Below are 58054 nucleotides of genomic sequence, written 5' to 3'. Positions count from 1 at the left end.
TGCCGAATCCCTGCGTGCTTCTCGCCCCATCTTATTCAGCGGTGATGCAACCCGGTCAGTGACATCACAGAAACACACCTACAAGTGGTGTTACAGAGTCTAGATTGTGACCGGCAGATTAGTCAGTGGTGTCACAATCCGGTGTTTATATCATTGTCTCCTCGATGTGGAAGCGATCGCTATGATGATAACTCAGTTTTTGTCGTTGGATCGCCCTGTTAAGAAAAGCCGTCCCTTCTGCAGAGACGACAGCTTGGATTTATTTGGAATAAAATCCTGGTAAATTCTAAGTTAAGTAGAGATACCACGTGTGGCACATTACTAAGTGATTTCAGCAGTTCAGGTGCAACGTAAACATGTGACTGAACCTCAGCACATCCTTCATCTGGGTCACTTACAACTACAGGGTAGTATTAAATTGTGGTGTTAATGAAAAGTATGGACATCTGCCAAAAAGCAGTGGTTGTGTCTGCACATCCCAGAATTCTACGAACAGAAGTGGGGAGCCTGAGGAGTGAATAACACCTGAGAAAGTTGGCAGTTCTTCCCAATACTTGCAATTTTGAGCTAGTTTTGTAATTTCTATCAGAAACAAAACGAGTTATACTTGTTTAGAAAAACGTCACTTTCTGACATCTTAATTGGATGACAGTGTTTTTTTCATATGAGAGAGCTGATAAGAAATTTTCTTCTATGTAATCTCAAATTAGATTTTTTTAAATAAGTTGAATAAATATAACACCGTTTATTGCATGTCATAAAGAACAATTTACAACAGTTCATTTCACTTTGTAGAGCAAGATCCTACTTCAGTAATGATATTTATCTTTTGCCATCCTAATGGCATTGTTTGCAGATCCAGACAAAGCATTTTGTTTCCAGAACGCTAGTTGTAATCCAGCCAGAGGATATTAAGCAACTTCCAGGATTAGACCCTTAGTGAAAGTTTGTTCCCTTTAGTTTCATATTTCCTTTGGTTGGCTGCTTGAATTGCCCTTCTATAATTTTGCATTGGAGTATATCCTGTACAAATAGGGAAGTGATTTTGACCTAGAAGGAGAGACCTCTTATTAGTGTGCATGCTTTTAAATTACAGTAGCTATCTGAAGCATCTTGACATATGATAGATAGCATTGTTGCTGGATGGGTTTGATTCAACTTGTTACTTGAACAAGCAACCTCCCGCCCTTATTTCTCAAGGAGAAACTTAAGATCTTTCTGATTTAAATTCATGCATGCCACTTTGGACATATCCATTGTAATTGTAACGTTGATGCTGTTGTTAAACCAGAGGATTTAGATACATTTCCAGCAGTAACTCCATTGTATACCTCTCCTTCTCTCCCAGCGTGGGTTCATCTATGAGACGCATGATGCTGGGATCCTCTGTACTTCAGTAGTCGGTGCAAATTAACGAGTGTTGTGTTGGTTTTAGACTTCCCTAAAAACGACTTTAGTACAGGAAAAAGACATAAGGTATATGGGATGGGAGAAGGGAGACCCATGTGTAAGGTGAATGATTCCAGGGTGATTCCTGTGAACCCCACCGCCAGTCCTGGGCCGGGCCGGGTCCAGGAGGTGACACGTCCTGAGGCGGCGCTGGGGGAGCAGGACGGGCCGATCGGGATCCCTCGCGTACCCCGGTGCAGCTGCGGTGCCGGCGCCTGAGCGCCGGTGAGCGCTGTACGTGCGGGATGAGAGCTGAAACCGGGCAGAAAAGGGGTTTTTTCTCAGGAAAACGGCCTGTGACAGCGGGGTGCGCTGCGGGGCCCCAGGGAGGCCCCCAGCCGCGGGGAGGGCATCTCCGCTGTGAACTTTTACTCGTCCCTTTCTTGCGCCGCCCGCGGTGTTGTAGCGAAGGGGCTGCGGCTCGTCGCCCCCCCGCTGCCCGGCCGGGTTCGGGTCCCCGGTTCGGGTCCCCAGTTCGGGTCCCCGGTTCGGGTCCCGCACGGCACCGCCCCACCCCGCGCCCGGCCGCCCAATGGGGGCGCGGCGGCTCCGCCCCGCGGTCCGCGGCAGCCAATAGGAGGCGTCGCTGGGCGCCCGTCCACCTGCGGCTGCGGGAGCCACCTGAGCGGGCGAGAAAAGCCGACAAAACCCGTCGGTGCGGCGGGCTGCGCGCTGCTCTCTCCGCTCGCCCCCGCCTCGCCCTCCCGACCAGCCGGGCCAGTTCTGCCGCCCGCTGCCTCCGCCAGACATGACACAAGACTACGACAAGTGAGTGAGCCGGGCGGCGAAGAGAGAGCGGGGAGGGGGGGGAAGAACCGCGTCCGGTCCGACCGGTGCTGCCGCCCCTCCAGGGGTCTGCCGCAAGAGGGGCCCGCCGCCTGCCGCGCTGTGGGGCCGGGCCGGGGGGAGCCGTTCTTCCCGGGGACCCGCCCCTCTCTAACTTTGTGGAGAAGTAACCGGAGGCCGCTGCGGGGCGGTACGAAATGGCGGGGAGGGGGAAGCCTCGGGTGGGGGGGCGCAGCGGGGCGACCCCGGCGGCCACCCCGCCCCGTGAGCCGAGCGGCGAGGCCGGGCCGGCTTTGAAACCCGACACCCGCAGCGAGGCGTGGGGCCGCGCCGCCGCCGTCCGCCCCCCGCCCCGCCGCACCTTAAATGCGGGCGGCGGCGAGCGGGCCGCGCTGTCGGGAGGAGCGGGCGTCGCCGCAGCGCCGGGCTGCCCCTCTGCCGGGGGCCGAGGGAGGCGGGCGGAGCCGCAGCGGCGGGTCGTGCCCCCCGCTGGAGCCGGGCGGTGCGAGCGGCCCCCATGGACTTCTACGAGGCGCACCCCTCCGGAAAGGTGGATTTCGGCAGGTGAGGGGGTCGGGCCCGGCCGTGCCCGCAGCCAGCGGGGCTCTCGGTGAACTCGGCTGCAGCTGCGGGAAACCGGGTGTCGAAAGAGCTAAAACTGAGAGTAGTGACTCCGTGGTTTTGAACGCCGAGGTGTCTTCTTCAGATGGATCCCTCACGGCGTTTAATGGCTTGGGTTTACTCCTGCACTTGTCACCGTGCCCGTCTGGAGACGGTGACCGCGGGCACTGTAAGAAAATGGGATAACTCTGAAGGGATTTGAAGAACCGATTCAAAAACTACTGTATTTTGAATAATCGGTGACTCAAATGGACTCGATTTCTAGGGAAAGCATAGGATTCCAACCAAAGGTGTTTTGATGTTTGGTTTTATTTTTATTAATGTATAACTTTCTAGAAAGAGGACTCTAATGTAGCAGCTCACTAACTTTACCGTGTGTTTAGGAATTTTCCTTTGTTTTTTGTTGGTTTTTTTTTGTTTTACCTCTAATGACGCTTGACAGCTGAGGCCATAGCAATTGAGGTACATGAGCTTCAATTTTCTGGCACGTAGACAGAAGCCAGCGAAAGAAATCCTCTCTGCTGCCTCAGCATTAAAGGTGTGCGCTGTGCAAAGCCCAGGTGTAAAGCACTCTGAGGATCTCTGAACGTTAAATTGCACGGTGACGGAGAGAAAGGAAGGGTTGTGGATCAGTGAAGTAAGTAGGAGTGGTTTCTGTGATCTGAACACAACGCTGTGGGTTCCTCGCAAACAGAGAATATTTACTTTTTGTGATATTCCTCTCCTTCCACTTTAGTAATGTAGAAAGTAATGTTTAGAAATTATTAAAGCTGCAGTAGGAAACTTACTTCCAGCCGATACTGGATATGTCTGCTACTTTGTGGGCAGAACCGTGTGTCAGTAATCCTGAAACATGAAAGGAAAGAAAAACAAATGTTTACCTTCTCTTATTAATATGCTCTTATTTTCCTGAAAGAAGCTGTGGTTCTGTTAAGGGATTGAGTTGCTGCCAAACCCTGCACTTCTCTTGATAATTCTGCGGATAAGTCTTTCTATGCTGCTTTTAGGGGAGTAGATTACCTGTAGGGCAACATGCATTATATTTAGGTGGTGGCAGTGGCAAAGAAATCACACAGAAATGTGTAGCTTCTTGCATTTGCTACATTTCTGGTTAGCAGCTGCTTTAGTTCTGGAAGGAGTCAGCTCAGTGTTCTTGAGAGTCCCAGCAAGGCTGACGGAGCCCTTCGGCCAGGCAGCGATGGATCCCGTGAGCTGCACCCAGGCTGCTTCAGTTGCCTTTTTCTTTACAAGAGACTTTAACTGGAGGTTTTACCCTTGTGCTGTGGGCATTCGAGGTTTCTTTTATCATATTGTATAAGCACAGAGCTTGTACTAAAGAAAATTCTGCTTTGTCTTCTGCTGTGAAGTCTCTAAGAGAAACTGGAGGCTACATCCCGCAATATCAGAGGTATCTGCTCAGTGTGTACACAAGTACGTACAAAGACATAAAGAAAGGGCTTGTCTTTTTTGTTGTTTGCTTTTTTTCCAACTATATAGTACTGATTTACAGCCACAAGGTGCTCTGACAAATCCTGGAAACTCCCACTGGCTTTAAGTGTCTTCAGCTCAGCCGAGCCATCCTGGAGCTCAGCAAAACTGCTGTCACTGATAAAGGGCCGAGCGCGTCATTTGCAAAGTGCTTTGCAACCTTTTTGGTAGAAGGTGGTGATAAATGTAGGATACTGTTAAGATTTTTATGGTGATTAGGGTATTTCACAACTTTTTATTTCCCAACTTTTTGTATTTGTAGTATATTTCAATCTCTGAATGCATCTGGGCGAATAGATGAATCAAATGCTTATCTACTGGGAAGGGGTGTGATGGTGGCAGGGAACTGCTTTTTGTGAGGGTTGTGGGTTTTTTGTTTCCTTGGGTTTTTTGGTAGTCTTTTGTTTATTTTAAACCTATTACCAATTCATTAAGAAACACCGAGTTTGGCATTATTTAAGAAAATAAAAAAGCTTCCCTTCTTCTCCTCCCCATTCTGCAGTAACTAATCTTATCCTTTCACTGGAAAGAAAACTGTTTGAACTGGTTTGAAAGTCAGATTTAAACACAGTTAACTTGAACTGACTTGGAAGATGAAGTGTATATTTTATCAATAGAACCAAAGTATCTGAAGTAGTGTAAGCTGGTAGGACAGCATTTTCTACAGATTTTCCGCTTTCACCTGTGGGCAGAAGGTCCAAGTCATCTTGGAACTTTCTTGTTCCCAGTCATGTCTAAATGTTCAGAGTAAATACTTTGTTGTTGTTGTTTATGCTACAATATAAAGGGAAAAACTACAGTTTTTCTCTCTCTTTTTTTTTTCTTTCTGAGTCATCTGTTGAGGGTGTTTCAAACTAGTGTCACAGATTATTTCAGCACTAATCAGGCAGTAAGTCTTTTGGCTTCCCTTGTCAGAAAAAATCACTGCCAAATTGATTTGAGGTCCCTTTGACCTATTTCCCTGTGAAGTTTGTAACTGATTGGCAGCTTCTAGATGGTATTTCAGATATACTCTGAGAGCGACGGCAGCTTCTGAAAGCTCTGGGGGAAGGAGATGTTTCATTAATTCACAATTTCTAGTTCCACGTGAGAACCGAAGCAGGTTGCGGCTTGGTATAGTATTATTATGTAGGACGGGCTAGAGGTTTTGTAGGTGGTAGGCCAGTAAACGTGCGGAACTCTTTCTGGTTTGGATTCAGAGCGATCAGTTGTGCTTTTAAACGGCTTTGCTATTTTATATAGGCTGGTGTAATCCAGCTGAGTTTGGTCAAATTAATCCTGGTTTACACTGAGTGTGAGTGAGATCAGAGTTAGGTTTCTGGGCTTTTTGTGTTGACTAATCCTTGCAGTGCACTGAATCAGAATATGAACCTTGTGAAACTGGGGCAGCTAATTAGGAGAACTATAGGAATGTTTTTCATGTGTTCTAACAGGTGGCTTTCTTCTTTCTCCCTTTTTTTATGATTCAAGTAAAAGACCCGTCTTGGTTCTTCAGAATGACTCTCTCTACTCTCAGAGACGTCCTTACACCAGTGAAGATGAGGCCTGGAAAACCTTTCTTGAAAATCCCCTTACAGCAGCTACCAAAGCTATGATGAGCATCAATGGTGATGAAGACAGCGCAGCTGCCCTGGGACTGCTGTATGATTACTACAAGGTAGATTGGCGTGGGTACGCTCCGGCAGCGGCGGAGCTCTTGTTCCACCTGCGGAAAAGGTGTCATTTGCTAGAGAATTTTACAGAAGCTGTGACTAGATCACAAAGACTTTAAGCTATGTGGTTTTTAAATGGAAGAAATCCCGTGTCCCTTTTTCTGAAAGTTGGTTTATTTTTAGCTCAGTAAAGCAAGATTCCCTGGATCTTAATGTAATGGGTCAAAACTCCAGCAGCGCTTTGCCTGCTGGCTCTAGGTTCTGCGGGAGCCAATATGTTACAGAAATAGGTGTGAAGGATGATACTTTCGGAGCATGTCTGTGTCTGAATGTAAGTGCACGTGGAGAAGGAAACTTCTCTGCTTCTGCTGGTGTGATCCCCGTTCTAGTGGGGCCCTCGGCTTTTGCTGGGGCTTTGTGCTACCTGACTCTCAGCTGATACTAAGCTATCACTATGGATTTTTAGTAGCGTGTGGGGTGGAAATGCCCACCTGAAGGGGTTACTGTCCGCACCTCTCTAACCTTCCGTGGGCTTCAGCTGCCACTGCTAATCCTTTGACAGCCACAGTTGTCTTCTCCAGTGTTCGTGGTCTTCTCAGAGACATGGACCTTCCTAGATGCTCACAGGTGAACGGAATGCAGTCAAGCAGATAACCTCCTGCTTTCTGTGGGATATATTTTGCTGAGCTTTCTTTCCTAAACACCAGAAGTCTAAGCCAGGGTAGTTATGTCCGTGTCTAAGTCAGCGGAGACCTGCATGCGTTTCCAGGCAGGGAGGTGTCCTGCCTGTGTCCTGGTGGCACAGCTCACCAGGTGGAGATGCCTGTTTTTTCTTTGCTGGATGTGCAGAAGGGCCAGGAGGCTGACTTGGCTTGTGTGCCTGATGTTTTGGCTAGTGTCTTTTAATAGCAGTGAGCACAATTGCCAGCCTCGATGTGTTCTTCAAGCAGGCAGAGAGGCTGACTTGTGCGCACAAAATCCTTGCCTGCCCTTTTAAGAGCTGAACGTGCCTTATGTATCAAAATATTATTGTAATGCTTAATATGGAGATTGATGCTCCGCACACATGACAAAATGCCCCAAACTCACTGATGTGGATGTTATTCAGGTAGTTTTGTGGGAAAACTGGTGTTCTGCTTTGTGCCTCTGCTTGCTATGCTTTTGGGGGAAAAAAATGAACCAAAACAAACCAAACAAAAAAAACTCAAACACAAAACCACAAACAAGCAAAAACACAAAACCCACACACTTTCACCAGAACAGTCTTAATCCCCCAAATCAATTTTGATTTCTAAACCTGTGGATTACAAATGAAGTGTGATGTTGATCCTTCACGCTTGGCAAAGCAGAGGGGATTTGCCATACATTAATGTTTAATTCAGGGTTTCCTCTCGTGTTTGGTTATCAGTGGGTGTACAGAAAAATCAGTGGAAGAACAGGTATGCTGCACACTTGGGTGAAGCAAAATGGTTAGAAGTTGAAAGATTTATTGAGGACTGTGATGAAGTAATGCTAGAGGGATGACATCTAGGCATCTCTAATACGCCCCCTCTGCAAAATTAAAGGTGAGATCACTTTTGCCTTAAAAGCAAAAAAAGAACAAAACATCAGAATCAAACAACTTGAGTTTTTTTCCTTTTGACCAATGCACTGTGGTTAATAAGGCCTTACAGGAAACAAGTCTTTGATTAAAAATCTGGAGTTGAGAAGTGTTGGACTTGAGGCCAAATGTGGCTTGGAAGACCCTTGTTTTCCAGTGACTAGTTAGTGTCACCCTCCTGGCAGTTTCCCAGCTAGAGGTTCTTGAAGTGCTGCTGGTTCCTGTGGAAAACTCAGCAGTCCTGGTGTTATTGGAGATTCCAGGTTATGTGGAAGAGACAGGAGTTAGGTTTTAGTTGGAGTCTGTTTAGAGATGGGTGCTGTTCGCACAGATACGCCATCAGTCAGCACAAAGCCGTGGTTCCCCGTGTTGCACCCGAGCTGACAAACGCGGGCAGTATCTGAGCAGGCTTCAGTGAGGGAAGGTGATGGGAGTTGAGTCCTCCTTACACCACGAAGGGTTTCCTTTGCTTGTTCAAGAGGTGTGTTGAGGGTGGCAAAAGTCCTGGGCGTCGTGTTTGCTTGCAGAGGAGCTTGCGTGGACTTGCTGCACAGCTGAGGGCAACTGAGCCCCACGGGCTGGTGCCCACAGTGGTGAGAGTGTTTGTGTCACTGGCTGTGTGCTCCCGGGAACTAAGCTGCTGCAGGTAAAAATGGTCACCACCTTCTGTGCGCCTTGGCCTGGCAGCACGGCTGGGAAAATGGTGCATGTCTGTGCGTGAGCTAGGGGATTGTGTGCTGGGTGTCGTGGTGTGTGGTGTTCTCAGGGTAAGTGCTCTCTGTGGTATAAATGATGAGAATCAGTATTGAGCTGTCCTGGATCCAGAGCACTGGTGGTTACCTTTTATTTATAAAAGACTTAATGCAGTTTGGGCCAGTGTGTTGTACATGGTTGTGTACAAGAGTCAGCTGTAGCATCATAATATGCTTCTCAAACCTGGTCCTCCCTGAATCCCCTGGTCTCTGAGGATAAACGAAAGCTTCCAGTAGTCTTTTGAGGAGGTGGCCTAGGGAGCACGTGTCCGTGGGCAAGGGCTGTGGAGCAGTGTCCTTTCGCAAGCCTCGAGCTCATCCGGCATGCTGAACCCTGACAGCCCGCGGAGGAGAAAACCTGCACCGCTGGTGCGGACCTCGGGAGCTCTCCTCCGGTGCCCTCACCCCAGCGCTGGTGCTCCCGGCAGGGTTGGCTGGCTTTCTGCACTGGTTTTACCGCTGCGTGGTGCTGGCAGGAGCCCAAGGCTGGCACGGCTGGCCAGGTCAGCCACACGGGGATCTGTGGGGCATCACCTGGGACAGGCTTGCCACCCCTTAACCATGGGAACATCGGTCAAGATGTAATGTCAACAAGAACCGATATCACAGAATGATGCTTTCTTAATTTCACCAAAGGTCTGTGTGTTTTAAGGAGCTATGTTTTTCTTTGTATGGGAGGACAAATGCAATTTTAGCATGCCTTTTATTTCCCAGGTTCCAAGGGAGAGGAGGTCTTCCACAGCTAAACCAGAGGTAGAACATCCCGACCAAGATCATAGCAAAAGGTATCAGTTTTTATTATTGCATGTCTGCTTAACCCCTTTCCTTCCTAGACCACCAAAGCTGCTGGAAAAGAGAAATTGTTTGTTTTTACTCTGTGCTCCAAATTCCTTTGCTGCCCCAGGAACAGGATGGCGATTGGACCATTATGTGGAGCTGAGGCCCACACTGCTGCTCATCACCGTCCATCTGCTTTCTGTGTGCCGGTGTCATGCAGTCAGCATAGCAAAAGCTGCTTTGCAACCCTGGGCACAGCCTGGTAGCACAGACACCCTTCCCGAGGCTGCGGAGGTGCCTGGTGACCCTTTTACTTCTGCCTGCAGTTGCCTCAGTTGCTCACGGCTGGTTTTGTTCTTCAGCACCAGCAGCATTGCTTCTTCATGCATGGGCTGGTAGGGAAGGACTTCAAAGTGCTTGCGACTTAGTTTTGGTTTTGTATTGTTCACGGACTTCTTTAGTATCCTCTGGAACTCCTTTCTTCCCTCCTTTTCCTGCCCTCCCTCTCTTGTGCCTTCGAAGCAGAAGACTATACCAATTAAGTAAATATTACGAATGTAAGGTTCATTCAAGCCAGGCTTCCACTCTTACCTTCCTCTTCCTTTGGACAGACTAGAAAGCTTGAAGGACTCAAGGTGAGGTTTTTGTGGTCTGGCTGAGCCGACTGAATGACTCTTCTCTGAGAAGAACAGTCTAGTTCCCAGCCACGTGTTCCCACTGCTCCCCTCGTACCAGCCCTGGTCTTCCACTGACCCATAACCTAGCAGGCAAAAAAAAAAGAGGCTCATTTTCTGCCAGTGGAACAAGCCAAACTGGCTCACCAAGGGGATGGGAGAGTGTCAGAATTGGTGCAAAGGAGGGGGCAGGACAATGTTGTGGGAAGGGAGAAGGGGAGGGCAGGCAGACTCAGTGGCTGCTCACTATGAGGTCAGCTCAGCCACAGGTCTGTGTTGTCCTGGCAGAAATGAGTGTGCTGGGGTGGAGAGCGTGAGGTTATGCAAACCACTCCAGGGAGTCTCGGTGTGGATTTTCTTGGGAGTTTGTGTGAAAGAGGAGTGTAATTTCCCTGTTAGTGCTTCCCAGGTGGCGTGCGGTCCTGGGGCAGAGGAGCAGCAGCCTTGCTCTCGGTCCTTTCCATCTGCCAAAGAGCAGTTTTATGGAGCTGCACGTGCCGATGCGTGGTGGGAAGGGTCTTGAAGCTCTTACTTTTGGGTGACTGTTTTCCAAGCAGTGAGGATCTGGGCTGTGAACCCTTACCCTTTGCTCCAGCGTAGTTCATCTCCGAGGCAGGGTTGTTAGCAGTGGGTGAAGTTACTTTTTTTGAATGAGTTTCTCAGCTTTGCAGGTCAGGATTGAGCTGTTCTGCACAGGCAGGGGAGCTGGTATCAGCTGTCCCTGTCCAAAAGGCCGAGAAGTATTTCTAGTTCTTGTTTAGTGAGAAAATCAGCTGTATAATTTATGCATTATTTTTTTTCTTTGTCCCTTAAAGGAACAGCATCCCAAATGTGACAGAACAGTCGCTCATTTCTGCTGGAGAAAACAGAGTCCAGGTTCTGAAAAATGTGCCTTTCAATATTGTCCTTCCACACACGCCCCAGATGGGCATGGACAAGAGAGGCCACCTCACAACCCCTGACACAACAGTCACCGTTTCGATTGCCACGATGCCCACCCATTCCATCAAAACGGAGACACAGCCCCACGGCTTTACAGTGGGCATCCCACCAAGTGTCTACCACCCCGAGCCCCCCGAGCGGGTGGTGGTCTTCGACAGGAACCTCAACCCCGACCAGTTCAGTTCCAACACCCAGCCTCAGAACTCCCAGAGGAGAACGCCAGACTCCACCTTCTCAGAGACTTTCAAGGAGGGTGTGCAAGAGGTACAAAGAGAGACGGTTGCTGTGTGTGTGCATGTCTTGAGCTGGATGGAGAGATCCTGCTCTGTCTTAAATTGTTCTTGTTATATGAGCCAGGAATCTGTCCAGTGATTTAGAAATGGAAGACTTTCTCAGAAAGATACATAAATATAACTTAGTAAATAAAACCTTCACAACATGAAATCGTTACCAAATCAAATGACTGATCTTACTAGTGACAGAGCCTTCAGCTTGCAGAACATGGAAATAGTTATCTTGATGCACAGCACAGGGCCAGGTTTTGCAAGAGTTGAACACTCTGCTGTGCCTTTGCAGGTATCAAAGCAAAGTGACTGTCTGTGAGCTTCCTTACTGCCAGTTTCTAGGTGTGGGGTGTGTCAGTGGAAAACACTCTGTTTATTTTGGGGCCTTGGGTGAGAGGTAGACTTGGATGAAAACCCATGTTTTTTGTTTTGTGGTATCAACTAAAAACAATAGAGTAACTGTGTTCTGAGTTTTTAAGCAACTCCTCAAGGAACTATGTAGTTATCCCCTTTTTTGAAATTTGGGGAAGCTTTAAAATATTGCCCCAAGCAGACTCAGAAGGCTTGTGAGATGTGCTTAGTTGACACCCAAAAGTTTTGGATTGAAACCCTGCTTAAGTGTCCTGTTTGCACAAACCAAAAATCAGTTATCTCATGATCAATTTGCCTGCCAGAAGTTCTGTGGTAACAAGTATCTGTTTAATCTTGACTTTCCTTGTTGCTGCTGTGTTAATTGTTGTTTTGTTTTGTGTCTACCCCAGGTTTTCTTTCCTACTGAACTGAATCTCCGGATGGCCAACATGAATTCAGAAGATTATGTGTTTGACAGCATTTCTGGGTAATGCTTTAAGCCCTCTACTTGCCCATATACCCCTTTTCTTTTACAGTTGGCTTGTCCATATGCTCATGGAGCAGTGCAGCTCACTCCCTTCTGTGCTGAGTGTCAGGCACTGGGAATGCTGTAGATCTCAAATCCACAACAGTGCCTGCTCATTTGAATTTGGGAGCTGAAAATCTTGCCTGTATCTTAAAGGGAAGCTACGTGCAGGGTTGGGAATACCACCCTGTTTCAGTCCATGTCCTTGCAACAACTCCATGTCCCGTGGGAAGGTGCAGTGTTGTCTGTGAGCTCTGCCATGGTCTCAGAGCTGCCTTTCAGCTGTGTCGCTCTCCCTGTTGGAAACCTATAGCAGAAAGGGGAAGGATGAAATTCATCTGAACTCCAAGGGAGGGGAATAAACTTGTTGTTTGGTTAGCTGCAGTTGGCCAAGAAGGAAGAGAAGACTGTGGCCACTGAATAGCTTATTAGCTTGTGAATTTTAATGTAATTGCTAATAGATGCTTTTCCATGGGAGCAGCTTGCTGCTCTCAGCCTGAATAGGGCGCTTCCAGCCTTGCCTGCTGATGTATCTTGGGATTTAGCTTGCCAAGAACTTCTCTTAAGTGTTCATTCATGAAGGAAATGATTGAAAAAGGGGCTCATCCTGTTTTCCTACTTCCTTGCCTGTTGGTGGCTTAGTGAGTCAACTAACGACTTTGGAATTCTTCCAAATTAGATGCAGAACATTTAATCGGCTTTCCAGGAAAATGCTATAGCAATCACTGCTCTCCTCACTCTGTAGGAATAACTTCGAATACACTCTGGAAGCCTCCAAGTCCCTCCGACAGAAGCCTGGGGACAGCACGATGACTTACCTGAATAAAGGTCAATTTTACCCGATCACACTGAAAGAAGTGAGCAGCAGTGAAGGAATCCACCACCCCATCAGTAAAGTCCGAGTGAGTGGCAGCTCTTGTGGCTCTTGGGAAAGAGGGTGTGTACAGCGGTAGCCTTAACTCTCCCAAAGTGCAGCAATCTAAACCAGAGCATCAGCGCTAAGGCCAGCTTACTGCCTCACTTACGTCAATGCTCGTTCCTTTGCTGTCCACCTACTTCCAGACCAGCCCATCCTGGCTCAGTCTGTTAAGAAGTGTCAGCACTTGTGTGAAGGTGATGCAACACCTGGAGTGAGATCCTTGAGCTCCAGTTAGGAGAGCAGTTCTGCTCGTTGCTGTTTATGACCCAGAAAGTGCTGCTGTCTGCCTTCCTGTTTGGCAGCAGGGTGCTGGGTACACTGTGGTGCGTCAAATTGGAAAGCCTAAAGCAGAAAACCTGATACCAGGGAGAACTTCCAAAACAAATGTACTCTGTGGCCTTTTCTTTCACATGTTTGCATTTTGTTTTCTTTATTTATTTATTTTTAATCTTACCCCTCTCCCTCTCCTTTCAGAGTGTCATCATGGTCGTGTTTGCTGAAGACAAAACAAGAGAAGATCAGCTCAGGCACTGGAAATACTGGCACTCAAGACAGCACACGGCCAAACAAAGATGCATTGACATAGGTAAGGAACACTCTCACTGCTGATGTCAAACTCCAAACCTAAGTCCTTGGCAAGGCTTGTTTTTTCTGCTGAAGCTTTGTTATTTTAAGGAAACTTTGGCTCATGGTCTCTGCTATCCATAGCTTTGCTGAAAGCCTTTTAATTGGTTAGAACTAGTGCAGTAGTTTGTTTGGCTCATTAAAGAGACCGAGTTTTGAGGGTTTTGTTTGGCTGGTGAGCAGGCTGACTTAATGGTTTTGCATTGGGAGATCTAACACCCCACGCCAAACTACAGTTGCTTTGGTATATCCTGGTGCTTGTAGCTAAACTGCAGCTTAGAGACTCTCTGGCTATCCTAGATACTGTGTTTCTTCAAAGGACAAGATCCTCATAGAAATAACACTCATGATCCTCCTTCCAACAACTTCGCTCACAACTGGTCTTTGGTACATGTTAAAAAAGAAAACACTGCAGATTTCCACTTGCCTCCAGACAAGGCTGGGGCTGGCTGACTTCCAGCCTTCTCTGGCTGAAGGCTGGGTTGTACTCCTAGTCCCTTCCTTCTGTGAATAAAAGCTGGGATTAATCATTTGGCACTTAAAGCAGACGCGCATGCAAATCTTTGTTTGTTATTGAAGGAGTTTTATTGAGAGCTTATGCTCTCGCCATACAGGGCAGAGTTTCCTGCACACAGCAGGCTATGGTGCAGGATGGGCGATGTTTGCGATGTCTGCCTTTCTTGCTGGAGTTTCTAGTTTGAAATTTCTGCCTAGTCCCAGGCTTTTTAATGATCCATTTTTAAGTATAGTTCAGCTTTTTCCTCGTGAGGGTGGTGAGGCACTGGCACAGGCTGCCCAGAGAAGCTGTGGATGCCCCATCCCTGGAGTGTTCAAGGCCCGGGTGGATGGGGTCTTGAACAACCTGGTCTAGTGGAAGATGTCCATGCCAATGGCAGAGGGATTGGAACTAGATCATCTTTAAGGTCCCTTCCAATGCAAACCATTCTGTGGTTCCTTTTTCCCTCGAGGGGTTGCTGAGGAGTTGCAGTTTCTGGCTGCTTTGTGGGATTAAGGGCTCCAGATGGTATCCCTCTTCCTCTCTCTCATGCATCCTTCTTTCTAACAGCCGACTACAAGGAGAGCTTCAACACCATCAGTAACATTGAGGAGATCGCATACAATGCCATATCCTTCACTTGGGACATCAACGAGGAAGCAAAGGTATGTGACCATGATTATATTTCCTGTCCTTTTAGCAGATTCAGGGGCTGGGGGAGGGGAAGGGTGTGTGGCCTACCTGGTGATTAGCATGTAACAAGTTTGTTTACGCTCTTACATTAGGCAAAACCTTCTGGCTATTTCTTAAGAGGGTTTGCATGTGCAACCACGGGGAGCTTTGCAACTACTTTAAGGCTCTTGGCAGAACTGCCTACCTGACAGACAAGTACTGACAAAAGGAAGCACGAAGCATTTCCAGGGCAGATGGAGCAGTGCTGGAGGTGTGACGGAGCGTAGCTGGGCTTGGCAGAGAGCACGGGCTCTCGGAGGATCCCGGCTGGACGCAGAGGGCAGTTTCTGAGGGAATTAAAGCTGTGGCAGTGGGCTTGCTTGCAAAAGGGAGAGTAGCTGCTGCCATTGAGCTCCCAAAGCATGTGTTGCTGAAACTGTGGATCGCAACACCCAGTGACCTATTTCAAGTTAGAGCAGCCTCCTGGTGAACTCTGGTTTGATCTTCTTTCAGGACTGTGGGCGTTATGGTAGGTGTGTAAGTAGGGACAGCTACTCTAGCAAGTAGCTAACTGCAGCTATTAGAAGCTACTCTAGCTTTTGAAAAAGGCCCATGTATCTTTTTGGTGCCAGGTCACAGAGCAGAATCACCTCTGTGCCCAAGGCATGTCCCACCAGTTTGTTGCTGGAGTCAAAGAGCAGGAGTTTTCTTTGGAGAGTTTTGTTACTGCCTGTTTTGTTTTGGGTTTTTTTTTTTTAATAGAAAATACTTTCCTTCAGTTTTTGGAGGCTGGCTGTTCTGTTGCTAGTGTGTCATGTGCTAGTCACCACTGTCATGGGGAAAGCTACTGGTGGCTACAGACTGCCACGTCTAGGCAGAGCCTAGCTTGGGGGACACGGGAGCTCTGAGCAGAGAATGCAAAGCTCCTTCTCTGGAACTGTGTGTGCCACTGTGCTCTGCAGGAGACACGAGATGGTGTCACTGCACAGAGCTTGCTGTCCCCATGAGCTTTGCTCTGTGCTGCACAAAGGCTTTGGAGAACAGAGACAGGTAGGGCTTGTGTGGGGACTGGTTTCAGCTCTGTGGGAGAAGTTTGGGGCACCTGGCAGGCAGCAGCAAGGAGCTGTGTGCGCTGCTGATGGAAGTGCTGCCTTGCCGCATGCGTGACGTGGTGTTGGGCACCAGCCTTCCCTGTTCATCAGACTCTGCTACTGGATGTGGCTTCAGTCAGGTTGAGAGGGATGGCAGGGAGGACCGTATCAGCCTTCTAGCATCCTGCAGCAGGTGTGATTTATTTTTTTTTTTATACATGAAGCACGTTTGCTCTGTGAACAAACAGATGAAGCTTTGGAAGGGCTCTCAAAAGGAGGCAGTAAGTATTCCCAAAAAGGTATCCTGCTGAGGTGGTGCAGGTGGTGCAGGAAGGCATGACCAAGACTGACTTTGTAGTTACATAGGCAAATTCACCTCCAGAGTCACAGTTTTAGTGCGTGAGATCCATGTACTTTCAGTATTGGTTTGTATGAACCTGCAGAGGGGACTGCTGATACCAGGAGCATAAGCCTGGACTCCTGCGATATGTATCATATTAAGACAAAAGTACTCTGGATTTCAGTGTTCAAAGAATTAGCATTTTTAACAAGTGCTTTCTGTATTTAAGCATTCGTTTAACTTTATTTCTTTTCCTTGAGTATGCGTTTTGTCAATGGCTGGATTTTTCACTAGTAGAGCTGTAACTCTTTCTCAGCTCCTGTGATCTTATCAGGAGCTGTGTGAGCCAATTTCAACAATTTTTATTGCATGGTTCATTTATCTTGCATGTGCTCTCTCTTTTGTTTTCCTTTTTCTTTTTTTTTCAGTTTCCCACCCCCCAAACAATAGTCTTGAAGTATGTGAAGAGAGCAGGGAACAGAGCTGAGTTTCTGATGGTGCAGAAAATCTTCCACAGTAATAAACAGGGTCTTAATTTTTATGAACAGGAGTAGTGTTGCATAGATTACATATTTAACCAGCCAGCAACCCTTGATTATTATATACTTGCTTCCCAAGCCCTGGAATTATGACCTGGACCAGAGCCAAATTATTCTTCTGGAGTTGCCACTTCTCCCATTTCCCTCTTGCTCCCAGTTTGCTGTTGGAATGGTTTGGTCCTGTGCAGAGGTATCCAACAGGAGGTGATGAAGCTCTGCATCTGGGATTTGTGATGTAATTACTCATCTAGACACCCAGGGATTCGCCTGTGTGTTTGGTTTAAGGAAGAAATAGGGTATTATTATAAGAAGTTATCCTTAGCACCTCTGGGACCAGGTACTTGCCCTTCTTGTGCTGGTCCTCATTGGGGAGTGTACAGGGGCATTGGACCTCTGCTGCCTTGTCTGTGCAGGAGGGTGTCGCCTGCTCCAGAGACTGCTTTGCCAATCCCTGTGGGGCACTTTGGGGTTCTGTAAAAAGCAGCTTTCTGGGGAAGAAACACTGTTTTCAGGTAATGTGAGCCACGTGCTCACTCTGTAGCAAGGAACACTGCAGCTATGGCATTGGGAGATGGAAAGGATGTTTGAGATGCCCTCAGCAACCAGTATTTCCCAGTTTTGTTTTGCTGGGAGAGCTGAGGGCAACGCCAGACACAGGTGGTAGGTCTGGCTCTGTGTGGATGGAGTTGTCAGCCAGTTGGCTGCGTTGGTGTGCTCTTTGGGAGCCCATTCGTGTGGAATCCAGGAGTGTTTCATGCATGGCAGACACTTGCCACTTGGGGACCAGGTAGTGTCCATGGTTTTCAGAGCAAATACTGTGTGCGTCTTTCTGGCAGCTCCTCTCTGCCCTCTTCTGTTGCTTTGGGACATCACAAGAGAAGCGGCCACTTTATGGATTAGTGGTGGGCTAAATAACCTGTGTTCAAGCTGGGAAAGGACCAGGGATCCAGAGCCCCCTTGCTCTGAGACAGTGAAGGCAGCCGAGGGTGGGGAGGAGAAGGCAGACTGTCCTGAAGTGCTGCTCCTGAGACTGGAAGGAGAGCGAGGACAGGGCAGAAGGATGGACAGGAGATGTTGCCCAGTGGGGAGGTGGTGATTTTGGTGGGCTTCCAGGTGTCCATGTTAGATATGGGGTCTGACCCCACCACCTGACAGATCACGGGAGGGGAAGAATGAGATGAGGAGGCAATAGTACTTTGTGAGGAGAAAGGGAGAGAGGATGAACTGGGAAATCAGGTGATAAACTGGTGAGTTGTTGAATTGGATATTTAAGCAAGCCAGCAGAGCTACTCAGTCAGGAGCCATCCTCGTTGGGTGCAAGCATGGTCTGATGAGTCTGACAAAGATGTGTAGCTGATACACTCACTTGCACGCAACAGGTAATGCTGGAGTTACCCTGGGGCTTATGGAGACTTCAAACAGTTTCCCACCCTGTCCCGGCCGTCTGCTGTGTTGGGCAGACAGTCAAGGTGGGGTTCTTCTCCTGTGAACAGCTTTCAGATGTCTGAACACAAGCTCGTCATCTTTCACTTGTATGACTTCATTAGGTGTCTAGAGTTGGGATGGAGCTTTTTCTGGAGGTGCCTGCCTATCCTTGTTGACTGAGCAGGCTTGGCCATCTTTAAAATCAGGGCATTCTGAAGGTAGGGAGGAAGAATTTGTCCTTGCAGCCCTCTTTTATCAGCAAAAGCATTTGTAGGTCCAGTTCATGAGTTTTGGGGCTGGGAACAATCTCTTCCTAGGTCTGTACAACATAACCAGTTCTCTTTCTCTTAGTGGGTACCCACTTTCAATGAAAATTGCCAGTTCATGCACTACATAACATATTTCTTTTGAGTGTTTCCTGCTACTGTTCACGATGTTGGCTATTGTCCTGTTCTCTCTTGTTACCCGTTAGGCAGTGGAGCAAATTCCCTATCCCTTACCTTTGGCCTGGGGACATGGGCTGCTCTCAGGTTAGTGCCAGTTGAACAATCTGGACAGATCGGTTTCCCATGGGTTAACTGGCTTTGCTGGATCCCGCTTTACTCAAACCCTGTCTGAGCTCCTGCTCCGTGTGGTGGGAGACTGGGGCCTCATGTCTGAGCAGGGCCAGTGATGATAAGAGCCTCTCTGCCCCGTTTTTGTAATTCTGCCAGTGCAAGGACCCCACTGTTGTGCTGGGACATCCTTCCACACTTGCCAACAGGTCACATCTGAAACATAGTGTTACTGGAAGCAGCTTGCAGAGAAGGGCCCCCATGGAGGTCTTCTGTCTGGCTTGCTTTAGGCTGGCTGGTGGGACTGGAACCAAAAAAGGTGTCACTGCACATTAAGGGATCTATTGTCCTCCCACTCCTTCCCTCCACACACACACCAAAGGTGTTGTAAGCCAGATGCTCTGTGTGAAAAGACCTTTTCTACTAAGAAGGGATACATAATGAGGGTGTAAGAGGGGCATTTAGAGATGGAGAATATTGTAATAGAACTTTTTGCTGTTCCCCTAAAGGGAAGGTGCTGTGGTATCTCTTCAGTGATATCCTCAATGACAAAGCAATTCATGCTGTAATGCTGCTCTTTTTTGTTATTGTTTTTGCTTTGTTTTTGTTGTTGTGTTTTGTTTTCTTTTTTTTCTAAGAAAGGTGGAATGGTCTTGCATTAAACTAATTTGAGGCTAATTTGTGTTGGCCTTTTGAAACAGCAGATTGGGCAACGAGGGTGGTCTTCTGCCAGATCCTCCTCTGTGGTGACTGCAATTCTTGAGCAGGATTTCTTTTGTTCCAATAAGCTCAGTTTTTGGAGAGGGTGGATCTCTTGCTACAATTTGAAGTAAGGCTGGGGTGTATATCACTGATATATTTTTAAGAGTTTTTTGGTGTTAACTGTAGGAAGAATTTCAGCTTCTTTGATTAATGAATATCGCACACATTTATATGGATGCCATTGTAATGAAGCAGCAGTCATATGCCTCATTAAAGAAGGTGTTGCCACCTTCAGCGGCACTGAGGAGGTACAGGTTTGGCTAGTTGGAAATGAAACTATGAAATGTGATGAGTCAAACATACTTAGAGGAAGGAGATTGATTTGAAGCCAAGGCTGCAGACCACAAGTACTTTGAGGCACAAGTACACGCAGCCTTTAGAGCAGTGACATAGGAAAGTCACAGCAAGTGCTGCTTACCTGCCTCTCCCTACTCAGTCCTGCCTTTTCATAAAAACAAGCATGTGTTGCCCTTGATTTTAAGCTTTGCAAATTGGAAGCGGGTTTTCAACTGTGATTTTTCTTCAGGACTCGGTGCCCCAAACTCCACCATGTCTCTGGTCTTCCAACCACCTGTGAAGCTCACAATGTATTACCTAAAGCTGGAAGAAAAATCTTCCCAAAGGTAGCTCTGGTATAAAGAAAACAGGGAGGTGACTTTTTTCCCCCTCTTCTCCATCCCTTTCATTCGTGATGGCAAAACTTCAAAACTTTTCAGCCATTTTTGTGCCTTTGTAAATGTAATTCTTTCAGGTTTGTGTTGGGTTTTTTCCTTTTTTTTTGGTTGTTTGTGTGTTTTGTTTGTTTTTTCTTGTTTGCTTTTATGTTTTTGTTTAGGTTATTTAGTGAGTTGGTTTTGTTTGGTTTGGGGTGTGGTTTTTTGTTGTTGTGTTTGTTTGGTTTTAAACATTGCCAGTTTTGGGGGGCAAACTGCTGCTTTTGCTTTCTTTCCAACCAACAAAAGCTGACACCTGGCCCTGTACCTTTATCTTATCAGAGCGTGGGGTAGGAGGAAGCCTCTGTAGGACTGGGAACCTCTATCCCTGGGTTTCCCATGTGTTCCCTGTATTTCCTTGCCTCAGAACAGGTTGGAATAACAATCAGCATTGCTCTTTGTGAGTAAGAATATGTATTTTCCTTTCATTACCATTTGTTTTTGTTTTGTTGATGGAGTGAACTCGCTAGGAGGATGTTCTTTTATCCGAGGCTGAGCCATATTTCCCACTCGGCGTTCCTTGACGTGGTATGGGACCCGTGGCGTGTTTTGCGTCAGTCACCCGAACTGGGTTTGGTAGGTTTGGATGCAAACGAGCTTCCCCGGGCTGCGAGCAGGAGGCGCTGGGTCTGGCTGAGCAGAGCTGGGAGGGACGGGGCCCTGTCGTACCTCTGCCAGACAACCCTTATTTGGAGCATCCGATCCCGAAGGCAGGAGCCGTCTGGGGAGCCCACAGGTGCATGAGTTGCCCAATTCTTTTTTATCACTCTTTCCTGGCTCGCCTCCTGCTGATGCAAAACCTGCGGTGCATGTGGGAGGTGAAGAAACGAATGTGAGAGCAGTAAGATTGGCCACCTCTCAGGTGATCTGTACCAAGCTTTTTATTTCCTCCCCTTCTCCTTTTAAAGACAGGGGAGCCTTCCCAGCGCTGCTCGCTTGGGACGTGCCGTGGCGGCTGCGTGCGGGCAGACCCGTGCCTGCCCTGCCTGCACCCCGAGCTGCCTGGCCGTGACCCAGTGCCCGTCCTGGGAGCCGCGGGAGCTCAGCGGTGCCCATGGACAGGGGCTTGGGGCTGTGCTGCTGGGGTTTGTAAGGCTGTTTGGGCTGGAGGTGGTTTGCATCCAGCCAGCTCACAGCACAGATGAAGGACATTAAGGCCTATCTTGTGGACAAATCTGTAGAAAAGACCCTCTTTTTTTTTTTCCCCTTTATGCTTATACTTGTCCAAGCCTTTAGAGAAACAGCGTGCTTTCAGCGCTTAAATAACAACCTTTGAGCTTCTGGGTAATTTTTCTTTAGTGGAGGGCTGATAAATGAGTTGTTTGTGGAATTTGGGCCTGGGGCTGCTCCTTCAGGTAGCCAGTGAGGAGCATGGTGACCGCATGGCTGCGTACCCCTGAATTGCATGGGTGTCTGTGGGATACCAAGCAACCTGGCAGCTGCCAGGCTTTGCATTGACATTCCCGGGATTCCTGCTGGCAGCCGGGGTGGGGAGCGGCCATGTCCTGGCATTGGTGATAACTGTGAAGCTTCCAGCTCTTAAGTGTTGGAATGTGCATGTTGTGGTTCTCCAAGGGTGTCTTGTCCATACCCAAGTCCTTTTATTTAGGTCTGATGGATCCTTTACCTTATTTGTTTCTCTGTTTTTTAATCATCTGTTGTAGCCTCAAAGGTTCCTCTTCACATCAGTTTAGTTGAGCATGTGTGTGGCCCTTTGTCCTGCAAAAAGTGAAAATAACACATATATTAAGTTGGCTGCCAGTAGGATGTGTGGTGGTGGGTCTGCAAGCCAGGCACTGCGTTTGTGTTGGGGAAATGGTCCCAGGACACACTGGAATTCCTTTGCCTGCTGTGTCTTGGGCAGAACATTGAAGTTATTTAGCCAAGATCAAGAAAAACAGTATCCAACTGCATTCCCTGGAAAGAAGCTCATTGCAGTTTAACCTGTCCTCGATTGTTGTGTTGTAGGCTCCAGACTCTGTGTTCTCTATAAACACAGTAATCCAAAATCAAAAGCATTTTGACAATTCCAAGTTGAATATAATATTAAAATGAGAGGCTTTTGCCTACTAGTCCTAGAAGAGAGTGAAAGTTTTTATCTGAATTCTAAATAGAGAAATACCCAAAAGACTTGGATTATCGATGTCTTCATCCTCTCAGTACAAAAATAAAATGGAGCATAAATAGGAGGAGGTGAATTAAATTTAGATATCTTCTATTGAAACACAAGCCATGCGGAGCACAGCAATCAGACTGGAATAGTATCAAGTCCGTCTTTGTAGAATCTTATCCAGAAGGATGTACAAGACTTTGCACGGTGGGGACATCTGTTACGTGGCCGTTGTGGCTCACCCGTGCCTGTGTTTGCTGGGCCAGAGTTTGCAGTGCCGAGCTGCTGCCATTACCTGTGGGCGCCCCAGATGGTGTTGATGTGCATCTACATATTGTTCCTTGTCAGCTGAGCTTTGCAGTGAGTCAGAAGAGGCCACACAAGGTGACATTTCATCTGAAGTTGCTGCATATGTAACCTTTGCACTAATCAGAATTGCTGGTGCTTTTTGCGTGACAAAAGAGCATGGCATCCAAGATAAACCGAGGAGAAGAGATCTGGGTATGCAAGCCTTCATTTTAAAAGAGGCATCTTTCATCTCGCTGACAGCGAGGTTCCTGCAGCGCTTTGATTGCCCTTTAATTATCCCTGCTTTTCCTGGTTTGTTTGAAAGGCAGATCTTGTTAGAAAAAGGTGCTGTGTGGAAAGAACTTGGCTGCCTCTGCTGCCTTTCCTTCAGGGCACACAGCAGAGCTGCTGGATTATTTTTTTTTCTGCATTATTAAAATGGAAGATTGTTTCTCATAGATCTGGAGGTAGGCACGGTGTGTTTCTCCCGAGTCAGGCGAGGAGGGGTACGAGTGGTTGGGTGTTTAGAGCAAACTGGGAAGTCATGAGGTCTGGCTGCTTCCCACACTGACTTCCAGTGCGATCCTGGGGAGGTGCTTTATTCAATCCCTCCGCCTTGGGTCTTTCGCTATGTGCGCTGGGCTGCTGCTCGTGTGCCCCAAAGGCTGCGGGAATCCCAGCCTGGAGCTGGGCAGAGGGGGCTCTGCAGGGGTCGGGGTGAAAATCGCCACATGTGGGGGCTCAGCAGCTCATACGAGCTCACAGCTTTCACGTCATTTGGTGTTTTATCTGAAGCCCCACTGTCGTGAAGCCATTTGCCTCAATGAGAATCTCAGCTTTCAGGAATAGCGTTTTTTTTTTTTGAAAGGGCATGGAAAAAAAAGATCAACCAAAAAGAAAAGGAAAATAAAACCTGGCTTTGGTTGGAAAGATAAGCCTGGAAATATGATTCAAATATAGACTAAAGGCTTAATTGCCAAGCAAGTAAAATAACTTGAGAACAGGTTTCTAATCCTCTTAGAAATCTCAGTTTTTAAAAAAGTCTGCCTAACTTTTGAGGGCTTGACTCACGTTTGTAAGCGCTCAGGCTTGACAATGCTCTATTTTTAAGTGCTGTCTTTATGTTCAATCTTGGGAGGCAAGATGGATTTTTTTTTTTTTGTCTTTAAAGTAACAACATCTTAATATAGCTGAGAATGCGGAACTGCCCTTAGAAAAATAGGTTGGACACATGAAAAGGAATCTTGCTCAGCAGGCTAAAGATGCAGAGCAACTTCTGTGGTTACGTTTTTCTTTCTTCTGGCAATTTTGGGGTGGGGATGTAGCTGGCACAGTCACTTGGCCTTACGTTTATTTTCTAAGGCAAATCAAATTGTCCTGAACAAAAAGCAGCTGGCTTGAAACTTTTAGCCCAGACTGGAAAAGCTGTTCTCTAAGACGCTGTTTTTGTGGAAGCTAAGGCAGCGGGATTGCTCAAAAATATGTGTTACAGGATGGGTAGGGAGAAGTAGAGGATCCTTTTGAATGTATGAGCAGAAGACAGGCTGGCTCTCTGCTTCAGAGAGGTGATTAGGTTTCAGTTGCCATCTTCTTCCCTGAGTCCCAAAGACTTGAATGGCATGAAAATGAAGTCAGCTGCTTAAAACCAAAGCTAATCAAATGAGGAGACTCTGAAGTAGGAGGATAATCTTTGTCATCTGACTGGCAATCCCGAGTTCCCATGGGATACTCACGCAGCTCTGCTGCCCTGGCATGTGTCTCTTGTGCTGGGACTGGCGCTTCTACCTCCAGCCCAGAGTGCTGTGTGGCTGTTAAGTGTGAAAACTGAAGACACAGACCTGAATTAATCCGGTAAAGAGGCAACACCGCTTGCTAGGGAGCTGGTGGCTGATGCTGCACATCGAGTCTGCTGGTGTGCGGTGGTGTGAAATTCAAAACAAGGGATTTCACAGAAGTTTTGGGGCCATGGTGGACCTGCTGACATGGCTGCTCGGGTGTCTTTTCCTGAAGAACGCCGTCATTTCTTCGTACGGGCATGAGAGTTGTTTACGAATATTCAGTATGGGTAAATAAACTTGAAATTAAAATTTAAAATGTAAAAGTATGCAAACAGCAGAGCTGAGACTCCCCTTTAAAAATAAAACCCCTGCTCAGAGTACACAATTATTCGTGCTGTGCACACATCTGATTACCTGGCTCCGAAGTGGGTGAAAGCAGCTCTTCACACTCCTGGAAGCTTTCCCTGGGTGTGCCAGTGCTGAAGGCAGCTGAAAGGGAAGGGGGCGGATAAAAGCCAGCAAAGCCATCCCTTGGGTTAGTCTGGGAAAGATGGGGAAGAGCTTATTTTATAATAATTTTCCTGGCTGTGATTTGGGGTGTATTTAATGCTTTCCAAAAAACTTGCTGTGGAGGGACGTGGGTTGTTTCATGCTTTCCAGTGTCCCTTTGCAGGGACCCGCGGGGACGTGTCAGCTCTGCGGGACGGGGTGTGTGTGCAGGGGAATGATGGGGACTTTGCTGAGCCGGGGTGTGGGCAGCTGCTGCTCACAGGAGCTGCAAGAAGTTGGGTGTGAATCTCAAACATTTCAACACGTTATTAGGAGATAAGATGTTTAGTTCTTCCCCACCCCTTCTGCCCTAGCCTTTGATACAATTGTTATATATATGGGGAGGGGGGGAAAGTTTGTGTCCTTAATCTAGTGATAGTTATTTCCATTTCCTCCCTTTTGCTAAAACCAGTAAAGGATGTTGCAGCGTCTGTATCGGGAAGCCCAATGACAAGCACTTTGCAAAGCCACAAATCTAACCCAAACCGATAAGGTTTTCAAAACCTACCTCGAGATTTTGCAGCTCCGGGACAGCTCCAGGAGGTGGCACTAACTCACCACACAGCTTGTAGTAATCACAGAATTAGTAAGTGATCAGTAGTGGGATAGTACTCAGTATTCCTGCGTACTCCTGTGGAATCTCTGGCAAGGTGCTTCGGGCTTCCGAGGCCTTGATTATTTTAATTTTTTATTTTAAACAGCAGCTTCCGAGCTTTTATTCTTGAGATGGAGATGAGCTATTGCAGGTCTTCATAGCTCATAAATTCCTGGTAATTAATTGTTGCAACTTTTTCTGAGACATGCTGATAATGGGGATTGTGTCTGGAGAAAAGCCTGGCACACAGCAAGCCTATGTCTGTATACAAAGTATTCTGGTCTATGTGTTCATATCCACAAAAGGATGTCTCTTCCTTCTGTTAAGCAGCATTGGACTTATTCTCTGGTTGTGATGTTTTTTAGGCAGTTACAAAAATGTAGTTAGATGTGTCTGAAATCACTCTCAATTGATTTTCTCCATGATGTTCAAAATAGTGTTAATCTTTTAAATGCAAAGCCCAGAAACTCTTTCACTGAAATAATGGCATTATCCCTGTGTTTAAAGATAATGTGTTGCCTAATTTTTTTAAAAGCTGTACATATCATTTACGAAAAGAAATGACAACAAAAAGCCAAGTAGTTTCAAGCATAAGCTGTGCTTACAGCAGCTTATGTAAAACTCATGGAAAGCTTTAACTTGCCCACAGTAACATACATTTTTCAAACATGGTTGTGTTTATGCCAAGATGATAAAACACTGGGCAGTGAGGACTGGATGTAGAAGAATTCCCGTTGCTGAAAGTCTGATGCTATTTGAGATCTGTTGGGTGGAAATATCTGGAAGAGATGGGTAGAGTCTTCATGAGGTTTGGAGGGTTTGAAATTCATTCTGAACGAAGTCCCTTTGCCCCCTGTAATGGTTCATATAAAGAATTAAGAATGTTGTATCGCTTTTTGGGGATTTTATTTGATTTCTCAGGAGACATTCCTGCTTGCAGTGGTGAGGACCAGCGTTCAGCTCTCACCCAACAGTCCCTTGCCCAGCGGCCAGGAGTCTGTGTGTCACTGACGGGCGCTGCTTTCCCCTTCCGCAGGTGTTCATCTCTGTGAACTGCCTCAGCACGGATTTCTCCTCTCAGAAGGGTGTTAAAGGCCTGCCCTTGAATCTTCAGATCGACACCTACAGCTACAACAACAGGAGTAACAAACCTGTCCACAGAGCGTACTGCCAGATTAAAGTCTTCTGCGATAAGGTAAGGTTGGGTCAATGTGGCAGTGACCTTTCAGGAAAGGCTGTTGCACAGCTTAGCAGAGTTGTTGTGGTTTGTGTGTCTTTTTGTTTTGTTTTAAATCTGATTTTGTAATTGCTGTTTTGGCTCTGAAAACTCCTGCCTGTGTTCAGCCTTTGCAAGGAGAAAAATTTCAACCCCTTCTGCTTGGCTCGTAGATGTTATGATGACCTCAGATAAATTTGCTGCTCTCAAAATGCTGGAGCACTGAGAAGCGTTCCTGAGCATTGACTTTGGAGAAAGGTCAATCTGGGAGAAGATTGATTGTCAGTGCTCCAGACACTGGAAAGTCCTGCAGAGTGCCTTCAGCAGGAGAGATCAGTGCAATTGATTGGAGCAAGTGCAGGCTTGTCTTTTTGCGCAAGTTAATGTTGTGCTGGTCCTTTTAAATTTCTTTTTGTGTTCTTATTGCATTTGTTCTTAAAAACAAACAAAAAAACCCTCCAAAAACAACAACAACAAACCGACCAAACACAAAACCAACCAACCAAAGAAGAAACCCACAAACCAAAACAAACAACTTCCACATCTTGTGAACAGAAAATGTTTGTTTTCATTGTGCCACTGTTTTATACAGCAGTATAACCAAGCCCATTTACAAGTAGGGTGAGTGCTGTAATTTGACTGCTCTGCCTAATGCGTTTATCACAGAGAATTAACACCTTTCCCAAAGCACTGCTCACCAGAAGCTCTGAAAGCAGCATAGCAGGAGCTGAGCTGAAAGCAGTTGTAAAAGCTTAACTGGGTTTGCAAAGAAAGGACATTTTCTGATCTTTGTCATGTGTGCCTGCCTGAACAATCTTTTGAAGGACTAGAGCAAGTAATGTGCAATGTTGCTGTTTCCAGAGTGACCCAGAGCTTTCTAGATGGGGATAAATGCTGCCTGGACTTCCCTAGTCCTCCTTTTGATTTCTGTAAGCAACACAGGCATCCTGTTTTGCTGGCATCCTGCTTGACTCTTGTTCTTTGCATCCAGCACTCCCTCTTCTTTGGGAGTGATATCTTGAACACCTCTCTGCAGCTGCAGGTCTGAGATGGGCTTGTGCTACCCACTCTTGGAGTTCTGTGCTGGCTTTGCATCGTCACATACTGTGTGGTTTTGCCTTGTCATCCCCCAGGACACTGTCGCAAAGATTAATCTGTGCCATTGATCTGCCTCCATTTACCTCCCAAGAGATATGAGCCCTCCACAATCTGCCTCTGCTGTAGCACCCCATTGACCCATCCTGCCACATTTTGTTGTCCATCTATATGCTTTTGAATAGGCCCTCCTGCTTTCCTGCAGGGTTGGGAGAACCTGCCTGTAGCTGCCTGCCAGTGTAAACTTAGTCATCATCCTTCAAGTGCCTCCTGAGATGACTCCTTGTCCTGGTTTTGTTAAAAACAAGTTTCTCTTTTAGTGAATTTGCCTGTCAGCTAAAGTCTTCATATTAACTGCATTTTCCTGGAGAACCAGGCACATGTTTTGGTAAACATAGCAATGGAATGCAAACTTATTGATAAGCATGGATGGACATCTCCCGAGAGGGGCAATGAGAAACTGGTGACCAAGAAACTGACCAACTGTGTATAACATTCCGTTCACGTGAATACTTCATATAAAAGTGGGAGATCACGAGGATCTTGTCCCTTTTTGCCTTTTCCTTATGGCCGACATTAGGAGAGGACCTTGCTAGTCATCCCTGCAAACTGAGGCCTAGTGAGAGACTGAATCCAGCTCTGGTTGGCTGTGGAGTCTAATCCAGGACTTTGGGTGCCAGCTCTGCGGTTGCTGAGACTTTCAAGATTGGTTTTGTATATTTTTCTCTATTCTTATTAGTAGCATTAGTAAAACATCTTTAATTTTTTTCCAGCTCTCTTCTCTCTGTCCTTCTTTCCCTCCCAATCGCCTCTCCTGAGTGGGAAGGGGGGAGAGGGAGGGTCAAAAAGGGGAAGTGGGGGGAGAGAGTAGGTTAACAATACATCTGCCAGGGTTTTATTGTCACCCCGCAATCTAAACCCTCGACACTCCTGTTGTGATGGTTTCTGCGAAGAATTTACTAGGGTCTTAACAAATGTTCTCCAGAGTATCTTAAAGGCTTGCCAGTGAGCCCAAGAGCCTTGTGTCTCATGGGCTTTTTTCAGCACCCCTCTTCCCCCCCCCCCCCCCCCCCCCCCGACTTTTTTTACCTCTAAAATGAGATGAAGGCAAGTATGTCATCTACAGCTCTTTTATTATCTGGGAGTCTTGTGTGTTATCAATCTATGTTCTCTACAGCACCAGTGAGTATAGACTTGCTGCAGGGAACAGGGGTTCTTTTACTCATAAATTGTCCAGTCAATTACTGACACTGTGCTAAAGCTACTGACAAGTTAATAAGACAAATTGGCTAATAAAAGGGCAGACGTGTAGTCAGTGTGTGGCTTAAAGGAGATCTTTTGAGTCTATACCATAAATTTCAGCAAATCTCTTAGTATAGTAATGCCAGTGATCTTCTATTTTCCTTCGGGATTTTGACCTTTCTTTCTGCTTTACTCGTCCAGATACTTCGCAAATTGGACCTGAATTAAAAGGAGAGGGAGGGGGAAAAGATTACTTTTCTTTATTTAATCTGACTGTTGTTGGTTCTGTGAACATGCAGTCAGTGTGAGGTTGGTGCCTTGTGATTCTGCAATTTGCATTTATAGAAATGGTGTTGAAGTTTGCTGCCTTTCAGATCCATGCTGGGTCTGGCAATGAGAGCTGGGGACAGAGCCCGACAAGCTGAATACTGTTTGTCACTGAATTGAATTAAACTGTGTTCTCAAAGGCTTCTTTGAGCCTCTGGGCAAGTGCTCCTGTAAGCAGACAGCTGCAGGTACTGACTTGTAGGCCCCAACACTGGCCACTGTCTCCAGGGTCCAATAAGAGCATTGGCATTTTCGAAAGAGCACCCATTTTCTGCCCTGCTTTGAACCTTGGGTAATCAAGCAGCTGGTCTTGAATGTTTACAGGACCATCGTTACTATAGAATCCACACGTATTACTGTCCTTAATGTGTTTGTCTTCCTGTGGCCACTCTTACCTGTAGAAGTGCTGTTATCCATGTTGTCTTTGTGGAGGGCCAAGTCTATACTGTAGAGGCCTGTTGGAAAAAACACCACGAAATGACAATGCTGTGGCCACCTAACAGGGACAGGCAGCTCTGTGTCGGTCCCTTCTGTTCTTTTGTTTGTTATGGCTGTGCTTGCATTGCATGCCTGAACTGGCCTTGAACCTGGACACTGGCTGGCTGTCATCTGCTGCCTCTCTTTTTGTGTGTGCTCTTCATAGGGAGGTGCTTCAATGCTCTAATCATCTTTGCGGTCCTCCTCTGGACTTGCTCCAACAGGTCTGTGTCCTTATGTTACGGGCTGTAAAGCTGGACACAGTGCTCAAGGTGGGCTGTCATGAGAGTGGAGAAGATGGGGAGTATCATCTGCCTCAACCTGCTGGTCATGGTTCTTGTGCAGCCCAGGATATGGTTGGATTTCTGGGCTAGGAGTGCACATTGCAGGGTTCTGTCCAATATTTTGCCTACCAGTATCCCCGGCAGCTTGGCCACTGGGACCTCAGGGCAGAGGAAGAGCTTGAACAGCTTGTGCGTGGAGTGCCAGAGCTGCACCCAGCACGGGAGGGGGTGCGGAGCAGCGCCCCATGCCCAGAGCACACCCGACCAGCACAGCCCCAGTGCAGAAGCCAGGAGTCCCACAGCGTCATGAAGGGTCCAGATCCCAGTGTGTTATGACTCAGTGTCGCATCCTCTCCCTGCATCTCTGTTGCTTATCAAATACATCATGTTTGTGGAACAGAGGGATGGCAGCTCTCCCCAAACTGCTGCTTCCCTTTCTCAGCCCAAGAATGTCTTACAAAGCTGGAGACTTTGAGGGAAAGAACAACAGCAAAAAAAATCCCAAAAAAGCCCTTAATGTATATACAAGAGGATGAAGTCTTGCTTTTCAGACAGTAGGCTGTTCCTTAGGTGATGAAGTTGGGAAAACCTCTTTCTTACAATCCCATTTATTCCATGATTGCAGAATACAGGATTGCCGGTGTCTTGTCTTTAAAAGTATCTGGTCCTGGTTGTCACTGAGCTCCGCTGGCAAGGCGGAAAAGCCTGTTATCAGAACATAGCTTTCTTTTTTTTAATGTGGCATTTAAGATGTGTTTACCCAGGCCCCTGTAGCCTGGAACAAGTTGACTTTCAAGCAGAGCTCTGGCTGTAGGTATGGGAGGGCAGAGGTTTTCTCAAAACATGTACTCTGGATGGATTAGCACGTTCTTCACAAGCAAGCAGGTGCTGTTCCCTGTAGCACAGTGTTTGAGTAGCAGAATTTTATTATTGCTGTGTGAAAGGTAAATCTGGTCTTTCTCCTGTCAAGCTGAGATCTTGTGACTGTTCTGGTAAGGGAAGATGCAGAGGGATGCAGGTCTGGCTGTGCTGAGGTTTAGGTGGGATGTCTTTGCTGTAGTGGGCTGTATCAGATTTACAGAGTCAAGCAAAGCTGCCAATGGCTGTGTCTTCGTTAGTAATTTTTTCTCTTTTTCACAGCAGCTGCCTGAAGCTGCTTGTGTCCCTTCTGTTACGTGGGAAAAAAGGTGATACCTAAATGTTAATGCACATCAAATATTTAGGCTCACTTTCCTTTTTATCACTAGTGCAGACATGCCCACTGCTATCTAGCAGGCACAGGCTTCCTGTTGTCTGTAGGGTATTGATTTACTGTGAGGCTGGGAGGGCTGTTGCCCTTCTGTGCTGAGCTTTAGGCACCGTTTTCCACCCCATTGCCATGTGGTTTTTAGCATCTCGTTTGCCATAACTAATCTAGTCTCCTCGAGCACTGTGTAAGGACGTGGGTATGTTTTGGCAGCTTTACAGGGATGGGAATGAGACATAGTGGCTTCCTGTGGCCAGATAACTGTTGCCTCTTACCCTGCTTTGCAGGAGGCTGTTGGGAGACAGGTAGAACACCGGTGATCTGGTGGTAGCACCAGGACTGAGTGTTGGGGATCTACTGTGGGATTGTCACCTTGTGCAACTGGCAACATGACATCCCTGCCTTAACCCATGGTTGGGTAGGTCTGGGCACAGCTAGAGGAGTGAACACAATTCCAATACAAACCTTCTTTCTTCCTTTTCTCTCTCTCTCCATCGTAGCTGCCTTCACCTTACAGAAAATAGTTCTCTCCTCGCTGCTGCTTGGTTTGAAGGGCCAGGAACCGTGGCAAGAGCCTGGTTAGGTATCTGTGGATTCCCCCATAGCCTGACCTCTAGAAAAAGAGAAATAGTAGCATCAGCTTCACGATTATGCATCTTCAACTTGAGATCTGTGAAGGCTGGTTAACTGCTGCGGGCTCCATGTGCAACATGCGGGGTGGTATTTTGTGCTTGGTGAATCCAAGTTTGGCTTGGTTTTAATAGATCAGGATTTAATGACAATCTAGTGAACTGTTAAACTGCAAGTTTTGATTGTTTTATACAGTTCAGTTGTATTTTATCTCACACTTCATACTATTGTTATTGCTGTGGGTGTCTTTTGTCATCATGTCCCCATCTGACTTGAAAGAAAACCAAGTGTTTGCATCTTGCATATGATTGTTTGATTTCATTAGACGACAGGACTTGAAAGTAAACACTGGGCAGACCTCAAAGTTGGCACACTCTGGCAAACCTGCAGCTTGGGTATGGTGAAACTGACCTCCACAAACACAGATCTGGAAGAATGAGTGTTCTTGCCTCTGCAGCTGAAAAAAACCAAACCAACCTAAAAAAGACTTCCTCTCTCTCCCCATTCCCCTTAATCTCTTGTCTGGCAGGGAGCAGAGAGGAAGATCAGGGATGAAGAGCGAAAGCAAAGCAAGAGAAAAGGCAAGTGCACTGACCCCAGCTCTCAGTTGAATGCCTGTAAGTAGAAATTATTCCATTGGTATTTTAAGTATTAGATCTCATTTTGGTTACAAATAATTTGCACAGTAGAACTCTCCAAAGTCAATTTTTATCCCCTATGGAACAGTGTGTGTTTTAAGCAGTTGCTTATGGAGCAATTGTGTTGTGCAACATACCGAACCACTTAGTACTTCACTTCTACCTAGTTCTTCCTGTCCAAGATGGGGTCCTGACATGTTTTCCATCAGGTATGGTCTTTAGCAGTTGAAATAACAGGGTGAGTGTGTGATTTGTTTCTTTTTTTTTGAGGGGGGGCACTGCTGGAGCCCCTGCAGTAAGTACTGAAGCTGTTCCAAGTGTTTCCAGCTTGCTCCTAAACTTAGGCTTTAACTTATGTTAAAAATGTGTGTTTAACTGTGCAGCAAGGTGGTGGCAGCCTTGGGACTGAGCCTCCCGCCTCCCAGCCTTATGCTTATTCTTCTGGAGCAAAGTGTTTTGTAGTAAGGAATTTCAGTAGAAGTTGTGAAGGCCTCAGCACTTGTAGTGTGTAAAGGCTGTGGAGCTGCTTCCAGCTGAGCATCTCTCTTTTAATTGCTGCAGATGACTGAAGCAGATCCTGTGTTTGAATGACTAGTTATTGACCAGCAGAGCCGCTCAGAGGAAAATGTATCTCCCTGCTCTTCCTTTGCACGAGGCAGGTGCATGCTCTGCTCGCTGTGCTTGTCAGAGCCGTGCTATTAACAGTCCAACTGGTTCAACAAGCATGAGCCTCACGGCTTGCTGGGCAGGATTTTCCTGACACGGCAGGTACAGGTTGCTGGAGCAGCTTCAGACGAAGATTACGCTATGAGGGAACCCGTTTGCTCAAGGGCAGTTGCAGAAAGGGCGATTGTTGGTTGTGGTGTGGGTTTGTTTTTGTGGGGGTTTTTTGTTGTTTTTCCAAAGTACATGATGAAAGGTAGGTTTAGCACACTGTTAGCATTTCACAAGTGTAGTAGCACCAGCACTCCCAGAAGATTACTGCATGCAGCCCTTTGCGTAATAGCTGGAAAGTGCAAACAGTTTCAACACAGATTTCCAAGATCTTATGTTTTGACAAAAGCTGCTTTCCAGTGTGAATTTCCTAGGTTTGCCCTTAGCCTGATGTGACCTTTATTTTCCTGGAAAGTACAATCCATTGCTGTTTAGTTCTTGTGTGGGAAGTTTTTGACTGTTTTAAGTCATAGGCTGTTATACACACCTCCAAGATCACAAATGCCATGTGTACATGGACTTGTCACCAGCAGAAATAGTTTGTGTAGTTTGTGACTTCTGGACAAAGTTATTTTCTACAGGGATTGAGCAATCTTTAAAAACATCTGGTTTAGAAGGGGAAAAAAAAGTATATTTTTCCCCTGGGTACATGAACTAAAATGTTTTGCTTGCACTTGTTTTGACCCAATGTTTCCATGTGCTAAACTGAGTAGAAGTCTTCAGCTATGGCCAGTTTGACATCAACGTGTCTGAAGGGCAGTTTAAGGCACATCCTGCCTCACTCTCTCCCAGATGGGTCTTTCTAGGTGAAGTCTGTCCCCTTGGTGGCTTGTGTCACATCAGCTGGTGTGTGGTGAGAGCCCAAATGCTCTGTTGGAGACAGTGCTGGTCCTGGTGGGGGATGAACTGAGACCTGGCAGCTTGAAGTGACCAGTATGAACAAGGAGATGAACAAAAATACAAAACTTGAAAGGATGGAATTGAAATGTTTCTTGCAAGATGCTATATCTAGAGTTAGGGTAGTTGTACCACCTCTGTAGTGCAATGGTGCTTCTGTGGTGTTGCCTCTTTGAGAGGCTCCCAACTGGAACCATGTGGGTTGTAGGTTGCCTCTGTCTTCTTTCTTCTTTCTTGGTATGGGAAATCCAGCACTCTTTTGAGTGAACAGACAGGGAGAAGAGGGGCTTGGACTGGTCTTTGTCCCTCTGTTTGAATGGTTTGCTTGGTACATGGAAGACATGTGTTCCTTTGGGGTGAGATCATTCCCCAGCCCAGTTCAATATCTGAACAAAAATCAAAGAGCTCACTTGGAGACATGGAGCAAACTCCTGCTCCTCTGTCAAATTAGCTGTTTCCTCAGTGTCCAGGCCCTCATCTGAGAGACAGACAACCCAGCTTCACGCTCCTCTACCACAGCAGCTTTTCACTTTGATGCTGACTACAGAGTTCCTGTGTTCAACAGCATATGTGCCTCTTAAATGATGTAGGAAAGCCACAGCCGTGCCTCTTAAATGATGTAGGAAAGCCACAGCCCTGCCGGTGTCCTCACTCTCCTCTGTTCCGATATTTGGTCTCTGCAGTTTCTGATGTCAAAGTGCCGATGCTTCCCTCACACAAACGTACGGACATCACTGTCTTCAAGCCCTTCATGGATCTAGACACTCAGCCAGTCCTTTTCATTCCTGATGTTCACTTTGCAAATCTTCAACGTGGTGCTCATGTAAGTAAAGCTCGTGGGTGTGGGGATGAGGGGGCTATGGCATGTATTTGCAAAAAGCCTGGGATGCTTTGTGTACATACAGACGAAGGAAATGCCAGACTGTCTGCACTGATGCTGCGAACAAAAACAGGCTGAGTCTCACATGAGCAAGAGATGTTGCTCCTAGTTCCATTGGCCAGAGTTAACTGGGGATGTTTTGTGAATAAATTATTTGCCTATCAACTCCTGTTGCCATAAACCTGAAATGACGTTTCCAAAGCATCTCCAGCTGAGAGTTCACTGAATGAACTGCAGGCTGGTTTTCTCTTGTAACATCCCCTGGGTTCCTGCCGTGCTGCTGCAGACCTCGGGCTCCTCCAGCCTGCTCCTGCTGCGGGGTGAAAATCTGTTGTGTGGAACTGGCGAGTGTCAGCTCTGTGATCTGCTGCCAGAGCGCCCTGCAACGCCGTTCCTGGAAAGTCCCAGCTGACAGGAAACTGGAAGGGAAAAAATTAGAGCATAACAGAGTTTCAAAATCTTCAGCTTTCCTGTGCTGGGAGTTCTGGCATGCTCTACAGAATCTAAACCTTACTTTTTAAGAGCATTGCCTAAGCTCCTAACAGGGAGGGAGAATAAACTTGTTATCCATAAGACTGACTTCTTGCCATGTTTTCATGTGAAGGCTCTAGTGCTGAGCTCTGTCAGAAGACTGTGCTAGTCCACATAGAAAGCTGTTTGGCTCCTGCATGTTCCTGTCTCTCACTGGAGACTCTTTACTTTCTCTTTATGAAAAGAGGTAAAGAAAATGCTTACTAGCTTTCGGAATATTAAGCCGAAGTGTCATTTGATACAGGGTTGAGAGATAATATGAGGAAAGGAATTTTAGTTCTGGATAAAATTTTCACAACCCTAAGTGCAAGTATTATTTGTGTATTAAAAGGAAGGGCCTATGTTTATTGCTTGGACCAAAACATCTTACTTCTAGTAGTGTAGTTGTGGCTGGCTTCCCTACTTGACAGCCTTGTTTTCCCCTGTGTCCCTGCGCTAAGGAGTGGGGTGGATGGGTGACCCTTCTGCTGGCTCTTGCAGCTCCTTCTCTTTTAACCCGGTGCTGTTGGTGCTCGTGCTGGATGCAGCAGGATTGTTGTTCCATGCCAGTGATTCCTTAGCGCAAATAAAGCTATCGCTAAGTCAATTTTAACAGGTAGCACTTAAAAGGATGGGGAGGGCATTGCTAACGAGCAAATTACACCAGCTAATGGGTCTGTCCTTGTGCAACTTTTTGTGGCGTTTGGAGCTCTTTGTGGCGTTTTCCGAGGGCTAGGTACCACGTGAGTTCTCGCTAGCTAATTGTGTATGTTTTTTCTGTGTAAGTCAAGAAAAATCTTTTACTTCTTTTAAAAGGTCCTTCCTGTTGCTTCAGAAGAGCTGGAGGGTGAAAGGTAAGAGCTGTGCTACTTGAGCCTCCTGCAGGCTGGCCCTCAGACAGAGGGGTAAGTCCCTGTAATTGTACTGCTGCTGACTTTTTGCCCTGTCACTGACAGCTCCAGCCTAAAGAGAGGAGCCTATATTGGTGAAGAGGACTTTATTGCTACTCCAAATAAGATGGCCAGAATAGAAGAGCCAAAAAGAGGTACTATTTTCTTCTTCCAGAGACTGAATTACTGGAGTATTTGTCCATCATGATAGATGCATCTGAGGCTGGGTTGTTGCTTTAATGTATTTTGGAGCATACTTCAGTCTGATTTTTCTGGCTTTGAGTAGTAGTAGGGAGAGTTCGTATATCCGGATATAGTTCAGCTCTGTGAATGTTTTGCAGCGTCAGAATTTCTGTGTTTTTCTGCCAAGTCAGACACTAATGACTCTAAACCTGTATGAAAAGAGACTCGGAGGAGGTGAGCAGGTCACCAGTCTCCTTGGTGGATTCGGGGAGAGAATTCATCCTGTAATCCACTACCAAGTACTTCAGAAATCTTCTCTAGGACTTTAAGCAGTGAATGCCAATAACTGGTTATGGGTACAAAACTGTTGCATCTTTCATGGTGCCAGAAAATGGGCTGTTCACCACTGAGAGCTTCACTGAGAGAACATTCTGCTTATTTGCAACCTGTTGTCAACCTTTGCAATTTGATATGGAAGTGGATGTTGCTGTGGTGTTGTAGGAGGAGATGAGAGGTCCGTTTGGAGATGGTGTAGAGGATTACCTGCACGTTGCAGTCATGTGTGGAAGGACCATGACAAAGCTTAAAGGATTAAAAGAGGAGGATTAAGCTTGTGATGCGGTGAAGGTTAAGTCTAGCAAGTCTGACTGTAATGGGGCTGCACTTCTGTAGTCTGGATAAATTAGTAAGGAAGGATGGGTTTTATAAAAGGAAATTAGACTTCTGTTTTTTTCCTGTTGCTTTATGCTGTAAAAAGAGACACGTGGGATTCTCTCTCCTTTGGCTGGTGTATCATCTGTATGTGCTGTCTTCATTTTTTTAAATCTACAGTCCCTTTTAAAACCTGCCTTTAGCACAGGAAATCCATCAGGATGCTGCACTGTCCTGAATTCATGTTTTGCAATTAGATATGCCAGTAATTGTTGCAGGTGTGTCAAAGCTGTGGCTGATGAACCCTTGTGAACAATCCAGGCTGCAATACCCAGTTATTAGAAGATGGATTAAAGACAGCAAAGCTGTTAAAGTCCAAGCTTTCTTGCTCTCGTGGCTTATTCCTCAGCCTTAACTCAGCTTTTAATGAGGCTGATGTTACATACAGAGACTTTCTGTGAGCTTGAGAACGCTAGGAATGCTTTGCTGATTGGGTTTCTTATTCTTTCGTTCCCCTCTGAGCAGGAGACTGAGTCTGTGTGTTGTGTCAGCTGGGGTGGTATGAGTATTGCTGAAACATGGCAAGGGGTAGGAAGAGAGATGAGACACTGTAGGGGGAGCAGAGGACTGTACAAATTTAATTATTTAAAAATGAGGAGGTGGCTGGGATGGCTTCACCTGCTGTTGTAGCATCTGTCAAATCACTTTATTGTGAAAAGTCCTATGGCAGATGACCTGTGAGATATGGATACCCAAAAGCTTCCAGACTCTGTGATTTGCATTCCACCTTTCTGTGTTTCAAATATAACTTTAGTTGTTTGGGGTTTTTTTTTTTCAAATAATTGAGAAAATAGCAAGTAGAGAAAATAGCAAATAGAGAAAGAAGTAGTTTGACAAAAAAGATATTTGAGCATGCAGTATTTCTGTGTGTAAAAAGTATTTTTTGAGCTAACCTAGCTCTACATGGTTTTGATACCATCTCCCATGTATGTTGAACATATGTATACCTCTTAATGAGATCCTCAGTGTATTTTGCTTTGTACTTAGCCACTATCATATACAGATTGCTTTTGAGGACCAATTATGCCATAAAGTCCTCCCTTTGATTTACTTTTCAGTGTTGCTCTATGTCCGAAAAGAGTCAGAGGAAGTCTTTGATGCATTAATGTTAAAAACGCCATCTCTGAAAGGTCTCATGGAAGCGGTAAGTAATGGGAGTGGTTTATAGTCCTCATCTCCAGTTTGAGAAAAAGTGAGTGTAATCCTTGGCTGTCCAGTCCTTGTACACAGGAGCTAGACTGTCAATCACAGCTTGTGTCCACATATTCCTCTTCTTCTGGATAAAAAGCATAAGCCTGATTTTCTTTCAGTAATGTGGTAATTAATGTAAATAATGCTTTCATTATTAAGGGACTTCAGGAAGCTTCCCTTAAGTATCTTACCCCACACCTGTGGGGTCTGAGTGTTCTCAGTCTTCCTTGAAAATCCATGTGTGTCGGGCTTGATGCCTGGATACCTGAGATAGTCCCAAAATGACAAGTGCTGCTGGAAGGAGCCGTCCGGTCTCGGTGCTTATGTAGGCTGTGCATTGGCCAAGCTGCAGAAGCAGCTGTGTAGGTCTCTTCCTAATTTTGTCAACAAATGGTCAATAAACTCCCCATTGTGGATGCTCCTCATGTCACAGTACTTTAATTAGAAGATGGAGTGATTTTCAGAATGTGTTCAGTGTCTTGGGTTTATTTCAGCCTTTCAAAGCCTCCTTCTGAGTGTGCTTGAAGACTTTTATATGTCAGTGTATATGTGCATGAAATTGCTCTCTGGTACTTCCAAAATAGCCTTCCACTACCCCTGCTGTTGCAGCACTGCAAAGGAAACGCAGAACTTAACTCCAAGGAATGGCGTAATGGTTGGCACGAGCTCAACACTGACGTTTCTGGCTGCCTGTTTCTGTGACTAATGCCTTGTTGGTGCCCAGAGGATGGAGGCTTTGGGGCTGTGCAGCCAGGTTTTGGTGTTAGCTGTGGGACCCAGCAGTGGTTCTGTAACCTGAGGATCTCTCCTGGCTGTGGGGCTTTGCTGGCAGGGGCAGGCTGGGGAGGGGGAGCAGAGGCTGTGAAGTCCTCCCTTATCCCATCATCCTGTGCCTTTTTTGTTTTGCTTGGACTTCTTAAAGCAAGGAACAGAGAGCACGCAACTGTAGCTGAGAGGAAACCCTGTGCTAGAGTGCATTGGTTGGGTACTTGCTGTCTGTGTGTCAGAGCAATTTGCCAAAGTAAACCAGGCTCAGGTTACTGACCTCATGGCTTCCTGGAGGTTCATGCGATGAAGTGCAGTGGTTTTGCACTGAGGTCACTCTGCTGGGTGAGGGGGACATTTCTGATCAGCTCGTGTCCTTAGCAGCAGAGGTCTTCACTCTGTTGCTATTTTCTTCCCGCACCAGCCGCTATGACGACTGGTTTTCACCTGATCCCTCTGACACTGGATTTAAAAATGGTCTTGATATGGTTTTTTTTAGAACAGAGAGCCAAGAGAAGATGAGAAGCAGAGTGTGGGGTGGTTTTTAATGTATGGGCTTTTTGGTGTGGGTGCGGGGGGTTGCTGTATGAGAAGTTAGTGGCCAGGTTTAGAACATGATTAAAATTTTTGCACAGAAGTTGGGCAAACGACAGAGGAGGGATTCTCATCTGTGGGCTTATGCTATAGTTCAGGATTTAGTAATTGCCTCATAGGGCAGAGCAGTTGCAGAGTGGTTGTTTTGATCTGCAGACTTTTTTTTTTGTTCCTTTGTAAAATAGTGAGTGGAAGACAATGCCAGCAGTTTCCTTGCTTCAACAGTGCTTGCTTTCTTTTGTTCTAGATATCCGACAAGTATGAGGTTCCTTTTGATAAAATAGGAAAAATCTTCAAAAAATGTAAAAAAGGGTGAGTACGTACCTATGGAGCAGCTGTCTGAGAATATTAACTCCTTTTTTTGAACCTGTAGGCAAATCTGCTCTGTAACTCCTCCATGTGCTGCCTGTGTGTAAAGGTCATTTGCAGGTGTGTGTGTGTGTGTGTGTGTGTGTGTATACAGGAATTACTAATCCTATTCCAATTCAGTCCTACTCCAACTAGAGCAGAAGACTGTAAGTGTCCTATAGAAATACATAGTCTGACTTCCTCAGTAAATACAGGTCAGGGGATGTCTCTGAGTTAACTGCTGTATTAACCAGAGTTGATGATGTCAGGGGAAGAAGAGTCCATTTTTTTTTTTTAAAGACCCTCAGTGATGAAGAACCTTCCTTAGCCTGTGTTAAATTGTTCCAGTGGTTAACTGTACTCACTGTGTCTACATTCTTTACATGCAAAGTACCCACTCCTGACAGAGGCCACACTCCACAGTCTTTTTTTGGTAAAGGATGGAATTCCAGACTATATCTGCTTTTATTGCTCCTTTTAATCTCTTTTAATTTTCTTGTGATATTTTTTTTTGTTTGTGTGTGTTTGTTTTTGTGTTTTTCCTGTTTCTGAAGTCACTTTGGTATCTTAGTTCCTTTCCCAAAGCCCCTCTGGCTGTAAAAATGTCTTTTAATCACCTTTGGAATGTAGTTTTAAGGGCTGTGCTTTCATAGCAGAATCACTGCAGAAGTTTTGTGGTGATGGTAGCGAAACTACCGCTAAGGGTGGTTGTGTGCGTTCACACGCACACTCGCATTTGTGTGCTCACACATAAACACACGGGTAAGGACTGGAAGCAGCCAGGCGTCGGTAGTTTCTTCCCTGCAGGCTCTGTAGGGTTTTATGCAGATGCTTTATAGCTGTCAGACAAACCGGTTCAGAGCCCAAAGTTTGCCCAAGTGTCTGCAGCTTCAGAAGGGTTTCTGCCCTTTCTGAGATCTCCCTCCCTGACCTGGGAGCCAGATTTAACCTTTTCATTGAGATCCTGCAAGCATGGCTGTGAGCCTTCATGGCAGGTTTGGGCAAGAACAGCTGGATCTGCTGTAGGAAGCAATGGGTCAGAGATAGGTGAGCAGGCATCTTGCCTTACCTCTGCATAGTCCAGGCTCTCTGAGACTTGAGGGCACCTTTGCCGTCTCTGCCATTTAGAACAGTAATATCTCCCTGCCTTGTTTTATTTTTTCAGAATTCTGGTCAATATGGACGATAACATCGTGAAACATTATTCTAATGAAGATACCTTCCAGTTGCAAATTGAAGAAGCTGGAGGATCTTACAAGCTCACTCTCACTGAGATCTAAGATCGTGGATCCTCTGTGGATTTTAAACAAAGGTCTCAAGTGAACATTTTCCCATAATTTAGGATGCTGGGCAAAACGCTAATCACCTTCTCCAGAAGAAAGCTGGATGTTGACTTGTTCTGGGGAGCAGAGCAGTGTTTTTGCTTAATATGTTTGTGTTTCTGTTCTTTGCTAAGAACATGATATTGCTCATGAACTTATTTGCACTTGAAATGAGTGAGCAAAGATCGGTGATGAAATAGAGAGCATGTATAGAACACTACTAAATACGGGAGGGGAAAACCCCTGGAAGGTGGCCTTTAGAGTGGTGATATCTTATTTATCTATCCAGTAACCATGTTTGAGCCTGTTATCAGCTAATGCCATTTTATTGGACTGTTTTCTGCTAAGTAGAGCTACGAAACTACTCGTTGATACTAATAGCAATTGCGTGCAGGTTGGAGAAAAGTCTTTATAATGTTTACTCTTGAACAGGGCAGACTTGAAATCACTTGTGTCATTTGGGGGGAATGTAAAACTGCCTTGCTTATGAAGAACTCGCCTTAGTAACTGTGTGAACTCTCATCAGATGAAGCTATATTGTATATAAGTGCAATATATTTTTTGAAGGTTTGTAAATGTGTACATACAAGTGATATATAATATATATAAAATACGGTGTTCTGTATATACCGTGAATATATGCAATGGAGCCCATCTAAAAGGATGCCATATACAGAGGAAACAGATATTTAATGTAGCTATTTAAAAATGGACAAGCCCTTAACACGCACCAAAGGTGAGCACACGTTTGTACATTCATAGAAGGCACAAGAGACCTGCTTGTTCAACACAGATCTTCCTATGTGGAAGGAAAAAGGTATTGGCTCTCTCCTAAACCCTCCTGCACAGCAAGGCAATGGCAGTCCTGCCTTCTCTTATGAGCTGCCGCTTTGAGCCCTGACAGGCTGCGTTCCGCTGCCCCCGGGGAGGTGACTTGTGCCAAGCCTGAGAGCTGGGTCCTGAGAGGAGCTGAGCACTTGCAGATCACTTGAGATTCACTTCTGGGGGTCAGGAAGAAGGTCTCCTAGAGGGTGGATTTTTTTGTTGTTGTTGTTTTTTTCCTTTAGCAATAGACTTAAGGCTCAGCTGGATGCTGTCCACAACAGCCCCTCAGGCTGGATGAACCCGTGGGTTGGAGCCAGCTTGCAGGGTCCTAGGATGTCCACAACTGGAAGTGCACAGACAAGGCCTTTAAGAGAGGAAGGTGGCATCCCAGCGCAGCAGTGAAGCATTCCTTTGTATATACATTGTCAGACACTGAATCAGTGCTGAGGTGGAGAGACCACAGAGGGGCAGCTGGTAGCAGGTGTCCCGAGCCTAGCCCCAGCTGAGAGTGCCAACACCTCCAAAAAAACTGCTCTGCAGTGGATTGTACAGTATTTACTTGTTGTGTGCATGTGCTTATGAAGGAAAGGCACCCCTCTGGTTAGTAGCAAGTGAAAGAGGAACATTTAAACAGCCGCACTTGGCTCTAAGGCAAAAACCTGCATTACATGGTGAGCAGGTGAGTGCTAGTACCAGGTCCAGTGTCACTTAGTGCTTTTTTTTTTTTTAGAGATCTGGATAATGAAAGAGAGGTTTGTGATGTTTTCAGACACCATAAAACTGAGAAGAGCTGCATATTCCTCACCTAGGATGTGATGGTCAATCTGGATAGGCTGGAGAAATAGCCTGGAAAAGTAGGATATGATTCTACTTAATGGTTAACAAATTGTAACTGAATGTTGTTCGGCTGTGTCACGCTGCTGTTTGGAAGAGGGAGGCAAATGCGACACTGAGCTCACAAAAAGGAGCATGGCCTGCAAGAAATGGGAGATCTGCCTTTTGCTCTACTTGGCATCGCCGAGGCCTCTGTGGGAGCTCCGTGCCCTTCAGCAGAGCCTTGTCCCCAGGGTGTCCCCAGGGCCAGACCGCCCTGTCCTTCAGCTGGAGCTCGTGGCCTCTGATGAGGACAGGGCTGGATGAGTTCCTGGTGAGGGGTCATCTTCAGAAGAGCAAGTTGAGGGGAGCAGCCTCCCAGCATGTGATGGTGTTCTCCCAGCCCATCGCAAGCACAGCAAGAAGTAGGGTGTAAATTGCAGAAATTGAGGTTAGGTGTCAAGGTGGTTTTTTCTAGTGAGAAGCGCAGTTTGCCCAGGGAGCCCAGAATTTGACATCAGAGATCTTCAGAACCAGGCTGGGCACAGTGGTCTCTGAACTGTCACAGGTATAGCTCATTGTCCCTTGGTGCTGAGACTAGGTGACTACTTGAAGTTCCTCCCTGCCATATTTTTTAAATGATTTACATGATCTATAGTATTTTGAGATTTGTGTTCAGCCCAGTCCTGAGCTGGTTCATAGACTGTTCCATTCGTTCCTCCTCTCCGCTGTCTGGCCCCACAGAGGCTTGCTGACACTCTGGGCACCGTGTGGCCCCCTCTTCATTCTGTGCCTGGAGTTAAGCAAACTCCTCGTGGATGCATCCGTTACTGTGGGCTCGAATCCAAAGGAGAGGAGCTGCCATGCAGCACAGGGTGCTGAAGAGACTTGGCCATCACATGCCACCTCACACAGGGATCCACCACCTGTAGAGCAGCCATGGGACTCGTACCCAGCTGAGACCAACCCCCAGCTTGGGCTTCCCTGCAGCAGTCACGGGAATAATGTTACTATGGCAAGGGAATTTCTTTTTTTAAACCTGATATATAGAATACATATATATATATTTACACATTTTTATTGCAAATGGAAGTTTTATTACAGACGCTCAGTCTAGGGTCAGGGAAGTAGATGTAGAGTCTCCGTAGAGGTAGGATTGACATGGATGTTATTTCTTTTTACTGCTTAATGAAGTATGTGAACTAAATCTGACGATTGTTTTCCACTATAAGATACTCTGGGACACGGGTCTTATAACAGTAGCAGCAATGTTACGTATGTTTTATGAAACTGATTTTGTTTGTTTGTTTTGACTGCTGTTTTTTAATTGAAAATGCATTTTAAACCAAGCTATTAAATTTTATATGTTCATTTCTAATGATGAGTCTTTTACCTATAAATGCCTTTGGCCTACCCCTTTTATTTTTCTCTTCAAGAGGATCTATAAAACAAAACCTGAAGGATTGTTTCCTGGTTTCTCCTTTTTGTAGAAGAAAATAAGCCAAATGCCTGCCTTGCAGTTATTCCCACATAAGAAAGGGTTAGTCCCGTTCTCTGCTTGATTTCAACTGACCTCATTCATTTCTGGGCGTGGGGGAGCTGTGTAGCATTGTGTTTTAGTAGGATGCTTTCCTTTGGCAGGGAAACAACCCCAAAAAGCCATCGGTAAGTTCAGATGTGTAGTGGGTTGGTGATGGCTGCTGATCTCTGCTGGAGATTGAACCAAAGCGGGGCTAGGGGGGGCGGTATTGCCCCCTGCTGTGCCCTGGGCAGTGCCAGATGCGTCTCCACTGTGAGCCTGAGGCTTCCCATGGGTGCCAGTGGCTGTTCCTGATCTGAGGGATCTTCATGTCATTGCCAGCCTGCCATTGCTATGGGGAGCAGGGGGTGCCTCTCCAGGAGGAGCTACTTGTAAACTGGCACATCCCAGGTGGTGGTGGGGACCACTGGTGAAGCTGCAGGTGTTGACCTTCCCCAGATGGAAATGCTCAGTTAAAGTCCATGCTTATCAATATCTCAAGGGTGGATGTCAAGAGGATGGGACCAGACTCCTTTCAGTTGTGCCCAGCAATAGGATGAGGGGCAGTGGGCACAGACTGAAGCACAGAAGGTTCCATCTGAACATGAGGAGAAACTTTTTTACTTAGAGGTGCCAGAGCCCTGGAACAGGCTGCCCAGAGAGGTTGTGGAGTCTCCTCTGGAGACATTCAAGACTCACCTGGACACATTCCTGTGCAATCTGCTCTGGTGAACCTGCTTTAGCAGGTGGGTTGGACTAGATGATCTCCAGAGGTCCCTTCCAACCCCAGCCATTCTGTGGTTCTAATTCTCCAGACTACTCCTAATGCTGCCATTGCTTTAGTGTCCCGAGGGGTGTTCAGCTCCTCTTTCTCACAATTAGCAATGTCTCGACAAGCTCTAGCTGGCTCCCTGGCCCTGCAGCAGCTGCTGCCCTGAGGCAGCTGCTGTTCTGAGCCGAGACCTTCCCAATTGCTGGGCTTGTGTCAGCGTGCCCAGGGCTCTGTGGGGAGCAGTGTGGGAGGCAGGCAATTTGGATCATGAAAAAGGCAGGTAGAGCTTTTTATCCATTTATTTCTAGTTCTAGTATGGGCCGTGCTGGCTGAGTTTATGCCCCAGATGTAGGAAGATGCTGCAGGACGTCACTGGGCAAGTCCTGAGGTGCCCTGGGTGATGCCACAGTGACGGGGTATGGATTGTGACCTCCAATCAGGCTGGTGCCCACTGAAAGGCTGAGTGGGGTTTAGCCCCTGTGCAGGTGTTTATAGGGTGGTGGCCATCTCACCAACCTCAGCACAAGGATGGACCTGTGGCAGGGCCAGCAAGGAGCTGGCAGCACTGCTGCTGCCTCTTGGGTGTCTGGTGACTTCCCAAGCCCTTACCCACCAAGCGTGTGCGTGCCTGTGCCGTGCCTCCTGCTGCCCCCTCGGCTTCTCTCCTTTCATAGTGAACTTAGAGAAGGTGTCTTTTTGCGCAGCTCTTATCTGCAGTGGAGCATCAGTGGGTGGAAGGTGAACTCCAAAGACACAGCTTTGAACTCCCAAGCCAGGCAGCCTTACAGGGAGACCCATGCTTCTTCCCTGGGGCATGACTCAGGGCTCTGACGTCACAAACATTTAGCTAAGCTTTTAAGATCTGATTTTTTTTTTATTGTTATTATTTTAATATGGGAAAGCTGAATTCTGCAGCTTGTTCAAAAATCTTTTGTTTATACAAATTAGCTGGGGGGGGTTTGGTGCATCTTGCAGTTGCTTGTTTGCAGAGGACAATGCTCCATCACCCCATTGAACTATTTTCTTGTACACACAGCTGGCAGGTGGATGTCATTTTTGCTGGTTTAAGCCTTATTTATTTTGCTATCTTTCCAGTGTGGCCACCCTGCAGGCTGCATGTGCAAATACCAGCTGGTGACCAGTGTCAATGGCATTGAACTTAGAATCATAGAATAGTTTGGGTTGAAAGGCACATTCAAAGGTCATCCAGTCCAAATCCCTGCAATGAGCTGGCACATCTTCAACTACATCAGGTTGCTCAGAGCCCCGTCCAGCCTGGTCTTGAATGTCTCTAGGGATAGGGTATTTAATGAAATATAACAAGGGCAAGTGTAGGGTATTGCATCTGGGCAGGAACAACCCCAGGTTCCAGTATAAGTTGGGGAATGACCTATTAGAGAGCAGTGTAGGGGAAAGGGACCTGGGGGTCCTGGTGGACAGCAGGATGACCATGAGCCAGCACTGTGCCCTTGTGGCCAGGAAGGACGATGGCATCCTGGGGTGTATTAGAATGGGGTGATTAGTAGGTAAAGAAAGGTTCTCCTTCCCCTCTACTCTGCCTTGGTGAGACCACACCTGGAATATTGTGTCCAGTTCTGGGCTCCTCAGTTCAAGAAGGACAGGGAACTGCTGGAGAGAGTCCAACGCAGGGCAACGAAGATGATTAAGGGAGTGGAGCATCTCCCTTATGAGGAAAGGCTGAGGGAGCTGGGTCTCTTTAGTTTGGAGAAGAGGAGACTGAGGGGTGACCTCATTAATGTTTATAAATATGTAAAGGGTGAGTGCCATGAGGATGGAGCCAGGCTCTTCTCGGTGACGACCAACAGTAGGACAAGGGGTAATGGGTTCAAACTGGAACACAAGAGGTTCCACTTAAATTTGAGAAGAAACTTCTTCTCAGTGAGGGTGACAGACACTGGAACAGGCTGCCCAGGGAGGTTGTGGAGTCTCCTTCTCTGGAGACATTCAAAACCCACCTGGACACCTTCCTGTGTAACCTCATCTGGGTGTTCCTGCTCCGGCAGGAGAAACTGGACTAGGTGACCTTTGAGGTTCCTTCTAATCCCTGACATTCTGTGATTCTGTGATCTACCACCTCTCTGAGCAACCTGGGCCAGTATTTTACCACCCTTATTGTAAAAAATTTCTTCCTCGTGTCTAGCCCTAGTCTCTTTTAGTTTAAAACCATGGCCACCTGCCCTGTCATAACAGTCCCTGCTAAAAAGTCTGTCCCCATCTTTCTTATAGGTCCCTTTTAAGTACTGAAAAGCTGCAATAAGGTCTCCCTGGAGCCTTCTCTTCTCCAGGCTGAACAACCCTAGCTCTCTCAGCCTGTCCCCATAGGAGAGCTGTCCCAGCCCTCTGACCATTTTTGTGGCCTCCTCTGGCCCCTCTCCAACAGGTCCATGTCTTTCCTGTGCTGAGGGCTCCAGAGCTGGATGCAGCACTTGTGTGCTCCTCTGCAGTGCTGGTCATCTTGGGCAGCATCCTGAGCCTGGTGCTGGCCTGCAGGTCCATCCCCTCCTCCATGGTTTGATGGGTGGGAAGCACGCACTGGGCAGAGGAAAGGTGCTGTCTGAGCCTGGCAGCAGCTCCAACAAGTGGGAACATGGTGGACAAGTGTTTGTAGCTCTTGGTGGTTTGATACCTGGAGGTGGGGACAGCTCCTGGCTCAGGGACGGATGGCAGTGAGGATGACGTAGCACGGTGTGTGGGTGGCTGCTGCCACCAGGCTGGAAAAGAGGGTGTAAATTGGAGTGAAATCTGGAGTGAGGGTGAAGCGATGTGGGGAAAAGCAGGCAAATTGAATCCTGTGGTTCCCCAGCACCAGGCAAATGGTGTCCTGTGGTTCCCCAGTGCCAGGGAAATCAAGTCCCAGGTTCCCTAGTGCCCAGCGGGCAAGGAGAGCTGGAGCCCTGGCCCTGCCAACCTGCCAGATCTGCACCCACAGCTTCTGGGTGATGGTGTGGGGTGAAGAGGCTGCAGTGCTGTCCCCACTGCCAGCAGCCCAGTTAGAAACAACTTGGCCGGTCTCCTGCCTGCAGAGATGCGTTGTGTGTAGTGGCTGCCATCGGTGGGGATTGTGCCATGGGGTGATGCCCAGCCCTGCTCAGAGGAGTGATGGGAGTCCAGGGACAGGGGCACGGGAGTGCAGGGGTTGGCACCAGCTCTACCGGGCAGCTGTGCCAGTGGCACAACGGTTGTTGCCAGCGCTTGGTTTGATGCTGCTTTTAATCCGGCTGTGATAAGGTTTGACCTTTTTTTTTTGTTAAAGTAAATAATTACATGAGCTTTGCAAACATGAATAGGTAAATAAAATAGAAATGATCACTCGCTGGTCAGCTCTGCATCTCGTGTCTCCCAGGCTCTACTCTGTGACTCTTCTCACTGGAAACACTTTGAGCCTGCCGGCCAGCGCTGGCCAAGGGCTTTCAGGGGGTGGCAGTGCTGGGTCCCCTATCTTGTGGGTGTCAGGGCCCCATACCAGCCCTTGCTCTCCCACTTGTTCCTGCTCTACATGATGAAAAAAGAGCTCAGGCTGCAGGTGAGAAGCTGTCGAGACTTGCTGAATACGAAGCCCCAGGTCAGGATAGCGCATGAGGCAAAAAGAGACAGTTGTAAAAGCAGTGATGGGAAGCTAAAAGGAAAATATATTGCTGCTGAAATCACTCCTTGCCGTGCCATGTGGCCATTCCCAAATGAGCTGTCACCCCATGGCAGTCCTGACTGAAGCTTTGCCTGCGAGCGATCCCCAGTCTGGCCTGGGCAGAGGCTGAGCTGTGCCCATGGGCTTCCTGGGGCTCGGGGGCCGAAGGTTTTGGTGACTGAGGGCCCCAATACACCTGATCTCTGCAGGAGCACAGCTTGTTCGCACTCGTCTGTACGTGCTGCGGGGCCAGGGACCGTGGTGCTGCCCATCTGTGGCCAGCAGCTCCCTTGGGACCACATGCTGACTTTTGTTGCTTTTTCAAGGATAATTTTGAGCCCTCCTGAGGGACTGCAGAGGAAATTTTGAAGATGAGGAGTTGGGGTTGGAAGGGACCTCTGGAGATCATCTACTCCAACCCACCTGCTAAAGAAGGTTCACCAGAGCAGATTGCACAGAATGTGTCCAGGTGGGTTTTGAATGTCTCCAGAGAAAGACTCCACAGCCTCTCTGGGCAGCCTGTTCCAGTGCTCTGGCACTCTCAAAGTAAAGAAGTTCCTCCTCATATTCAGGTGGGACCTCCTGAAACACCACCTTCCCACTACAGATTTTCTGCCTCCTCAGCTTTCGCACAGTATGTGTCCTTTCCTGTAAAATTTGATTATGTTTTCCATTAGAAATAACCTACAACTCCTGGGCACAGCGAAACCTCCTCGCTGCTCAGTGAGTGTCCCATGCTGATGAAGTGCTGCCCAGAAGGGAGTGCACTGGCTTTGATTGAGTTCCCAGTAATGAAACAAGCCATGTAACATCCAATGGCTTATTCTGCTCAAAACAGTTTCTTAGGTTGCACCCCTTCCTCATCTGACCTCCAGCCTCAGTCCCAGCTGCTCTCACCACCTCATTCTCTGGGACTCCAAGATACCCTGATATCAGGAGGTAACACTTTATTTCCATATTTATAAAAAAAATCACCACTTAATCTCTCTGATCTCTTGGCACTGTTTCCACCATGTATCTTCACAAGACAAGAGGCACAAACTGAAACACAGGAGGAGTTTCTGAACAAGAGGAAACACTTTTTCACTGTGCGGGTTACTGAGCACTGACTGGCACAGGCTACGCAAGAAAGTTATGGAATTTCCATGCTTAAAGATATTCAAAAACCATCTGGACATGGACCTGGGCAACTGGTTCTGGGTGGCCTTGCTTGAGCAGGGGGGTTGGATCAGATGACCTCCCGAGGTCCCTTCCAACCTTGTGAAGAACAGCCTGAGGGTGAATATTCATGGTTCTGCTGGATGGGAAAGGCCACCAACTGGGTAGAAACACTGCTTTCACCCTCAGACCTTCCCTACACACCCAGTAATTCCCAACTTCACGGTCAAATTGAGCCCTTGCCTGCAGCAACTTCTCCACAAGCACCACCTCTCCTTTCCTCCCAAGCCAAGTGATTGACTGAAATAAGCTGAGCTGTGAATACCCTGCCCTGAACCTGAAGGTTTGCGCTTCCATTCCAGGGCCACAGACAGACCTGGCTGGTTCAGAGCTTATTTTTCCCCCAGCACTATCAGTCTCAGGCCAGGTCCTCCTTCTGCCTTCACCTGGGCATGAAATCCCAGCGCCACTGCAGCCAGCCAGGTCCCTACCACCTGGATCTCCACTTGCCATCTCTGCACTTCGTGGCGTTCACACGCTCTGCCATGCTGTATTACGCCCGCCTGAGCGCTGTCGTCAGGGAGCTCGAATATGCTTCGTAAAAGCCTCAAGATGTACCTTTGGAGCAAAATATCAGTGGGGTAATGGATATGTGTAATTCAGCGTGAAGAAAACCTTGAGGATCAGAGAGAGATGGTTTTCAAAGCAGGGCAATGGGGGAAAATTCTGCCAAGAAATTAAATATTGAAAAATTTGATGGTGTTGAACAGCATCATTAACCCCAAGCATTTAGGAACTGGGAGATGGACCTGAAGGAAAAAGGAAAAAAAAAGAGAGTGATTTAGGGTCATAATTATCTCAATTTAGCTTCCTCTTGAGGCATAGAATCATAGAATCATTTTAGTTGGAAGAGATCCTCAAGATCATCAAATCCAACCATAACCTAACCTAAGTCTAGAACTAAACCATGTCCCTAAGAACGTCATCTAAACGCCTTTTAAACGCCTCCAGAGATGGTGACCTCACAACTGCCCTGGGCAGCCTGCTCCAATGCCTGACAACTCTTTCCATGAAGAATTTTTTTCCTAATATCCAATCTGAACTTGCCCTGGTGAAGGTGGCTGAAGCTTTTTCAGCTTGAAAGCCCTGAGAGAATGTTGACTAGCAAAGCCCTGCAGTAGTCCAGCAAGGCAGGAAAGCATCCAGCATTTCACCTACTCATCAGAGGAGGGAAGACAGACCCTTGGGGATATTGGAGATGACAACTGGTGTGGATTTTTGGTGTTAGAGAGCATCCTGCCTCTCTCCCCGTCAGGTGTGTTGTGGGGACCTCAATACTGCTGGAGGGTCAGTTGTGGATCCTGGATGTAAGGCTTGGGTGAAGTGATGCAGCACCCAGGCCAGCTCTGCTGGTTGCAGCCTGGTACCCGCAGCCCGTGCCTGGCTGCTGCACCTCGCTCCCCAGGGCTGCAGCTCACCCCAGGCAGCCCGGCTGTGCAGCTGGGGACATCCCTGGACAACACCCATGCCCTGAAAAAGCTCCACAATGCACCACGTCAGCTCATTTCTCTGCCCTGTTGGCACCACGGAAAGATGCCCAAGGGGAAGGAAATTCAGCGTAAACAGTGTAGTCTGTACTTGGGAAGGGGAAACAGCACAGCTATGAACCAGAAGAGCCACGGCCCAGAATTAGAGCCTGAGTTTATTTTGCATTACTTGTCTCATTGCATCTTCTTGACATCCTGAAGCACTGCAGTAGTGGAGAGGAAGTGCACACCCAAGGCTGACGTAAGGATTTACCCATGCTCTGAAAAAAAATGGAGACTCCTTGCCCTTTGTATGTTAACAGTGTAAAACTAAGTGGGAAAGTGCCTTTGGAGGAAGGCATTGGGATCTCTGCTGTGCAAGGGGAGTGTAACAGCAAGTCGAAGCAAGCACCAGTTATGAGAAAAAGCATCAAGTCATATTCAGCAGCCCAGCCTGGTGGGATACATTGTCCAAGCAGTCTGCGTCTGCAAGTGGGTGGAGGAGACTGAGTCATCTGTGACCAGCAATACTGCTGGGGAAGTATCACAGGAGTAGGAATTGCAGTTTTCCAGCTCCTTAACTGGGGCAGTGTGCTGGTTTGACTGAAAATTGATTAAGTTTCTTCATGCAGTTAGAAACCTTTCATTCTCATAGCTAGCACAGTCATTACTTGAACGTAGTTTGAGAACATGCAGATAACAACCCAGGACAGAGTTAATGTTTCTAATTGTTCTGGTCTGAGAACCAAGGACACTGAGTGCTCTGCCCACAGGTGTGAGGCACTGAGGAAGGGGGCATGGATGGGGCAGAGCTTGACTGACGTCCAGACTGATCAATAAGAGTATTTCATCCCATTAGTGTCATGCTTCATATTTAAGTAGAGTCAGGATCTATTGGTCTCTCTCGCTTCTTTGCTTTCTTCACTGTCTTTGTCAGAGCCGGGACTGTGTGGGGGAGTTCTGTTTGGGATATTTAGTTCGGCCTTTTGCTATCTTGCCATTTTGCAGCGGCCTCTGGGCATTCCTGCCTTTTTCCTTCTTTCTCTCTCTGGGTTCAGCTGTTGGGACCAGGTGCTGTTTCCTGGGACTGGCTGCTCAGTGTGGACAGAGTTTGTGAGGAATTGCATTGAGTATTTTTATTTTATATTCTATTTCTATGTTATACATATATTTATTAGTAGTGTATTAGTATTTTGTTATTTTATTATAATGTGTTTATCTCGATCCAAGTTTCTCCCTTCCCTTTCAATTCTCTCCCCTATTTGGGGGATACCGCAGCCAGAAACCACACTGGTATATGAGTTTATTTGTATGTATAATGAGTTAACGATCATATCTCCTTTGGGATGTCAGTGTAGCGTGACAGCTAGCTGTCATGGGGAGAATTTTATACAGTGAGATTCATGGTGGCACTCATGCAGACCTTAATTCAGGCATTTATGTTATGTCATATGAAGCGGCAAGCAAAGCTGAGCGTGCAGAGCACGGCTAGCAAAGCTTTTGCTCATCTGCTCCTGCAGCCCCTGTGCACCCATGAGTGGTGAGGTGGGGAGGACCATGCTCCTACCGTGCTGGTGGCCCCACAGCTAGGTTCTCCAGCCCTGGCCAGGAACACATCAGAGGGAAGCAGGGCCGAGCCTTGGTGTCTGTGAGGATGTCCATGTGTAGGAGGACAGCAGTTGAGTGTGTTTAGTGCCAAGGTTCAGGTGTCGATCTCATCTGTCCCTTTTTCCTCCACAGAAGTTCTTGTGCCTACTTCTGTCCAGGGATGCCCTGGCTGGTCTCCTGCCACTCCTCAGCCCCCTTCTCGGTCTTGTTGTCATTGGTGGTCATTACATGAAATCCAATATAGTTATTTTTTTTTATGTGGATCTTTCTTATTCTTATCATTTTGCCAGGAGAGGGCCAAGAAGGCAGAGGGAGAGGATCTGCTTAGAGATGTGATCCAAGAGGCAGTAACTTTTCATCAGGTAACCAAGTCTGGGATGTCATGGCCCTTCCCAGACATGTAAGAAGAGCCCAGTCCCAGAAAGAGGTGTTGGGAGAAGCCTTTGACCGAGAGCTAGTGAAGAGATAATTAAAGACATGTGATGAGAGCACTGGACACTGATCAGGGAGATCAGCAGATCCCTCCACCCACAGATCTCCCCTGGGCTTGGCACCCTGCTGTGCTCGGTGCTGTACAAGTGCTCAGGAGTGTATGGACAAGGTCCTGGAGGAGATGGCAGTGTTGATACCAGAGGACCTTCTCTCTGCCCTCGTGGACACCATTGCTGCCTCCTTGTACAAGGCCACTCCTGCCCGGTGGGAGTCTGTGGTACCAGTCACCAACAGCTGTGAGCCTGAACCATGTCCCACGGTCCAGAAGTCAGTCTTTGATCACACTGGACATCTCCCCAGCATTCAAGTGCTGCATGAAAACACTTCAGATCTAATAATATGTGAAAGATGATTGAGGATGAGGCATGAGTTTGCACATAGGCTTGATACCTGCCCAAGCAAGCACTGAGATGACCAAAAGAGGGGAACATCTGTCAGCATTGCTAATACTTTAATGCTCTGTGTGTCAGAAAATACACGTGGGTTTAGCTAACAGTAACATTGAGGGCAAGAGAATGGTGAAAAAGATGAAGACTTAAGCAGAACAATAAATAAAAAATGTGTCATTTTTATTTTTGCTGGTATTTGAATCCATCTTCTGGTGCCACTAAAATAAGATCAAGGCACAAATAGCACCAGTAGAAAAAAACAGATGGTGCATTCGAGCAAGCAGATGGTGCACTAGTGTGTCATACTTATTAATGTCACTTACTTTATTATTTCTATTACAGTGAATCTCTGGACAGTCCTCACCTGTAATCAATATTTGTGGATTGGGTTATTTTAATTCAGTAAGACTTGTGTTTCATATACTTGGAAAAAATCTGGTGGAGCAGTGATTTCTTTCTATAGTGCTGCCAAGCCTCAGGAAGCGTTTGATGAGGTCAGTATTTTTTCAGGTAGAAACGTGTTTTTGAGAGCAGAGAGAAAAAAAATGACAGCGTGTATTTATTCTGTAAGCACCCAGGGTCCAAAATAAAGTGGGAAACAGTCTGTGTGGCTCTTCTCTTAAGCCCTTTCACTGTAACCTGGCTATGCTTGCTTATGTTCCACTGGCTGCTTACCCACTCCTCAGATGCTTATCTGCAACCTGAAAGCTCAATGTGTTTCTGAAAGTGAGTACAAAAGACACAGGCAAGGAAGAGGTCGACTTTTGACTCACGCCAGCTGAGGATGGCACACAATGACCGTGTTTTCGTCCTCCCTTTGGGCAAAGGCTGCTGTCTCGCAGCCCGTCCCTGCTTGCAGACACGTACACGGTTTGCTGGGGAGGGCTGGGGCTCCTGCCCAGCAGTCGGGGGATTTGCTGGGTGATTCGGTAGCTGTCAGCAATAAATGAGATCTGCCCTTCAGCTGCTGGCCCACACGCAGCACCACAGTGCGGACGGACCGTATGTCTGCGCTCTCAGGGCTGCCCAGCACCGCGCTGGCCTCTTGGCACACCGGGAGCATGTCCTGGCAGCTCCGCGATGCTGCTGGGCACAGCGACAGACATGACAGCAGCCAAAGGCTGAACAGTCTGTACGGCTGCTAGGAAAGAAGCAATCCATCAAAACATCGCTCACACAGACCCTCACTGTCAGCCAGGGCCAAAGTCTGCATAAAAGTCCCTGGATTTATCATCACTTTCGTATTCAGAAATTATTCTAGTGAAAAACATTCCTTGTTGGTCTGTCTGCTTTTTTCTATTATCTTTTTCTTCCTTTCCACCCGTCTGTTCTTAATGGTTGCCCATTATATCCCTTTCCCTCCTCTCTTGTTCACAGATATCCCATATATAACCCTCTGACTACAAATCCCTTCTATAACTCAGCTATTCCCACTGAGGTCACTGCATTCATCCCCTGAGTGAATCCCTCTTGTCCTTCTCCTGCCCAGGGGCTGCTGTGGCCATTTCCATCAGCTGGTGATGGGTACCACCCGGCAAAGCTGCTGCTTTTGCTCTGTGCTGGGAGTTTCTCCTCTGGCTGCTGCTGTCAGTCCAGCACGTGTGTTTTGGGGCAATCTGGGGCTGCAGCAGCTCTGACCGCCCTGTCCTTCAAGTGCACAACAGAGGATGGAGAGGGAATGGAAAGACACATCCTACATGTGCATTGCAGTCTTTTATTTCTTCCAATATGTACTATCTTCTTAGGTCTCTTGTGTGGGAACTCTGATTGTACAGGGTGTTTCAAAAAGATGGATCCAATTTCAAAGGAGCAGTGATTTCAAATTGGGTCCATATTCTTGAAACACCCTGTAATTATCTATATTTATTTAATCCTGCCCCATTTGCTAGGCTATATGTGTTTGCTCCAGTAGGCTGCTGCTGTATTCAGCCAGACCAGATGCCGCTGCCAAATTGCACTAACTCTAAAGCTGCACCCCAAACAACTGCTTTGGTATATTTTTAACTGCTGGTAGACATTAGGAAAACTGAGACAGTAATATTCTTCCTCTAGTCTCTTTTGAACAGTTTATCTTATAATTATCTGCAAAAAGGGAATGGGGGAGAGATGTCTGTGTGCCCTTTGGTTGCTTTCAGTCTACAGTATTAGATGTTTTCCCTCCTACTCGCATGCAATGCTGATTCTTTTCTTGTCTTCCCAGCCAAAAGGATAAGATAATCAGAGCAGAGTCTTCTCAGCCCTCCACTGAAGCAACTCATATTTGCTTGTTCCTACATTGGAACAAAGACATTGTCTATCTTTGACAAAGAAAGCTTTTCTCTGAAGTGTTTGCCAACAGTCTGAGTTAAATAGGCCTTTATAAAACCACATGGCACCCGGAGCGCCAGATCCGGAGGCCACGGGAGCAGCAGCACTGCAGGGCAGGCTGGTGGAGGACGGGGCTGGGGGCTGCACTGCCACGGCCAGCCAGGGCAGGCCCACCCACACCCTGCGGCCACCGACGGGAGCAGCTCCTCCGAGCTATTCCAAAAGGAGTACTGGGGTATTTGGGTGCTTTGTTCCACATTATGAGCTTCAGGAGGGAGAGCACTGCCAGCATGCGTCCTCCGGATGAGTGCGCTGATACCTTGCTCAGGAAACTGTGCTGCTGGATGAAGCCTAGAAAGTTGGTGGATGCAGGCGCAAGTATAAATAAGCAAGATAATATTAACTGCATTAATGGTCACCTTAGTGCAGCCTTGGGAAAGAAAAGAGACGGGGAAGAAGTGAGAGGAGGGAGGGGAGGAGAAGCTCTGGGCTGTTAGGGCTGGGGACTCGGGTTCTTGGGACTCAGAGCTGTGCTCTGACACTGACACCTGATGCAAAGATGAAGAAGCTGTTCCTTCCTGGCAGCAGCAGAACAAGGCAGACCAGGTGATTTTGGTAAAATCTCTGAGGATTTATGTTAAAAACCTTTGTTGTCAATTTTAGCTCAGCAGAGGGAAAACAATCAAACACGTTTTCCCTCTGGCACAGGTGGGCATGTAGATGTGTAACATCACTTCTTTTAACTGGTGAGGACTCGCAGTTCAGCAGTTTCCACTGGGGGACTCAGAACCTGTAGGCAGAGTCTGTTGGACATGACATGGGAAAACATCCTGCTGGGAGCTGGGAGAAGGGATCTGCTCTGCTCTCCGTCACCACTTCTTCACCAGCGAGCTGCTGTGCTGCCTTCAGATGCTATTGCTCAATTTAAAAATCTGAGCTGTAAATGACTAAGGCTGTGTGTGTAAGCACTTTAAGCAGAAACTGCATATGTTTCAACAAGCAGCAAAGAAACAAATGCAATCATTTCTCAGCTACGAATGGCACGGTATTTTCTTAGTTTTACAGTTCCCTAAGGGTTTGCTTCAAAATGGGACCATGCGAGTGGCTTTAGTCTTACAAAGAGCAGCTAGTGATTTACAGAAGAGGAACATACCCTGTGCACGCTGCAGGGGAGGCCTGGCAAGGGGAGAATAAGCAGTTAAATACAGGAGGCACAGGGGGAAGATGCAAAGAAGCAAAGGAACGCCTGGATGGGTGGGCCAGGGAGATAATGTTAATTTGGTGTTTGATGGGCTGGGGAAGCTGAAGTACATGAGATGTGCAGTAATGGACACGGGAGATGAGCACAAGATGGTGAAGCTCTAGAGAATGTGTGGACAGCAGGGAAAGACCAGGATTCAGAAGAGCTGTAATGGAAAAACTGAGTGCCAGTGGTCAAGCGAAGCTATTATAGCAGCAAAAGGAGATGAAAGATTCAAGATG

The 58054-nt window shown here is 47.0% G+C and overlaps 1 protein-coding gene across 1 annotated transcript; it reads left to right on the top strand.

Annotated features, from left to right (window-relative positions):
- Positions 1–2752: 2752 nt before the first annotated feature.
- Positions 2753–41475, top strand: GRHL1 (grainyhead like transcription factor 1; the record flags this gene model as incomplete). Its single annotated transcript, XM_080342684.1, has 16 exons — positions 2753–2799; positions 5815–6001; positions 9063–9133; positions 10615–11005; positions 11787–11863; positions 12648–12804; positions 13296–13407; positions 14512–14606; positions 26394–26552; positions 32404–32491; positions 34807–34946; positions 36330–36367; positions 36470–36558; positions 38356–38441; positions 40095–40159; positions 41361–41475. The coding sequence occupies 16 exons, from the start codon at positions 2753–2755 to the stop codon at positions 41473–41475; spliced, it is 1917 nt and encodes a 638-aa protein (XP_080198810.1).
- Between the last annotated feature and the right edge of the window lie 16579 nt (positions 41476–58054).

The sequence above is a fragment of the Nesoenas mayeri genome (genome assembly GCF_963082525.1).
Source record: "Nesoenas mayeri genome assembly, chromosome: 3".
Lineage (NCBI taxonomy): Eukaryota > Metazoa > Chordata > Aves > Columbiformes > Columbidae > Nesoenas > Nesoenas mayeri.
This window is presented reverse-complemented; position numbering and strand designations above follow the sequence as displayed.